Source organism: Solanum pennellii, chromosome 3, assembly GCF_001406875.1.
Source record: "Solanum pennellii chromosome 3, SPENNV200".
NCBI lineage: Eukaryota > Viridiplantae > Streptophyta > Magnoliopsida > Solanales > Solanaceae > Solanum > Solanum pennellii.
Genome location: NC_028639.1, coordinates 2,375,444 through 2,447,532, shown reverse-complemented (window position 1 = coordinate 2,447,532; position 72,089 = coordinate 2,375,444). Strand labels below are relative to the sequence as shown.

Here is a 72,089-nt window from a genome sequence, read left to right as displayed (position 1 = left end):
GGGAATATGAAAATATCTCATTAAATGCTTCAAGCCGACCTATTTTACTGTTTAACATGAAGATCCAAATACCATCATCATCAATCAATGTCTACGTCAAGCATCAAATAATTCCAAAACCATTTTCATGCTTCAAGCCCATGGCGGACGGAACTAATCCGTTTCTTTACCCAAAATAAATGAATCATGGGCCTCCACTCAGGGTTGGGCCCATAATTTGGCTCTCCCCGAACTCTCTTTATATGTTTGTTCACTTTTACTCACTCATGGGGTAATTGTATATAATAGCAAACTAATAACCTAAAATAAATTAATCATGGGCCTCCGCTCAGGGTTGGGTCCATAATTTGGCTCTCCCCGAACTCTCTTGATATGTTTGTTCACTTTTACTCACTCATGGGGTAATTGTATATAATAGGAAACTAATAATCTAAAATAAATGGAGTAGTTACTGTTTGATTTAATTGTGCCCATAGCAAATGTTTGTCAAAGTTTGTCAGTCGCCTCTCTCCCAAAACTCTCGCTTGCCACTCTCCTATTCTCGCTCGCCACTCTCCCTCTGCTCGCCTCTCTCGCTTTATACAACAGAAGTGTATAAATTGTGTTTCTGTTTTATATAAAGTGAGAGAAAATTGTATATACACATGCAAAAACATATATCTTCGTGCTATACACTTAATTATAAAATTTACAAATATTTTACTTCGATTCAATTGTATATAAATGCAAATTTTATACAAATATTGCAGCGAAAAAGGCCAGCGAATTATACAATTGCAGTGAAATACAATTTTCTCTCGCTTTATACAACAGAAGTGTATAAATTGTGTTTCTGTTTTTGTATAAAGCGAGAGAAAAACATATATCTTCTTCCTATACACTTATAGTTATACAATATACAAACGTTTCACTTCGATTCAATTGTATGCAATGCAAATTTTATACACATATTGCAGCGAAATAGGCCAGCGAATTATACAATTGCGAATTATACAATTGCAGTGAAATAGGCCAACGAATTATACAATTGTAGCGAAATAGGCCAGCGAATCATACAATTGTATATGTATAGTGAGGCCAGCGAATTATACAGTTGTATATGTATAGCAAATTATACAGTTATATCTTTGCTATAGAGCGCAATTATGCAAACTTTGCTATAGCATACAAATATAAATTTTTTGTTTGCTATATGTGAAAATTGTCCTTTACTTATCAACTTTATTAGTATATTTTCACTTTTACTATATAAAGAAAAAAAAATCAATCAATATGGATAAAGTGACAAAATACAGGACAAGTAAAAGTGAATAGGGAGAATTTTCCCGAGAGCAAATTAGGTACTAATAACATGTGAAATGGGGGAAAAAGGAAACATAGACAAAAGATAGTCTGTGTTTTCTTTCTTCTTAAACATGTCTTCTTCCTTAGTAATACCCCCTTTTGGGGGTTGTAGCTGCCTGTATTGAAGAGGTTCAATTGAATTTTTGTTTTTAATCACTCGTACAAACATTATAAAGTTAGTACATTTTTTTTTGTGTGTATGTATAATCAGTTATATTCCCCTAACATAACGAAAGTTATCGTATAGTGCCAAAAATAACTCAAATTTATTTTCGATTGCAATTTTGTATCCCATAGCATGTTTTAAATTTCGTTAGAGCCTAAAGAAGCGCAACCAAATAATGTCATCTTTAAATAATATAGTTTTTTCCTATGTCTAGTCAATTTTGTGATTGATACTTTAATCTACTGTCAGCAGCACCAAGTAAGTTGAGTCACCATTGTGCTGATTTATTTGTCACACGACACTACATGTACTATTAGCAACATGTTTATATGTCAACAGTGACATCTTCAACCTATTGGCTACAAATGAAAGTAGATCAATTTCCAAGTTTTGGAATTTATCATGTTGCTATTATACGACATTTTCAATAAACTACGTTTCGATTCTCATTTAATTGGAATCGTCTAATATATAGATTCTTAATATTAGAGCTTATTATAAGCTTTTGCAATATTTTGCTTCGACATAATTGTTATGCAGAATTCGAGATAATACGAGAAAATATAAACGCGAAAAACAAAGACAACAGATTTAAGTGGTTCACCAATAAATTGGCTACGTCCACGGGGAAGAGGGGGAGCAGTTTTATTATGGAGAGGCAAGAACAGAATTACAGAATAGGGTTTGCCATAGCGTCTATATATAGTGCTAAGCTACGCCCTAATAGGCTTGGGCCCAACATACAGAATTGACAGATAATTAAGGGCCCAATACAACAACATTGTATACCGTCGGGCCGGGGGCGTCTCCGCCCCCCCGGACCCCAGGCCAGGGGGCGCGTCGCCCCCCTGGACCCCCCGACTCGCTGACCGGTCAGCGAGACCCCCGTCCTTTCTGTTTGTAACGGGTCCGATTCAAGGCATTCAACAATAATAAAAGAGACAACACTTATGAGGAACCAAAATATTGTCGAGTGATTCATATCAATGACATAAAACAAAATTTTGAAATGAATTCATGTGACCAAACATTCACTATGGACATATTGGAAGGGTAGGTTATCAATGAGTTGTGCTGCTATTTTGCTTCTCAGAAGGCATGTTAACCCTGTTTCCCTTTTAAAAAGTTGGTAAAGAAGATACATGCATGTCATGGAACCCCTCCTTTGATCATCAATCTAAATTTGATCGCGTACATTTTTTTATAATTGACAACAACAACATCTACAAAATACCCGGTATAGTCCCCCACCAAATGGGGTCCGAGGAGAGTAGAGTGTATGCAGAAGTAACATAAGTATAAGAAATAGCAGATAGTAACAAATGGTAACTACAACAACATAATATGATAGTCACAGAACAAGACAACAAAATAATAACAAAAACCAAAGGACCAGAAACTACAAAAGCAATACTACAACTACCAGTAGAATATACCTCAGTAGAAAATTAAATAGTAATGTCAATAGTCGAGTGAGTTCAGTAGTTTCTCATATACAAAATTATTGGCTCTACAGATATAGTATCATGGAGCAGAAGACAATTGCAAGCATCTGAAAGCTTTGCCGCGATGACTGATGAGGATGGCCTTTTTCACTTCTTTTTCAGCTAGTAATCACTTCGATTTGTAAGATATTTAAATGATATAGATGATAAACATCTTCTCTTTGGCTTCAAATACTTGAGACTTGTTACTTTATTCTCGTAGGTGAAAATGCTTAAAAGTCTCAGTCCTTCTGTATAAAACACAACAAAAAAGACAGCAATCCTCAGAGGTGAAAAGAGATAACTAAGGACCCTTTTATTATAGATACTCATCTCAAACACTTTATACAAAAAGGAAAACTTTAAAGTTGGAACGACACTCGTTCTCCTCATGCATCCTTCTTTTTACAAGACCTTTCATGTGCCTTCTTCTATATCAAGTTCACAGGATCACCAAACTCTTGGTGTTTCTCACTTGATTAAAAGCTTAAGGCTTTACAAGCGAATGCAAGCTATTTTAATGCAGGATCCTCAAACAGAACGACTCAATCTTGACTAACTTCTTTTGGAGCAGAGGTGCTTATTAACTCTACGCTGCCAGATAGAGCTGCTTCGATATCTTTGGCTTCAGCAGAATCAGCGTACTTAAGGAATTGATCAATATCTGTGCTTCCAGCTCGTCTATGATGATACCATCGTCTATGTGTTTTAGGTTTTCTTTCACTAATTGCAATAGAAATGTCATTTGGAAAGAGGTCCCTTAGAACAAAGGCATGGATGATGGTTGTCACAAGCAGTCCTGTCACTGTGAATGTAGAAAGGGTGCAAAGTATAACAACCAGGCACTTTGTCACAACCGTGTTAACCATGATCGAGTATTTGATCGTGGCAATAGCAGCTCCGGTCATTGGAAAAGTGTAAGCCCACCAAGCCAATGAGAACCTGAAGCCTCGGAAGAAATTAATCCGAACAGCCTGTAAATGAATAAGAAAAAGCACAAAGGAAATGGATCAGCTTGCTGTCATGACATAACACAAGAATAGGCCCCAAAATTTTTGTAAAGGGAGTAATATTTACCAGTGAGAAGTAAAGGAACAAGGCAATGAAGTAGGCGATCCGTGCACCAAAATCGAAGGACCCTTGGATATTTGCCCATGCCATAGAAGCAACACTAGGGGCAGCAACAAATAGAAAGAACACAGGATGTAGCTCTTTTGGGAGTGTCTCGTTTGTTGGAAGTCTTTGGTAGAGCGTTACAAACAGAACAGTGTAATGAGCCAATCCAACAGCAAAGAAGAAAATCGGTCCTTCTTTAAGTCCCATGGATGCACCAAGCAAGGAACCAACAAAATTTCCCACAACTGAGAGATGATTCGATGGATTGGCTACCTTTGAGAGCCTTCGTTGACCACCAGACATCCATTGTCCGTAAATCTTGAGCTCCAAACATAAGAATGGTGTCATAAGGACATACCATAAAGCATGAGGAAGGTTTTGATAGACTGAAGGTGGAAGTCCAAGTGCTAAGAATAGAAGTGCTATCCATGGAGCAAAGAAGAAGTTAACACGTATCGGGTGGTAGTACTCCCTACGAACTGCTTCAAAGTAGAAAATGATTTTCAGCGCATAAGTGAAAGTAACAATCGCCATCAGGACAACAGAGATCCACCAGAGCACAAGGTTTACATCCATGCTTATGTGGAGGAATTTGGTGGAGGCAGAAGTAGCCAAGGCTTTCCACATTATAGCTTGGCTGCTAACGCCAAGAATGATACCAAACGATGAAATAGGATAACGGAGTAGAAATGGCCATGTCCTGTCCTCTGGAAGGATACTTTCCTCTGAAGCCTGTGTAGGAAACATCCAATTCACTATCTTCATTCACACTAATAATTACTAAAAAGACAATCTATTACCCAAAATCAATCGATAAAAGCAGGAAAAACATACCCTTAGCTTATCAAGTTCTGGTCCCTCCAAGGCATCAAAAAATCGATCCACAGGAATATTAACCGGAGTATTAGGTTCCGGTTCAGCACAGGGTTGAGCTACAGACTCTTGTTCTGTTTCCTGGTTCCTGTTTCCGCGCAAATTTGATAATTGTCTCTCAAGCCCACCAGACCATGTCTTGAAGCTGTCAAATCTTTTATCCTTCAACTTGCTAATCCTTGGATGCCTAGCAAGTTCACAGCTAGCATGAGCTCCAGCTGAAGATGCATTAGTAGTATTAGCTCTCGGCATAGGCTGAGAATAAAACTTAGTTTTACTATCTTTTGATGTAGCAGCAGCAGAATCAGGAGCTTCTATTGACTCAGCAAAACCAACTTTTTTCGGAGTGGGTGGCATGCTAATGGAAACTGCATGAATTTTTTCGCTCTCTCGCTCAGCAGCAGCAGCTTCAGATATCTATAGAAAGATCATAGATGGTATATATTTAGGCCAATGAAGTGTTACACAGTATGTTACATATCAAGGTTGAAATAAGGTCAATTATACCTCCTACCTTGTTACATGATCAACAACAAACAGAGGTAATTCTACTTTCTTTCGATAAATTCAAATATATGATCATCTATGTCAACGACAACATATTATTATACATCAAGCTAGCGAATAGTACTACATATCCTCTATCAGCAAAGATGCAGAGTCAATAAAATTGATATAACTGAATAATAACCACTAATTAAACAAGCTGATTGTAATTACTAGTAGTATTAATTAAGATTTTAAAGAGAAGAATTTTTTTTCACCATAATTGCAGAGTTTGAAGAGTTAGAATCTGGTGCAAGCGCAGACTGATTATTAATATGGTCATTCACTATGGCATCAAAATCATGATCCATTTCAGAACTGATGAATCTGATAAGTGATGGAAGTCCTTCTGGGGTAGCTTCGTTTGCAGGATGAATTTGTTGATCACTTGTTCCCATCTTTATTTAATACGCCTGTAACAACAATATTATTAATTATTCGCACGAAATTAGGAAGCTTCTTCAGTATTTCAACGAAAATCTATTTTTTTCAGTGAACTGGTTCGAAATGACTATGATAAAATCATATTTGATAACACAAATGTCTAATTAATTCACAATGAAAGGAAGTGTTTATTTCTAATAGTGTGATTTGAAACTTTTGAGTTTTTCTATATTTAGACTTGCGTACTCGCACAATCAGCTCACTTAAAAGGTAATTAATTAATTTACAAGTTCATTTCACTATTATGTATCTAAGTTCTAACTTAAATATTTTCTTTTTATACTCAACCATAAGAAAGAAAGAAACTTCAGCACGCATATTTTAGACAAATTTTTCAACAGCACAAATCAAAAGGAGTATCAGTTATATAATTTTTCGATAAAGTAAATCATGTACTCTCTTCGTTTCATATTATTGTCTAGTTATATTTTTAATTTATTTTTAAAAAAAAACACTTTTTTCCCTTTTTACCACTCTTCTAAATTAATTTTCTAATATAACATATTTAACATCAAAATCGAAAAGACAAATTGAAAAGTAACGTTTTCAAAACAAATATGCCATTAAAAGAAGAAATAAATTAAAAAGCTAAGATTGATTCAAGTTCTCTTTAACCAATAGTTTCTGGAGAGCAGGTGAACTCTCTAGAATTTGAACATTTGACATAATATTTTTTTTTTCAAAAAAAAAATAAAATAGACCAAAAAAATCACTACTTTACCTTTCTAAACAGTTGTGTTGCTTAAATGCAGACAATGCAATAGAGTCCAATAAGAGTATGAGATTTTAATGTCAATTGCAAAGCAATTTTGATGAGTCCAGCTACAATATTTATATAAATTGTGGCACTCAAAAAATCTGATTTTTTTTTCTTTTGAGAGAAGATGAAACAGGAAATATATATATATAGGAATATAAAATTTTGGAAGGACCAAAATTTGTTGAGAAAAAAACTACGACTCTGCTAGCCAAAGGAAGGAGTATAAATAGAAATAAATTAGTCATGCAATGTTCTTGGAAGCAGACATCAGTCACATCATGTATTATTACAATTTACAGCTGCCATTTTATTTTAAAAAAATAATAACAATCCGTTCAACAAAACATTAAAACCCCATATGCGACAAGAAAGTCGCAAAATTATTTTTTAACTTTTTTGCTTAGGTGTTTCTCTGTTTCAATTTATGCGAAGGTATCTTATTAAAGTTTAAGAGAAAACATAGACATTTTTTAGGTTTGTGTTATGAAACATATTATAGAATTTTAAATCGTTGTATAACATTTTATTAAAATTAATATAGGAGGTTTGATTAAATTATTGTTCAATACATAAAGATATTATTCGATTTAACACAGACTAAGAAAGAAAACTGTGTCGTATAAATTAAAAAGAATGTAATTTTCTTATAGCAGTCTCTGGTATAAGGTAATCTGATAAATACAGTAAAATTATGAGTATTAAAATAATTGTTTATTTTCAATTTGAGTTAGAGGATTATAACTGAAATGGTACTCTCGCAGGTGAAAGTCTAAATAGCCAGCTAATTTAATTATTATTATTCCCCGAAAAATATATTTATTTTATCGGTGTATGTATATTAAATTATTTAAATATAATGGTTAGGTGAATATAACAAGTACAAGTTGAATATTTGTCCTCCATTGACTGGAGAATGGGTTTGACTTCAAAATATTTGCCAACTAGTAATGAATAAGCAGAGCAACGTATATAATTAGTAAGGCATAGAGTTGGACAAAAATGTTTAGGAATTTTCAACATTAGTAGCAACAATTCTAACAAATTGGTACTACTATTAAATTAATGAACAATCATGCCACCTTTTGAAACATTTTACTACAAGATAGAAACAAAGAAACAACAACTATGATTTTAGAGGTGAACACAAAATGGATTTTAAGAATAAAAATTATGTATAACTAAACATATTAGATTTTAAATAAATTATTTATATATTTTTTTTGTGAGTTGTCAAAATAAATCAAAAGTCTTAGACTAAAATTATTGAATCTAACGAAAATCGTAATTCATAAACATTAAAGTCAATATACACAGATAAATCACGAACTATTAGTTCCAATTACGACTTGTCTACGTGAATCATGTCAACCTAACCCTAAAATACTAGATAAAAATTAGCTAGTCTAAAATTTGGCTAAAAAGATAACGATTAATGCGATAAACAAAATTGAAGAAAGAGACAGCTCAAAAAATTAATACTGTATTACGACAGAATTATTTATAATTTATTATAAAATAAGTAGTACTATTTTATTTTGGACAAGTAAACTAATGAAGCATGCAGGTCTGGTAATTACATCATTTTTTTTGTACTTGTTAGAACATGAGACATCGATGGTTCTTGACAAAAAATAAAAAAATTATATTCCATAGTTCTCCAATTAAACTAGTTTACTATTAACGTCACATAATCATCAAATATTTAACATAATAAATATAATATAGATCAACTTGACTTCAATAGGTGACAACAAAAACAACCTGTGACAAATTAATATTACAAGATATTTTCCCTTCCATGAAAAATATTATAGGTCTATATCAATGCTCAATTAATGTAACAAATTTGTCAACCTGCGTTGATTGAAGACTATAGAGTAAGAAAAAAAAATCAAATTTAAATTGTGGAAAAAATTTCATTACCTCAGAAAAAATTAGACTAGCCCACAGGTAGATTTTATTTTTAACATAAAAGGAATATCTTACCGTGAATTGAGGAGAAGCTTAGAAACTTATACACGGAAATTAAAGAATTAATGGACAACTCATGAGTTGATGGGTCAAACATGTTATGCACAAAGAGATTATATACACACATAGAGAGTCCCCACTGTACAGCAAAGAAGAGTACTATTCATTTATTATATAAAAAATATATATATTTGAAGTTGATCACCCACCAAGTAATGGTCCCGAGAAAAGAGGGTCGTGGTGAAGTGATAAACGTTCATTTATTTTTAATCATAAGTTTCACGTTCAATCTCCAAGATATGGAGTCTTTTTTATTAGAGGTAATTTTACCCCTAATAATGTAAAAATTTTCATTGTAAATTTGTGATTTTCCCGATGCAAAAGCAAATTTAATTGAACTTTTATTTAGATATCATATCATACACCGTATAGGAAAAAAATATAGTCCCTCGACTATGGCGATTAATTTCACCTTGTTATGATTTTTTTTGGAAAGAGATAATCAAAGCCGGAAAGTAGAAAATAAAAATTAAAATCTTTGCATATAAAATTTACTATCATAAAAAAAAAAAGACATATAAACATAGTAGATTCCTCCAACAATTCTTAAAAGAAAAAAAAATTGATGTACAAAATGTTACTCTGTTGCTAACAATATAGTTGATTCTAATAACGTGTCATTTTTTTTAAAAAAAAAAAATCAACGTAGAGTTAATTGTTGTTTTTTCATCTATACCTTTATTCTAATAATTTTGGAAAGAAATTAATGTGGTGAAAGAAATAATAGTACTATTAAATTGAGGACTTTGAATTAAAAACAAGTAACTTTTTACTGTTATTTTGTTTACTTTGATTATCTTTACTATTTAAAGTAATTTTCTTTCTTCAACATATTCATCATAGCTCTTAACTTTGTCTAAATATTGTTTTTAAAAAATTATTAAGTCTACCTTAAAACAATTTATCTATCCTAGAAATATAGAAATAAGGTTCACACCTTCCTCATATTCCCGTTATATTTAGGAATATATAAATAAGGTTTACACCTTCCTCATATCCCATTATGAAAATATGCTAGATATGTGTTGTTATTGAATAAATAAAGATATCTACTCAAATAATCATTTATTCCTTTTAGTTAATATTTTCTGGGTATGACAAAATGAAACATATATAATTTAAATGTTTTAAGTGCCTCATTGGTGTTCAATTCTTAATTCATACTTAACACAACTCAATTTGAAATATCCTTTTTTCAACTTTGCTTCAAATAGTATTGTTTTGTTATATCTTTGCTTGAATCAGCGAGCATTTATTAAAAGTACTCTCTATATTCATAAGTAAGTTTGTATATATACAACACTTTTTTCATATTCGACTTGTGAAATTATACTGAACATATTATTATTATTATTTATTTATATATATAAGTACAAGTAAACCAGAACGGAGGGAGTATTTGAACCTTATAGACTCTTAAATATATCAAGTATATATGATATTGTAATTAATTCTTCTTCTTAAAATAGATTTTATTTTATTTTACAAAAAAAAAAACATAAATAAAACCATGATCTCATAGTGAGAAATCAGCCTCTTCTCATCACACTTTAATCCATTTTAATTAAGGTGTTTTAAAATTCTCCTCTCTTTTTTTCAACACGAATTAAGCATGTTGTTGGCATCAATTTGCTTGAAACACAACGTACGTACGTTAAGAAAATATGGATTGTTAAGAATGAAGCATTCACATTATTTCACATGAAAGAAAAGTACGCCGTACAAACTAAGCATAAAAACACAGGAATATATTACGTTCTCATGTCTCAGTTGATGTGATGCATTTCGGTTTTCAGAGTCAAACAATTTAAGTTTAATAAAAAATATGAGCATGTAATCTTCAATTTTTTTAAAAAAATAAAATTTATATGTTTGTAAACTACGTAAAAAGTACTATACATCAAAATTCTTGATAATTCAAAATATTCAAAAAAATTATATAAAAAAGAATTACTACGTATCAAATTAATGAAAAACTTGTTAAAATCTCGAAATCTAAAATATGTCATAATATAATCCAAGTGGATCCAATAGGAGGTGTTTAATTTGTCGAAACCTAGGAGTGCAATTTGTTTACGTACGACATAATAAAGCGTGTTCAAAACGGGTGCATGCCTATAGAGAGAGAGCAAGTGGAATAAAGGGTCAACGTACATTGAGTAGGTTCAGTGGAAATCATAGTGGAAACTACAAATAAAGCGGTGATATTCGATATTTATATCGATGATATATATATATATATATAATATAATGTAAAATGATAAATTAAATTTCGTTATAATTATAATATTTATTTAAAATTTCATGATTGTTAATACTAATAACAAGGCATTATTATATATGTATACCACATTTGATGTTTGGTTTTGATTGAATTGTTATTACAAAATACGCAAAAAAATAACTTTATAATTTTGTGTATATCAAGGAGGAGGAAATGTACTTATTTTTTACCAATTTAAACCCAAAAAAAAAATAGTATGATGAATGTTAAAAAAGTAAATATTTTGGTAGTCTTTCTTTGTAATATGAACATAAATGATTGACATTGTTTAAATATAATTTTTCCTTTTAGATATCTGTATTTGAAATTTATCATGTGTGTGACATCAATGATTATGATTGTCATAAGTATTTTCATTTTTTATTGTATACATAATATTTTTCTCAATATAATATAAAAATTTATTCTAGACAAAATCATATTTTCATAAATGTATTTGAACAAGTTTATTATAAAAGGGTAATTTTACGAAGAGTGTACTGCTGTAATTAATTTCACTGCTATTATAAGCAGAATAGTATTATAAATTGAGAAAAATTAAATATAACACAAAAAATTAATTCTACAAAAAATTATATTATCATAATAATATTATATTACTATAACGTTACGAATGGATGATATAACAATATCTGACGGTAGGATTGAATAAATATACAGGCTAGCACAGTATAAAAATGATCTTTTTATTAAAAAAAAAAACAAGAGTACATCTAACACCTTAAAACTGTCTTATATGAATTCATCATTTGTTTTGACATACTCATAATAATGTTATATGATTACATCGTATATATTATTATTATTTTATGTATACTAAACTTTGATAAAATTTACAATTTATATCATTATTAAACAATGTCGCTCAAATCTAGATTGGATTCTATTTTGTTTTGAGCAGCATGTAACGTAATTAAACAACTCGATAACCTAATAGTATTACGTGGGAAACACTAATTATAGAGGATCAAAGGCGGATTTATGTATTTACAAGAACTCAATTAGATTTTGTGTAGTTTTTTTTATTTTTATATGTATAAAAGAAAATCATCAAATATATATAAATATATGACTCTAGATCCAATTATTATCATATATTAACTCAAATTTATCATACGATATCATAAATTTTAAATTTTAGATTCGTCTCTGAAACTCGAGCAGAGGATAGTGCTTCTAGTGACGTGAGAAAAAAGTAGTCATTGTCTAAGAATTGAAATAAAGGGAACTCCACTATACTTTATATAGCATGACGAATTACAAGTTGCTCATTGCAATGAGTTGGTTGTAGACATATATACAGAAAAAGTGGAGATTCAATTCAAATAAATCCACCATTTTTTACTCAAACAATTAGGTCTTTCTTAAATAAATCAAAGTTAACTTATGTTGATACTTGTAATAAGTGGAGTTCTGACTCTGAATATGCCCACCACATAGGAATTGGTCCAATCTTTTTTCAGAATTTGGTGCGTAATTTTTGTGTTTCTTGTTTGGAACTTGGCGTCTAACGTATTTCGAAATACGTGTGGTCAAAATTAAATATAATTTATTTTAGATAAAATATATTTATATAAGTTTGTATGTATATGAAATACATAAAATATTTGTATTTAATGTAATTCATATGTATTAGGGATACATACGAATTTCACTCGTCTCTCTTCTTATTTTTGTATATCTAATAGTAAAAATATGTATATCTAGATATATTTTCTTCAATATATAATAAGAAATTTTAAATTCGCAAAAAGATTCATAATATTTTAAAAATACAGTATGTATGATAGTACATTTATTTATTTATGGCCAAATACATAAGCAAATCCCTAAATTTGTTGGATTTTTTCCCTCAGGTATCTCAATTACGTCATTTACCTATTAAATTATTGAACCCCCATAATTTGTTCCGTTTAAACAAGTACCGTTGTCTGATGTGGAACCAAATTTGTGAGGGGTATTGATAGAGGATACATATGTTGTTCCACAACTCATTAGTCCAATTGATAGTGAAAATGTTCGAGAATAATTGTTTTTTACTTAAGTCGTTTGAACACATTAGAAAACGAATGAAACTAACACAGTTTGCCTTCATTCATTTAATCAAAATTATTACAATTCAAACACAATTGAAGACATTTACAATAGAAAAACTGATCAAAATCAACCAACAGTGTTTTAAAGGAACAAATTATGTGTGGTTCAATGATCAATAGAAAAATGACATAGTTGAGGTACCTGAGAAAAAAAAACCCAACAAGTTTAGAAATTTGTTTATGTATTTTGCCTTTATTTATTTATTTATTGGTGTGGGTGACCGGAAAATACCTAAAATTAAAGCTGGTCACAACACATGCAGTTGACAAAATTTTGCTCTCGTCCACCAAAGACAAATAAAATCCACTTTACCCTTTTGTCTTTTATCTTCATTTTCTAAGATTATCTTTTTAGTGCTTAAAGATCTGATGTTAATTATTTTATTGGTGAAATAAAAAAAAAACATCCTTTTTAGTAAGTTTATCTTAAACTAAATTTTCCCCGAAAAAGGTTATAATCGAACAAGTGGGATCGAGAAAATGACTTTATAACATTTACGTATCACAAGTCATTTTTATAGTAATTGATTTTTGAAAAAGTATTTCTACAAAATAGCAATATATTAATTTGGCTAAACGTCTAAAGATTATTACGAGAAGCTCATTTTTCAGCCTTTAGAAAAAAATTTCTATGACTATGGGCCCGTTTGGATGGGCTTAATAAAAGCAGCTTTAAAAAAGTACTTTTGAAAGTGCTGAAACTTATTTTTAAAATAAGCAGTTATGTGTTTGGATAAAAGTGCTGAAGTTGCTATGCCAAACGTGAAAAAGGAAAAATGGAAGAAAGAGATGTTAGGGTTATGTGGGTAATTTGGAGATTGTACAAAACTATTAAGGGCAAAAAGATAAAAATATGGTCAACTTAAAACAGCTTATAAGCTAAAAAAAAAAAAAAAGCACCCCTACCCCAGCTTTTAACTTTTGGCTTAAAATAAGTTTTTTTTAACTTAAAATAAGTTATTTTGAGTATTGCCAAACAGCTAAATAAGTCAAAAATCAGCTTTTAAGTCAGTTTGACCAGCTTTTAAGCTGAGCCAAACAGGCTCTATGTTTGAAAATACGTACTTTTAAAATTATCTCGATTGTCACCTTTATTAATTCTCCTGAAAAAAATTAAGAACTCTTTAAGAACTTAAATAAACAAACTATAAAATATCATATACCTATATACTCACTAGCTAGAGAACAAACGTTTGGAAAAAAGAAGAAGAAGAAGGTAACAAGTAGTACACGTTACAATTGTTTAGCAGAAATAATATAATTGTTGTTATATTATATTAAGTAAGAATAATAAATATGAAAATTTATAACAAATATTTTTATAGAATGTCGTTAAAGATTTTAGCGACTCAAGTGCTGTTGACACCCAATTTTGGCCTAACATTTTAAAAATTCGTGATTTTGAAGCTTTATTTATTTCATAGCAAATTTTGGTCCGATGATTTTAAAATTCATACATTTTGAGTCAAATACAAAAAAAAAAAAAAAATCTGCCTTTCCCACATTGTCTCTCAAACAATTTTCAATTTTGCAATAGTCTCACATCGGTATTTCATCCTTTTTGAGGATTTTTGGGTTCCTATATAAGACCACTTCATTCACTATTTTTAAGAAGATTTGGAGGGGAAAACAAAAGAATACTCATAAAATTTTGAGAATTCTTGGTTCCCATAGTTTAAAAATTTTAAAGTGTTCTTGTGGTTTTTTCGAGTTGAGGAGGTGGAGTCGTCTCTTTCAAACTCGGAGTTCCGGTTCGCTGTCCAGAACCAGGTAAATTTTTTTTCTTAGCTTTGTTTTATTTAATTTCCCGCTCTTTTATGTTTTCTGTTTATTATATGTAGCTTGTTCTGTTTTTTAGTTTAATATAGTTCTAAAGTCAATTAATATTTGTGTTTATTGTAGTTTTAATATTAGCATTATTTTACGATTCGATGTTTCTTTATTTATTATTACTATTATTTTAAAATTGTTAGTCAACTATTTGCTATGTTAACTTTTCAGGGTTTTGTTATTATTCTATTTTAATGTTATTTTTTATTTTTATATATTATGTTATTGTTGTTTCCATTTCTAATTATGTTATTTTAGTTTGGTTGTTGTTTTCCATATTCTCTTGGGATAAGTTTGTTATGTTTTGTTGATGTTCAGTTTATATATTTTATATGTTGAAAAGGGCCGATGATAAAAACTCTCCGTCGGTTTTGGAGGCCTCCCCATTTTAAAAAGACGGAATTCTTATTCAAGTTTATATATTTTATATGTTGAAAGGGCCAATGAAAAATCTATCCGTCGGGTTTAGAGGCCTTTCCATTTTTAAAAGACGGAAATTTTTAGTTTAAGTTTATATAAATTGTTTTGTTAAAATTATTGAAAATGGCCGATGAAGAAATTACCGTCGATTTCCAAGGCCTCCCATGTTAATAAGACGGATGTTTATTTTTAGTTATTATTTGAGTTATTTATTTTTATTTATATTACTTTGGCACTAACTCTTTTACTAAGTGTCTTTACAGGTACCCGGAGGTGCTTCTCCTTGAAATTATTCGAAAAAGTTCGAATTATATTTCATTCATTATTTTGTGGATATTGACGTTAGGCAAACCTTAGGCCGATTATTATTTTATTTTGTTGTGTATATTACATGTTTATTATATCTGTACATTATTTTATATTCTTCCTCAATTTGAAAAAAAATGAATTCAGTCGGGAACCACAATTGTGGATTCCGAAGGGTGCCTAACCCCTTCCCTTCGGAATAATTTAAACCCCTTACCTAGAATCGAATTGGTTTCGTAGATTGATAATTGGTTTCCTATTTTTCCTAAAAATTAGGTGGCGACTCTTTTAAAACTCATTTATTTTTAAAACTTTGTTAAAATTGAATCAATTAATTATTTTTTGAGTTGCCGCGACGTTTCGCCCTATTTCGAAAGAGTAGGGATGTAAACAAGTGCAATAACATTAACATAATTGATGATTAATATTTCTACAGCAATAAATATTACTCCCTCCGTCTATTTTTATTTGTCATATTGCGCTTTTAAAAGTCAATTTGACTAATTTTTAAAGTTAAATTAGATAACATTATTCGATATTTTACACAAAAAAATTTAGATATTCAAAAACTATATGAAAAGTACTACAAATTGTAATTTTTTGCATATCAATATGATGAAAAAATACATCTTAAAATGTTAGTTAAAGTTCTTGTATTTTGACTCTAAATAAACGGATAAAGTACCCTTAAAAGAAAATTTTATTGATACTAAATATTTCTCGCGTAATAACAATAATTTATTTTAGGTAAAACATTTTTCAAGTAACTCCTATTTTATGAAATTACTTTTGTGTCATATTCAACTCAAACGGGCAAGCCAAATTTTTTTAAGCAAGTTACTTTATTGATACATTTATTGAATACTAAGAGAGACTAATTAAGAAGGTGTCTCTTTATGTATACATTCGTATACAATTTTAGAATTGAAAGTAAATGGTGTTTACTGTTCGAGCAATTTTTATTGTTAATTATGCACAATTTATTTAGTGTAGATATTGGAGTCAATAATAAAAATAAATTTTTCGCCAAAAGAGTTAATCATCTACTATAAGATAAAAATCATATACACTTTTCAATTTTTGATTTAAAATTAAAACTCCTTCTCAATTTTACATATAAACCTCTCCCTAGTTTATTTAAATTATTTTTAAAAATATCTATTTAACCTTTATATTATAACTTTAAGTCTACTATATATTCAATCTAAAAATATAAATAAATCAACTTTCAATATATATACTTATAATCTTTCGACGAAAAAGATGTGAATAAAGTACCTTTCTATCTCTATCCGAACAACTACTTGTAAATATAGTTCTATTAAGTATGTCCGAGACTTTAAGCTTTCTAGAGCCTATAGATTTACTCTAAGTTCTTTACGTGAGACGTGTTAGCATTTATCATTTCTCTCACTAATAACATTTAATTTTATTAAAGTCATGCAATTTGACATTAAACGTATTTGATTTTTTCCAATAACTAAATGTTTTTGTCCATAACTCAAAAGACATTTTAGGTCAATTCACAGATGTCAAATCGATTCACTAATATCATAAGTAATATTTATTAGCTTTATTCTTTCCATATTTTTTGTGTCTATCTATTTTCCAATTAAAAATGTTTTCTTCATATATATATTCTAAATAAAAGTATAGTAATTTGTCTACCACAATTATTTATACCAATATAAAGGTACTACCGTTAATAGATCCGTATTTTAAGATATGTTATACCCTTTCATAAATTGGACCACACATAATTTGTATAGTAGTGAATAATATTTTTTTGCTTTACATCACATACAATTTTAAGCCAATTATATATAAAGTTGCTATAGGAAAAAAAGGAAGAGTAATTGTCTCATTAATAAATGGGGACCTAAGTGAAAAAAGACAGAGATATGTAGACTTGAATATAATTGTGATATTTTTGGAACTGGGAATAGAAATAAGAATAAAAATAAGACTAAGCACCACCTCCTCGACACATATAGTTCGATCAAATTTATTATAATAATCATGTATGTTGCACTTAAATATACAAAATATATACATTTTTTGGCTACTTAGTATTCTGTAACTAGATCATTCAAAGACATTGGAAGGTAATTCTCTCAACTATATATCATATATAATAAAAAATCATCCCTATAGTCTTCATGAAGTATGATTTATTTTTCTTTTTTATGTATGTAAAAAAAAACTAAGAAAATTAATAGTGTAATATTATTTGGTTCTACCAAAAACTTATGTTAGGTAGCTTCTTTTTGTCCTAATATAATTGTGTCATCTACTTTTACCTAACAATATCTCAAAACACAGATACCCATAGGTTGTTTTAATTATGGAGCACTAATTATCATTAAAGCACTTTTTTTTTCTTTTATAGCTAAGAGTTTGTTAAGTTTGGCATAATTAAACTCTTGTCCTCTATTACTTTACTTATCCATTCACATTAGTAATCTATAATAAAATTATAGGAGAATGTTATATTCATTTCATTTTACTATTTATTAGCTTTATGACTTTCATTGAGCTTTATAGCAAAAGCCATCCAAAATATTGCTTTCCTCAGCTTACACTATGTCTAATCCTCATGTGTATATCTCATTCAATATAAAAAAAAAGTCTCTCAATTAACCTTTTCATCCACCTCTACTAAAGCAAAGTGATGTGTCCATTCATAGACCCAAAATCTATTTCATATCATAGTTTTGTTAGAATTAGATCCATCTCAATTTTTAGTTCGCTCGATTTTAAGTATCATACTATATTATTCATGGTCATTGGTCTAGATGTCAGTCCTAGCGAGGTGGGTGATGGGGTAATTTGAAGTCCCACACATTGATTATATGAAAAATCCTGGACAATTTGCATAAATTGTTTTTTTTTTCAACGAAACTAAACACTTTTTTCGAATAATAAATTGGCTTTACCTCATTTATGGGTGCAACTTTTTAACTATCTTAAGTTTTGTCTTGCGTTTAATAATGAGTATTATTTAGTTCTAGAATTATTTTACGTGTTATTTATATTTAAAAGGCGGAACAAGTTATATGTGTATATACCTAATATACATTTTATCTCGTGACATTTTGTAGATTGATTTCAACTCTGAATTTTGACTCAAACTAGTCTTCCTAAAAATAATTATATAGACAGATGTTTTCAATGAATTTCAGGCAGGCTGGCACATCCAAGAAATTCATGCGTGATATACATGATATATACGTGTGATATATTATCGCGGTGATGTTTTCCGAGCGATTTTACTCTGAGTATCAACTCCAAATAACAGCCAATCTTATACAGAATTTATAATTTACTGAGGGGTGGTTAAAGAAGAAAACTTGGGTTTGTTGAAAAAAAAAAATATGAAGAAAGAAAAAGATTGAAGTTATAGGAATTACATGTTGCTAAATGTATTTGGGTACCAATGTCAATTGTTTGGGCTTCAAAACTGAACTTTGTCTGGTCCATGACCTGAGCTATTGAGGTTTACCTTCTTTACAAGTTTTTCAATTATCATGACCTTATTTGTTTCATGCAAAGCAAAACAAAATCAATTCAAATCCGGAATCAATTCATAGAGAGAAATTAGATAATTTAAAGTTGGTATTAGACTCACTGTTTTAAAGGCAGGGGCGCGATACGTTTTTAAGCAATATTGAGTGAGACGTAAATTTTGAGACACGAAGGGTTAGTCTTTTGGATCTAGGGGCGTAGTTTTATGTATATTCAATTTCATAATTTTATTACTAAGAAAATAAGCAAAAGTAAATATCTTAATCATTTTATAAATAAATTTTAATAAAAAATCTATAATATATAGAAAAAAAATATTATGATTTTTATTTGAGAAATGTATTAATAACCAATAATAGAGAAAAAAAAGTAATACAATTATTGAGAAAAATCATCACATCAATAATAAAAAACACGATTAAAAACAAACAAAGGTTCAAAATTTTAAAAGACGTACGCTTTTACGGTTGAAGCTTACGCCCCAAATTCTAGGATTGACACCCTATAGATCTATGTTTCAATTTGCATCCCGAAACGTTTATGATATGCCCCATACCGAGCCTCACCCGAAACTCGCCCCAAAAAGCGTTTTCAATAGCACTAGACTACTACCTAAATAGTTTCACAAATGAATACAAGTTAAATAACGGTGTCCAGATAGGAAACGCGGTGAAATTCTTACAATAAAATAGGGAAAATTTGTATATAATAGCAAGCTATTGATTCAAATTAAATGTTATAACCATAGTTTGATTTAATTGTACCCCATAACAAACTGTTATTATTTTCCTCTCTTCTGGTGAATCACGCTCACCACTCTCGTTCTCTCCCTCGCCTCTCTCGCTTTTATACAAAACAAATGTATAAATTGTGTTTGTGTTTGTGTTGTATAAAGCGAGAGAAAATTCTATATATAGATATATTTTCGTTCCCCTCTCCCAGATCTTGCTCGCCACTCTTCAAGATCTCGCTCGCGAAAAACCCAAATGTATAAAATGAGTTTGTGTTTGTACAAAGCGAGAGAAAATTGTATATATACATATATTTTTGTTTTCCTCTCTCCCCTCTCCCAGATCTGGCTCGCCACTCTCCAGATCTCGCTTTCTCACTCGCCTCTCTCACTTTGTACAAACACAAACGTATACATTGTGTCTGTTTTGTATAAAGCAAGAGAGATTGTATGTATATACAAATACAAATGCACATATTTTCTTTCTATACACTTATGATTATACAAATGCGATCTTTCTCTGTCTAGTTTTTTTTGTCTTTCTCTCTTTCTCGCTTTATAAAAACAGAAATTATACAATTGTATGTATATCAAAGCAGATTATATAACTGATTTCTTTTGTATATGTATAGCGAAATTATATAACTGTTTTCTTTTGTATATGTATAAATACATATTAATGTTTGCTATGAAGTACAATTATACAAAGGGAAATTTTTCAAAATGTCAATATTTTAGCATTTAAGAGGACTCATTAGCAACAATTTCAATATTTAGTAAAAATGTCATTTTAGTTTGTTATGTATCTTATTTATGTTTTTATTATTTATTTTTATTTAAAGAATATAATTATTTAATAACAAAAAGGAGAAAATTAAGGGGGGGATTATTTCAAAAAAGGCAAGCATCCTTAATTTTCTCATCAGTTACATTTTCAAATAAAATTTAAATTTTGTTTTTTTTTTCTCCAGAAATTTTTACCTTTTTAAAATTATATTCACTCCACAATATATTTTATTTATATTTATTATAGTTTTTTATTAGTTTGTATTCATTCCAAGGTATGCTGAATTTATCTATATAGTCATTTAAGAAATATATTTGTATTTTCATATATTTTTNAGAAATTGGTTGATTAAGATGAATACCTCTAGTAAGCCTCTTGGATTCAGCCATTGGAGAGTAAATCATAACGGAAATTGAGAAATACAAACAACATTTTTTTAAGATTTAAACAAAAATAAAATTAGAAAAGAAATCTGAAAATAGGATAAAGATTAGAGATACCTTAATCAAAGGGATTCTTGTTGATTCAATTTTGGATTAAAAAAACAACCAAAATATATGGCAAAAAAATATTTGCAACTTGAATGTTGGAGGAAAATCAGAAAAGATAACCATGAAAGAGAAAAAAAATTAAATGGGAGAGAGAATTAACAATTTGAAAAGATAAATATGAGAGAGAATGTTTTTTTTTTTTAAAAAAAAAGATATATAGAATTAACTGAAAAAGAGAAATAAAATAGGAAGAAAATTGGGACACATAAATCTTTTAAAATAATGAGATTTTTGACATTATTGCTAATATTTATAAAGTATGGATATTTTTACTAAATATGTTATTTATTTTGACTAGTTTACTAATTTTTCCTTATACAAACTATAACTATAAGTCTATAACATACAAATATAATTTTTATATTTGCTATATGTGAAAGTTACTCAATAAAATAAGATCTCCATAGAGGCCCAAATTCGTAAGAAGATCCAAGTTAAGAGATTGAGCTTTTGTGTAGGCCCAATACAAACCCGCAAAGTCAAATTGAAAAGGAAAATAGTTTGTGTATTGGATGGGCTAAATAGAGAGTTGACAGTGATATATAACACCTGGGCGGACTGGTCGACCCATCCCAAAGTCCGACCTTTTTAATTGCACTAACTTAAATATACTCTACTGGAGCTGGAATTACCATGATTGTTGGCATCAAACTTGCCCTACAATGGATCCTCATTAAGGGCGAAATTGGCCTCCCGTGCACCTCGAGTGTGTTAGCACTGAAATAAGCAGGTGTAATGCGGAAGTTAGCAAAACAAATCTCAAAAGACCATGAGCAAGAAGACGAACTAGAAATATACTAAAGACACAAAGATTTAACGTGGTTCAATCAATCGTCCTACGTCCACAAAGGAGATGAGCAATACTTTATAAATATAAAAATACAAAAATACAAAATATAGTGAGAAATAATCTCAACAAATTCACTTGGAATATATGGGAGGTTCAGACAAGTCATAACGTATCAAACTTGTGTCCCACAAATTTCCCAACAAACCAAAACTCTCAAAGTCCTAGAATTACATTGTGAATGTTGATTAAGTTTGAACGAAAGAACCTCTATTTATAGAGTCCTGAACCTTTTCTTACAAGAAAAGGACTAGCCAAATGTGAAGATATTATGTTTTTCTTTTTCTATCCAACAGAGTGCGTGACTGGTCGAACACCGCGATAAGTGATGATTGAAACTCATCTCTTGTTCTCGTGACCAAAACCCATCTCTAATCATTAGCTTTACGCGATAGAACTCGCACACGAGCTTCAGCTATGGAAAACTTCGGAGGGAATCAGCTACAACTAGTAACTAGCTAGTTTGGTGATAGGACTAAAGAAACAGTAACAATCATTCTTAATGTCTAAAACATGTTCTTAAATTAACGTGCTATATAAACAATTTGTATCCATTGAAAGAAAATAAATCAACTACTGGTTTCGTTTGTTGTTTGGGAAAAAAAAGTCCCAATTATAATTGGTGTGGTTTGATTTTAACTAAAAAATTCAAATTGAACATAACTAGCTCGACTTTACATATATATATATATATATATTTTAACGTAAGCTATAAAATATTTCTAAAACTTTTTTGTAGCTTTTGTCTTTTAACATATTATGTCAAGCACTCAAGCTTGGACCTAAAATTTTGAATGGTCCAAAATAATTTATTGCTCAGGGATACATGTTATTTATTCAAAAAAGTCCAAATCAAATCAATTGATGCTAACAAAAGAAATAATTTAACACTAGAAATGACAATAATATTAGGTACCCTTTTTAGCAAATGTGTTGTCTATTGTCACTGAAAAGGGTAGATGCAGCTAACTAATAGTTGCGTACTCGTTTAAATATATAGTACGTTCAACGTGAAAGGTAAATTTATTTATAAAAAACTGTAATATAAACTCATAATTTTAAAAAATACAACAGGTTAATGGTAAAAGAATTTAATTTTTTTTTAAAAAAAATTGAATCCATAAAATTTAAATTTTGGACCCGATCACTAAGTTGGGTGGGAGTGATATTTTCAAGCAAATTTCTCATTCTAGTCTTTGCTTTATATATAGAAATATAAATATAATGATTAGACATTTTTGTTTGATAGTAACTCCAAAGGAATGGGTGGTATAATTAATAGCATATAATATGAGAGTCGTAATCAATAATTGGATACAAGTTGGGCAAACAAAGCAATGGGTGTGGTACCCTATCAACGTAGCAATGCAACATGCTGTGGTTAATTAATAATCTAAATTAACTATTTCAATTCTGGCATTTTATATCATGACAACCTTGAAATATTGGCCTTTGGCCCAAGAAATAGCTCATTAACAAATTGAATCTTAACAATTTCTTTAATATCTCTCCCATCAATAGAAGATTTGTGGCTTTCATATGACTTGAAAACTTTTTGAGGGGCCTGATTTGATATTTCATTGTCCTATACCAAAAAAAAAAAACTGTTTTGGTCCTAAAAGTGACTAGAATTGTTTATTACATCTACTTTTTTCTTTCTATGCTTGTTCGGTGTCAAGTATTCACATTAAATAGTCTGAAAAATTCTAAGTCGCACGTTCAAAGTAAAACTCTTGATGTTGCATGGATTGGAGTTTGAGTCTAAGATATTGTGATTATGGGTAAAGGAGTATGCATCAGTTGTCACAAGCTTTGTTAGTGAATGTTAGTATAATATACCACAAATATAATAAATTAAAGTAAAATTATAATAACAAAAATGTGTAAATAAATTTTGTAGGCTGATGCATAGATATTTCACTCTCTTTAAAGAGATTTAAGCTCAGAGCGGTATAGTTTACATCGTTTCAACAATATGTCTCTTGACTTGTCCCCTCCAAGATACAACGACCTAACAACTTCGTACAATTCAAGTAACTCATGACTAGTTGAAGAGTAGAAAGGTCCACAAAATGAACATTTTCCTTCAATACATAAATATTCTCTTTTGTATAGACTTTAGAATATTTTTCTATGTCCGAACTCTCTCTTTCGCTACACTAACTCAATATTAATATTCTACAATAGTACTCATTTTTTTCACTTTATATTTTCTTGTATATTTCTTGTTTTTTGCAACACAAAAAAAATCACACTATTTACCGATGAGGTATTTTTCTTTACCATGAATAGAAAGATAATGAATAGTAAATTGTTTAATAAATGAATCGCCCAAAGCTTATATAAGTTATAAAGTATAAGACTATATATTTGCTTTGCATCACATGGGTCGGCTCTTATGTTTGGAAAATCAACTTATTACAAAACTATATTATTGATTCATATAATAATTTTCTCAATAAAATGATGTTTTCAATGTTAAATTGATAACATTTTGCTTAAAAATAATATTTTTAAAAAATATTTGAAAAAATTATTTATAAAAAAAATATTAAGTAATAATTTACGTCTAAAAAATTAAATAAATAAATAAATACAGATAAAATTTACTTAAATTTTAAGCTTTTCATTAAAATTTTACAGGCTTCGAATTATATTGAGCCGCCTGATCAAAAGTTACTTCGGTTGCTACTGTTGATTTGAATAATAAGCAGTAGAAGTTGTTGAAGTAATCACTTCATTTATAGTATTTGAATTTCGGATAGATATTTTAGGTTTTTCAAATTTTCATTAATATTTTGAGCCTTTTTTACGACACAATCTTAAATATATATATATATATATATATATATATATATATATATATAATTTTTTTTAATAAAACTGGTGTTTGGATTTGCTTTACTCGGCTTGATTAATTTCACAATATATCTAATATCTCACGTCAAAATAGATGCCAAGTAATATTATTCAGGCTAAGCTTGTGTACAACTCGACGAATTTAATGACATGGAACCACTAGCACAACTACCAAGCAGTGGTATTTAAGAAAGTTTTCACGTAGCTCAACCTATTTTCGTCAGATATATACCTTTCATTAGTACTATCGAGTAATTCTTCTGGACAAATAAAAGAATTCATTAAATATTTTTCTCTAATTAAACTTAAGAGTTATAATCCGTAGATCACATTGTTATTTTGATATATATAGTGGCAAAAAATTGTTCAAAAATACAAAAACATGTTATTTATATATTTTGTTGAATTATTCTTTCAAATTTTTAAATTTAGCCACTAAACAATACTTTCTCACCAGCTATAATATGGAACACTTTTAAGGCCTAATCAAAATATATATGCGTTAAAAATTTCACCAAGGTTTCATTAGTTATGGGAATTTTAATAGTTCCATAAGCAATAAAGCAACATATATATTAAGCAACTAATCATTCTAAAAATAATACTAATGATAATAATAATAATAGACGCAACATCCGAACACTATCACTAATGACACAATTTTTTTGAGATAGTTTAATTGATTGAATATCTAAATATTACATTATTGACGAGGGTTATTTTCATATTTAATCTCCTTCTCATTTCTCTTTCCGTTCATTTTCAAGGATGAGATAGATGCTGTCTTTTTGGTCTTGGGGCGAGCCCGACAACCCCATGCCGAAGAAAGTAGCCCTTTCCAAAATTCGGCTAGGGCATTTCTTTCCCTGTAAATTCATTTCCATGGTTCGATCCTTCCCAGTAAAACGCGGCGTGTTCGAATTCTGATCGCTTTTACTGTTGAAGAATAAAAAAGAAATTTTTAATTTTTTTTTTCACAATTGAAAGTCCATTTTTCTTTTCCATGACCATGTTGGCATCCTATAACCAACATGAAACTTACACTATTACTAGTAATTAAAAAACTTTGAAAGCTACGTTGATTAACAAAAAGCAAGTTCCTCTCTCACTAAGATAGCCACTTCTAGGAAAAAATAAAATTCAAGACTCTCATTTGACTTTAACATGATTTGCTTTTAGTGTGTGTGACATGTCAACAATTAAATGGATGTGTAAGTGGGGAATAAAATAGGTTTAAATGTAATATTCTGTTAGTTTTTTAGTGGTCTATATCACTATCAACGTAATTTAGGAAAAGTTCTTCTTTCCCACTTACCGATGGCCAAAAGAACTATTACAAAAATAACTTTTAGCAATAATAAAATTGATATTAATAAAAAGTATTAAACTTTTTATTGCATTATGAAGTATCATTAGAATTAATGTCGCCAAAGACTTTAGGAATATATATTAAAAGTGTTAATTGCTGCTAACGCATTATTAAGTGTTATAAGAATCAATATTGTCAAAGACTTTAGGAACATACACAAAGAGTGTTAATTGCTACTAAAAATATATATTTAATAATTGCCACAAATAACCATTTTTGATATAGTGAAGCTTTATAAAAATTTTGTTCATCATTATTCATATTTATATAAATATGAGAAACGTTTAAGATTATAAGTTTCAAATCTTGTACCTACATAAATGTATTGTCAGTTTAAGATCACAATTTCATAAATTTTAAGTTTTTGTTTTAAATCAAATTATATCCTATAAATTAGAATAGAGTGGATAGTAATAATTGAGAATCGTCCAAGAATATATATATATAAGCCACCAATACCTTATTATAAATACTTTATCTAAAAGTACTCATCATTTTAGATGTTTAAAACAAAAGGTTTTGTTCTTGAAGATTACAAACACTTTAAAAAAAAATTGAGATAGAAAAATGAAAAATGAAAAGGGAATTATACTGTGAGGAAATTATAACACACAAATAAAATAAATATTCAATGAATACATTATATTTAAGATATAAATAATATTATTATAATCAAATGTCCCTCCTAATTAATACTTATACTAGTGTACTTAGCCGCGCTTTGCGCGGTTATGAAAAAGATTAAAATAAAATTACATATTTAATATCAATAATTACTTTAATAAAAAGAATTTTTTGTTAATCACATAGTTTTATAGAAGAGAAATTATGAAAAATATTTAGATTAAATATGAAATTTAGTAAGAAATCAATATATGTGAACTTCAAAAAGTTAAATATTAGAAATAAATTTTATAGAGAAAAAGGGAAGGTAATAAGAATTGGGTAATATTAGAACTACTTAAATGTAAACTTGTGATCATTTTTTTTTATTTGAGATTTTCTTAGTATAATTTATATATATTTATGTAAACTTGAAATCTAATCGTTCTTTTATGCTTATTTGTAATTTGATAAATTATATTCTTAGTATAATTTTTTGGCCATGTATAACTCAGATTGCTATTAATAGTTAGTATTCATAACTATATAGTTAGCCAACACTATTATAAATCATTATCCACAATTACTATTACTTGTCCTCGTCATGACCCAATCATCACATGTTTTAATTATTTTTATTGTACAATATTAGATTAATTTAATATTTGTATTAATAACTTGTTAATAATTAAATTTTAAATAAAAAAAGTTTAAAAATCTTAATTAGTTAAATTTCATACTTATTATTATTATTATTATTATTATTATTATTATTATCATTATACTTAGGTTTAGATATCCAATTATTTTTGGGATAACTTATATTGGGAAAAAATATAAAATTTAAAAATAACATAAAAGAGAACAAAAGAGAGAATTAACTACGAAAAAAAATTCAAGAAAATGACACATACACTATTCCTTTTTTTTTTAATTTTGTTTGGCTTAAACACAAAAAATTAAAAAATATATTTCACATTTTAAATAAATATTACATTTAACATAATAAATTCCTAAGAATAAAAAGTCACAGTAATTAAGAGGATTAATAATATGACTTTGAACTTTTGTAACATAATAAGAGTAATATTTGTACATTATTACACTAATAAAGAACATTAATTATAGAAAATGAAAAACAAACAAATTACAGTTATTGAGACAAATATTTTATTATAAGTAAATATTACAGTTATTGAGACAAATATTTTATTAATAAAACCATGTGTATTTTAAAAACAATAAATTAACTTTACATTCTTATGTTCTATCATTTTTGTTAATAAAAATTGTTTCACCGGATTATAAAAGTATATATACATATTTCTTTAAGTAGCATATCGATTAGGGTTGGACATTCGGCATTTCGATTCGGTTTCGTGTTTTTTCGATTTTTGGTTCTTGTAAATTGTGTACCGAATACCAAATCAAAATATTTCGGTTCGGTTTTTATTAATTCGATTTGGTTTTTTTATTTGTTTTTTTTAATGGGCCTGCTTAGTGAGCTTTTTAAAATTTTAAACTTTACAATTTTTTTGTTTGATTTTTAAACTTTACAATTTTAGTTTTTTTTTTTTTTTGGCGGCAGCTGCTGCTGCTGCCTGAAAGAGGAAGAGGAAGAGTTGTTGTCTGCAAGGGGAAGAGGAGGCTGCAGATGAATATTAAAAATTAAATTAGGAATAGGGACATTACATAGGGTTTCACATTCTTTTTTCTTTTTTTAAAAGATTATTTAACATTAATAATTATTAATTAATATAACATAAATATAATATAAATTATAGTATAATATTTCGGTTTATACCGAAATACCAAAAATCAAAGTAATACGTATCGAAAATCGAATCGAAAACCGAAATAACGAAATCGAAATTCAGAAAAAATTCGGTTCGGTTCGGTGTTTCGGTTTTCCGGTGTTTATGCCCACCCTCAATATCGATTTCTACTTCTATGTTTTAAATATTATAAGCCACAAACACAATAAACTAATATTATCAATAAAAAAGTGAGAGATGAATTTACCTAAACAAATAATTATTTTTGAAGGTGTTATCATTATATATAGTTAAATTTTTTAAGAATCATATAGAGGTCTAAGGAGAATAACTTAGATGTTTTTTTAAAAAAAACTCAGGATTTCTATCTTCATGAACATAAACAAATAATATCAAATGTATGATTCAACAAAGAAAGAGTTGTAATTAGATTAGACATATCAAATTATTTTTCCTTGTAAACTCAAATTATGCAAGAATGTCTAACCATTTTCATTATAGATATATCTTCTATAATCGGCAAATCTGATTAAAAGTTAAAAAATTATCTACCAAAAGAAGAAAAGGATAAAGAATAAGGAGAAAATTATTTAAACACATATAATCATTTTTGACAAAACATAAATAATTCAAAAGGAAATAATATAATAGAAACATTATTTCTTAAGGACCTAAAAAAATAAAGAATAATCACTATATAACTCAAAATCCATTAATCTCCATCTCTAAATGTTTTCATTTCATTCTATATACAAGAGTCAAGAAAAATAATAACAAATAAATTATTAGTCCTAAAATGAATCTCAAAGTTAACAAAATAAAATATTATATCTCATAAAGAATAAGGAAAATTACATTTAATCATAAATTCTCCTACATAATCATTTTGGACAAATAATCGATATATATAACTCAAAATCCACTAATCTTCATGCTTGATGTTATCGTTTCATCCTATATACAAGAGTCAAGAAAAATAATAACAAATACATTATAGTCATAAAATAAATCTCAAAGATAACAAAACAAAATAATTTATCTAGAAGAAATAAAAATATGATGACATATTAGCCTTACTTGCTAATTAAAAGTAATATATGAAATAATATTTGAAAAAATAATGCACCTCAAAGCTTACAAATATTGTAACATTTCTTCCACTAATTCTCTACCCAAAGATGATTACAAAATAATATACAATTTTAGTGTGATTTTATAGTGTTAATATAACCTTTCACATTAAATAATTAGAAGTTATGAATATGAAAGGTTGAAGAGGTTATGAATATGAAAGGTTTGAGGGATATGAATATAATTAATACTAATTTAAGAATAGAATTTATATAATTAAAGAGGTATAAGTTTATAAGAAAAAATAATTGAAAAAAATAAGAAAAAATGTCAAGTAAAAGAAGAAAAATAAGAAAAATGAATGGAGGTCATAGAGAGGTGCCACATCACCTCCTCTATGATCCTCATTTATATATATATATATAGATTTATTTTATTTTTTAAAATAAAACCAAAAAAATATGAAAAATATTTTAAGACGGATCACTATGTATCCTGTTTAAGGCAGTAGTTTAGAAGTTGACACACATTTGACCCTTCCTAATAGTAATTGTCGGTCATCATTAACAAATATTATAACTATAACAACTCTTCTTTTCCATTGGCATGCATTAATAGTTAAATTTGTTTTTGTGTAATAGCATATAAATAATATAAAATAGGTAAATTACATTAAGTATAGTATTATGAACTCGACTGAAAAATAATTAGTTGAAGAAATCGATTTCCAATTTTATTTATGAAATATCACCAGTTACAACAAATCAACGTAGAGATACTTAATGGTTTTCTTTAAATAATTAGTGATGGACTTAGTGGAGATATTTATATACATATATTATTTATATACATATATGGTCCATTCTCCTATAAGACATTCCATCAATATTATATACAACATGAGTCTAGCTAATGTTGGCATATATGATTAACAAAATTATTAGCGCCTTCAAACCCATGTGTTAATCCTATTACTCTATTATTATTGTTAGTTTATTCTGTTGATACACTAATTACAATGTCTGGCTAATTTATAAATGAAATGATTTTTTTCCTCCTAATGTTGAAGTTTTCATGACTCAATAGAATATGTACAACTTGACACTATATTATTGCTTCATTAAGTACTAATTAAAAGTGCTAATCCCTGTGTGATGTAATTGGTGACATGGTTTACAAAATGTCCTTTTCTGGGTTTTTACAATTATTTATCCATTAAAATATGAATTAGTATATGTATGTTGGGTTGATAAAGACAATAAGTGTTACTTTACCCTTGATAAAATAACTCTTTTAATTTAAAAAAATTGAGTAACCATCATGAAATTAAAGAACTTTTTTAAAACGCATTAAATGGAAGTTAAAACATCAATTTCAATTAGAAACACATGGTATTAAATATAAACAACATAATTTCTTTCTATTTCTCATTTCAATATTTCCCTTCTCGCGCTAACAAAAACAATTTTGAGCTTAGTAAAAGTACATATTAACAAAAAATATTAAAATTTTCATCGTCAATAATTAATTATCGATAGATCTAATATCGATTTAAAATATTATGAAAAATATATGACTTTAAGACATATAAGTAGACAGTAGTTAGTACCCTACCGCCGCCCCATCCACCATCCCTGGCAATATCAAACTGTTTTTGGATTTTTGCTTACAAAAAAAGAAAAAACTGTTATTCGATCTGCTTTTTCGAAGACTTTCGAAAACGAGCAAGTTCCACGAACAATTAGTAAGTGAAGGATCGATCCATTTGCTTCGTGTATAGTATATATACACAAAAGTTTGTAGAAAGGAATGACTATATCTTCGGACGGATCTAAAATTAAATGTTAGATGACTGTATCTTAGGACGGATCTAAAATTAAATGTTAGATAACTGTGTCCTCGAACGGATCTAAAATTAAATGTTAGGTATATCTTAGAGAATTGTCACACCTTCATGTTCACTATAGTAAGGGACTAGTGAGGATTCAAATGTCACTGTATATGTCCCCCAAAATAAAAATAAATTTTATTTGAAAGAAAATAATAATAATTAATTAATTATAAGATTGAATGTGGAGGTGGGGGTCAAGACATGTCAAAATAAGTTTAATGGGATTGGGTGTCATCCACAAATCATAAAGTTATGATTTAAATTAAAAGAAATATAAAGGTATCATGTGGAGCTGATGTGTAAAATAAATTGAATAACTTGGCTGCTGCGTAGATGCCAACATGTATCAGATCACTCTTTTTTCTCTTTTATTTCTTAATTCTCATTGCCCAGACCCTACCCTAACCCTAATTCTAACCCTCCTTTCTTCTTTTTACTTTTTTTTTTCTTATTCGAATTCGTATTAGATTTCTGATTAAATTTAAATCGTACAGATAGGTTTCATTCATGGGAGGGAGCTCATAACATGGTTTTCTTCATATATAAGATTCGAACGCAAAAACTTTAATTAAGGATGAAATAGTTTTTTATCATTGTATAACAATCTCTGTTGATATTAATAATTCATTATTCTCGTCCGTTCAATTATATATTGTCAAATCACTTCCCTACAGAATTAAAAGCCTATTTAGTTTCATCCATGATAAATGGAGTACTAGATTATTATAAGTGTAGCGTGCTGAATTGACTTTACAAATTACTAATTTTGATAAAATTATACAAGTTACGTTACTGAAATGATAATAGATGATAGTTAGCATGCTTGATAAAATAAAATTGAGACAAATTAATTAGTGATCAATTAGGTTTAATTTATGTGATGTAATTTCCTTTAAATTTATTTTTAAAAAAATGACTATGATTTGAATTTTATAACACTATATAGTAAAATCATTATTCTATAAATTAAAAGGGAGCATACAAAGGTAGGTTAGGTTGATTTATAAGTAGTCCCACAGCTCAAAGATGCTTATATATATATATATATTGAAGAATTTAAAGGTAGAGATTCCTAGTTACCTTCTTTATATTATATACTTTATAACGTGCATACATATATATATATGATTTGCCTTTATAATTAAAGTGGCCCAATATTATTTTCTTTAATTTCATGGAAAGTTGCAATCACACGAGGCAATCCAGTCATACATACACAGATCCCACGGACCCATCAAAATCACTCAACTTGTAATAAAAAAAAAGGCATTTTTTAAGTTGCAAAAAGTGAAAAGAGACCAATATATACTACTTTTTTTAACGGAGAACTTTCATAAATAATCACCGAAGTAATTTTAATTAGGTTCTATAGTTATAATTTGCTGATTAAAATTTGTAGATATATATTAGAGAAAGGAGAGAGGAGAGAACGATTTGTATTTATATATCTTTCATATATTTGTATATGTATATGTATAAGCGAGGAGAGAGGCAAGAAAGAGGCAAGAGAGGAGAGGCACACGTAATTATAACTAAAATTAAGCTGCGAGCGATAATTAACTCAAACTATAACTATATCAACTAACTTATCCGCGTAATTTCCCCGTTTCTAACTTGGAGAAAACATTTTTCAATTCTCGTGTTTGTCTGGTCAAAATATTTATTATAGATTTTTTGTTTGCTTAAAATCACGAAAATAACTTCTCTATCAAAATAGGAAGAACAAGTTTCATAATTAAATCACGGTAAAGTGTAGACATCGAAATTTTGTAGGACTTTATAAAATACGTTATATTTTAGGTAGGTTCTTGGAGGATACTCTACCTTAGCCCTAGCTTATGCGTTCCCTTGAAAAGACATTACGAAAATTCCATAACTTCATAGGATATTCATAAAGAGATTAAGATGTGGTATCCGACGTTTAAAAAAGAAAAAAAATTATAACTGCAATATTTGTTAATTGCAATTTATTTTCAATTACTTTAAATCGATAACAAACACATACATATCAAGTTCATTGGCCCCCGGCCTTGGTGTTCCGTAGTATTTTACTAGATTACACCTAAAATACTTTTGGGACAGTATCTGTTTTCTTACTTATTAAGTATCATAAATAGTAAAAAAATTATGTATTTTCTATTGAAACTATTTATTTTCTTAAAAAGACATTCTCTATCGTCCAAACACACACACCAACTAATTAATGGATTCTTTTTCATACTTATTGTACTTTTTTTTTCCTCATAGATATTGTCGGACAATCGTGGCAGTGGAGTTGTTAAAATATGTAACATTATACTATATACTAATTAACTTTATTTAAGTTCAGGTTTGCTCCAATTGGAAGTATTCCAATAGCCTTGGTGCGTATAATCAACAAAAAAAATGACCTAAAACTTCGTTTTTTAATTAGAGATTCCAATAGTGAAACAAAAGGTCATATAATAATACACTTTGTAGCCACCTTCTTTTTTACCTAATACTTTAGCCTAACTTGTTCTCTCCATATGTTGTGTTATAATTGCAACGTTAAAAAGGATATATACATAATATATAATAAAAGTCTCGATCGATCACCACCAACCTCGATATAATTAAATAGACGTTAATTTAATTTAATTTATGTAAGGGATTATAAGTTTCAGAGTTAATAATTTATACAAGGATAATAAAAATATATATGTACGTAATGTCACAACTACTTGCAGAAATTAAAAAAAAATGAACGAATAATTAGCTATTATATATTTAGAAGTTCTAAAGATAAACATTTTTCTATTTAGACGAAAATCTGAAATCGGATGTAGATTCTGCAAATATCAGAATTAAGATAAGTAATATTAAAAGGGCAAGTTGGCCATAAAATTAGCCAGTCAAAGGATATTTAACTTTAAGTAGCAAAAGGATATATTATTTTTATGATGGTTATTACTTACTATTTAAAAATTATTATTTTTACACCAAAAAATAAAAATATATTTTTTTAGAATTTCAGCGAGAATCTTCTCTCATGGATGGAGAAAACATGTTTTACAATATTCTCTCGGTTGATTTTTACTTTTAGAGTCAAATTATAAGAATTTTGACTAATATTTTAAGATGTATTTTTTTATCATTGATATGTAAAACGTTGCAATTTATAGTATTTTTTATATAGTTTTTTAATATTAAATTTTTTATTTAAAATATCTAATTAATGTAATATAATTTAATTTTGAAAACTAATTAAATTGACTATCAAAAAACGTTAACATGACAAATAAAAATAGATTAAAGGAGTACTAATTTTTCATTAATTCCCAATTAAAAAAACTATGTTTCTAGCTGTGGAAGTCAAAGAGGCTTATAACCATTGAAGTAGATCGAAAAATAATTTTCAATCATAAAATAAAATAAAATCTATTTTTGCATCAAGTTGATATCTCTGTTTAGGCGATACACAATTAGATTAACGGCATGAATTAGACAACTGTGGTGAACTAAAAGTTATAATATATATATATATATATATATTATTGGTTAATTAGAACATCAGATCTGAAGAGGACCAGCTCACAGTGGAACTGTCCCGGTTAATATTCTTTTTCACTGTCCGATATATTAGAGTCTGATTAAATTTAAATTTGCGTCACAAAAATTTATGAGATAAAATATTTCTTAACAAAGCAATTTTGTAATCAAGAAGGCTCAGATCCAAAACTTTTTAATTAAAAATGAAGGAGTACTATCACTCTACCACAATCCTCGTCGGTGTTCGGTTGATTGTTAAGCCACCATTTACTTGGACCATACTGCCATATGTAGAAAAAAAAATAAAATGGACGCCCACATTCCTTTTTTTATAGGCTAATTAATGGACATGTTTTATGTTGTCTAGTGGTAACGTACCTATCGACCATTTTTTTTTAAATTAAATTGTCATTTTCTTAGGGTTGGCTTCTTCTATTTCAACTTGAAACACTTTGCTAACCTTACTATATATATATATACTCCACATATATGGAACAACAATAACATTGACTTTTAGTTTAATTCTCTCTTTCTTCCTTTTTTTTTTTTTGTACCTTGATGCAAAATTGCTTTAATGTTGAAAAATTAAACAAATAACGAAAAGTTTGATTCTAATGTTATTTTACAAAAATAAATATCACAGTCGATCTATTTTACTTTAAAAGCTAGCTCGAGGTATGAATGTTTTTCAAAATCACATTAGGAATATCTCCAAATTGGCATCTCTTCTAATCTCACATGTAAGTGATGATCCCTATTGTTTTTCTTAATATAAAATATACTTTGTATTTAGTTTAGTTAAAAAATGTTCAAATATGAATTATCTCTCTCATTTTACTTGCTTACTAAGCAAATTGCAAACCTATGTATATAATAATAATCGTTAAAGGTGGAGTACAAATTTTCAATAATTGGGACTTGCAAGTTGTACTATGTACTAAAAGGGAAAATATACGTCTGGACCACTAAGTACTTATTAATGCGTCTATAATTAATCATTAGTCTTAATCAGAAAGGAGTATTAAAAGTTGGTACAATCACTAAAATAAGCTTATACATATAAGGCCACAAATTTACAACTCAACAATTTCTAATTCCATATTCAGCTAATTAATTAGATTGATATCGAAAGCATTTCATCATAATATGTAAAATATAAATACCCTCTCCAAAAATACCATAGTACATAACCATTTTAAATTATATTGTTAAAACGTCTTTATATTCCCACTAAAAATGTTTAAAAGCTATTTGCATAATTTTTTTAATTGAATCAGTAAAAAAAGAAAAAAATAGTATATTTCGTAATAAAATTTTTCAGAGGCGTATTTCTGGAAAGGTCACCAGGTTCACCTGAACACATGCTCCCTTCTCGAGAGCATATATCGTAGTGTTCTATTTTTTTAAAAATATTGAAATATAGATGTGTGAATCCACGCTCGGAATATCACATATGATAATATTGGGTGCACCCCTTACGTGAGGTTAGAAATTTGAATTTTATATTATCTTGTTTTATTTTTATTTTATATATATAAGGATTTATTTTGGACCTATAATATTAAAATTTAATGATTTCAGTAGTAAAAACCTAAATGTCAAATCGATCAAATTTATATTTTAGATCGATCATTTGATAATAGTGCATCATCATTTCAAAATCTTGAATACGTCTCTACTAAAATTAGGTCTACTATTTAAATGAAAATCTATTTCTTATCATATATATTTTTTTAGTAAGCTATTTCATGGAAAATAAATATAAAAATAGTATTTTATAACACAAAATTTTTACTAATATACAGTGTGAAAAGTGTTAGGTTTTAGTAGTGTTACACATTTGTAGCAGTGCATGCAAATTAATTAAGTATTGGTCATATGTGGAAAGGTCCAAAAGAAAAGGAATAAAGTTATAAGAAGAAGCAATGCATGTGCCCAAATAAGCTTTTACAACCGTCCACGTAAAGTAATGACGGCTTTATAATTAATTAATTAATTAAACGAATGTAGTCATGAATTAAGCAATAAGTAAGATGAATTACTTATCTATATGTTGAAATTTCTAACTCTCAAAATGATAAATTTAGAATTGTCTCAATTCTTATTCATCGACTTCATGTCTAATTATCATTTTTGGTATTTAGAAGTAACCCACTGTGTCTTTTGTACGGAAGATACACTAAAACAAAAACAATTTTCAGCGGCATTAAATATTGACATTAATAAAAAGTGCTAAAGTCTTTATCGGTATAAATTAAGTGTCATTAAAATCAATGTCGTAAAGGCTTTAGAGACATATACAAAAAGTAACAATTACCGATAAAAATAAATATTTAGCAATAATTAAGAATTAAATACCGTTAATAGTTATTTTTTATTGTAATGTTATAAGTTTTTGTCGATAGATTAATGAAATATTACTCCAAAAGTGATTTGTAACAAGTATGGGTGGTGAGAATGGGAACTAAGGGTGTAGGGATTACTATGACGTGTGTTGAAGGGTGGACATAAAATAATTAATTTGGAATAATATTCATGAAACTTTTTCTAGTTTTCGTTAGAAAAATTATTTTTCTCATTTTCAATAAAACTTATTTTTCTAAAAAAAATAACAATAAGAATGAATGTTGGTCTCAGAGATGAGATTTGAAAATAGTGGCGTATATAAGTAAACCTTTTATCATTTTGATCAAACAAAGTGTGTAATTATAAATCATTTTTAAAAAAAATATTTTCCTCATGCAAAATTTAAAATTTATCATTTTTGTTAATATACTAGTAATAGTTTAATCCATTTAACTCTCTCAAATATTTTAAAGTAGGTTGACTTAAAGCATAAAAAAGGTAGACTTCTAGTGAATTAGCACCAAACTTCACTACATGATTCTTCATAGTTGATTAAATAAAGTAATTTTTTTTTATTTTTTCGAAGTTTGGTGTCCCTATAAACTTTTCATTTTAGACACCAAGTTCGGAGTCTAAAGGGTATAAAATATTAACAAAAATTCTAAAACGGTATATAAAATTTTATATTAATCAAAAAGGCAAAATCGCTAGAACAACAACGATTTACTCCACCGAAAAAAACAAAATCGCTGTTACTGTAGCAGCGATTTTACTTTTTCCGGTGGAGTAAATCGCTGTTATTCCAGCGATTTTACCGTTTTGGTTAATATAAAATTTTATATACCATTTTGGAATTTTTGTTAATATTTTATACCCTTTAGACTTCAAACTCAGAAAAATTGGTGATATTACCGATATCTCATGCTATTAATTAAATAAAAGAAAGATTGAGAAGTAATTAAAACTGTGATTTTTTTTAAAAAAAAATAAAATGAAAACGTTGGTGCATTGAGTCCAAAGGTCAACAAAGCTTCCTAATGGGGTTCCGAATTCACCTCTCTCTCTCTTAAATTCTATAAATTGAGAGAAAGACTGCAAAGATAAAAAACACAACACAAAAATAAACAGAGAGAGAAAAATCAGAGCGCAGTGGTATCAATCGAGTTGTTACATTACCTGTCATTATTTGTGTTCACACTTTTCTCTCTCCCCTTACATTTCATCTTCTTCTTCTCCATACACACATTTACATCAAACCATCATATTTTTTTTCAAATTTATAGATAGAAGATAAAGAGATTTAATTGAATATGGAACAGAAGCACGTATTGTTATCGGCATTGAGCGTTGGGGTTGGAGTTGGCCTTGGATTAGCTTCAGGACAAGCCGTTAATAAATGGACAAATGCCCCCGAAGGTATAACACCTGAACAAATTGAAAAGGAACTTCGACGCTTAATCCTTGACGGCAAGTTCACCAAAATCACATTTGATGACTTTCCTTATTATCTCAGGTAGAACTTTTTTTTTTTTTGAATAAATGGTTGCATCCATGGAAGTGATGGATCTCGTGATTTTTTAATTGTATCCAGGTTGGTTGAATGTGATATTGTTACCTGCAATGCAATTTTTATACGAATTTGGAATATTTTAAGTTGGAAGCTTTCTGCAATTTATTCTCTTTTCTGTTTTGTCTCTGTTAGTCCCCTGATTTTTCAGTTTTTATTCAACTGCTTCCTATCCACTTTTGAGGGATAGGTAAAGGCTAATCGTTTTTACTTTTCTGTTAAGTACAAGTTCAGGTGCCAGAAATTCATACAAAGCGGATTCAAATGTCACACTTAGAATTCAACCTTGTATCGAAAAATACATGTTTTACCCTATATAACCCCTTGAACAGATTTGAGTATTAATAATCAACCACCGGGTAGTGGGCGGAGCAAGAATTTTAATTAAGAGAAATTGAGGGGTTCATATATATATATATATTTACTTTTTTAACCATGTGTAAATAGTGTAATTTTTCACCGGCCCCTACTGGCTCTGCCCAGGTCACCAGCTAATACTTGAAACCTGTGAATTTATTGGAGCTTGCATGTCTGTGTTTCTTCTGAATACATCAAAGTTATTGAATGTGCAATCACTATAAACTTAAGAATTCAACAGCTTTTTGTTTGACAAAAGTCAAGTATGCATATTCCTTTAACACTTACACCTAAAATTCTATAAACCCGTGTGCTTTCCTTTTCTGCTTAGTTTCTCCTAGTCTCAATCCTTCACCTAAATGTTCTGTTGTTGGAGAGTTATGCTAAATTTCATTCTGGTTGCTCCAGTTGATATCTTGGTCAAAGTTGAAATAGTTTCCAACATTTCTGTTACTCTACTTTTCTGATAGTTTCGATGAATATATGTTGAAAATGGATCAAAGTTATTGATCTACTTCAAATGTGACTTTGACAGTGAACGAACACGGGTATTATTAACAAGTGCAGCATATGTTCATCTGAATCACTTAGATGTGTCTAAATATACAAGAAATCTTTCTCCTGCAAGTAGGGCCATTTTGCTTTCAGGGCCTGCTGGTATGGATTTCTCATTTAAATCATTTTCAACTTTATATGTTATTATCTGTATTGATTGTGCTCTGATACATGAATGCAGAACTTTACCAGCAAACTCTCGCAAAGGCTTTGGCGCATCACTTTGATGCTAAACTGCTGCTATTGGATTTAACTGACTTCTCTCTGAAGGTACTGTGTGAGGCCTTCTTTTCCGGTATTTTAACTCATCGTCAGCTGATACTTCTATTCACTCTATTTTATCCGTCAACCATTTGCAGATGCAGAGCAAGTACGGAATCTTGAAGAAAGAATCCGTAAGTATTATTATTTACTTGCTTTGAAGAATTGTATTCTTTGTTGGGGCAAAATATTGTTGTCTTCATGTCCATTTTTCATGTTTCTTGTAACTGTTGAATCCAAATTCACTTTAAATATAAGTCAAAGGGAGTCATTTTGCCCCTAATGGAATATTACCTGATTCAGCATCTTATTTTTTGTAGGCTTTCAAGAGGTCAACCTCAGAGTCTACATTGGGACGTTTGTCCAGTTTGCTTGGTTCGTTCTCAATTCTTTCAGCAAGAGAGACTAGTGGAGGTATATGACGGAAGGCTATAGTTCTTCGCTAATGGGTACACTTGACTGTATTTGTGACAATATTATACATCTTTGCGATTCAACCTTGTTTATTTAAATTGATGAATATATCTAACTTAAAGATAAGGATATGAACCACAAACTTTTTTTTATCTCCAGATCTGCTGATTTTGTTTATGCTTATATATAAAGAAGATTCTAGATATTTATGAAATTATGAAATAGAAGCTTTCGTACACACTAGCTTTTACAGTACCTTAATCCTGTGGGAAGTGCAATTTCCGCATCAACCCACAAGTTGTTTCTGTCCTGTAAAGTAATAGCAATTGAAGCGGATTTTAACTTCATAAGTCCTAAGGTGAATTAATTTATTGTCGAGTTTTTCCAGAGGCTGTAAAGGTCAAACAACTCATTACAGAACAATGAAATGTTAAGTTCAAGTAATTAAAGAAGTTCAATGTCTATCTTTAATATGGAGCTCGGGAGACAGTGAGTCAATTGTTCTGATTTCAATCTAGACTTAACCAGTATTGTAGAACGTAAAATCTAAGGCTTGATACTTTCATGTTGTTTTACATTTCCTGATGCTCTTCATATACAAGTTTCACTCTCTTTTTTTGCAGTTGCCTATTCTAGGCAAACAGTTGGGGTTGACAGTAAATCAAGGTATATTAGTTCTATTCATCATTCAGATGTAAATGCAGGTTTTTGGAGTTGATATATCATGTTAACTTTTACCTTTGAGATATGCAGGAATAGGGAAGGTGCCAGCAACTCTCTAAAGCATCGCAGAACCGCCTCTGTGTCTTCTGATATAAGTAGTATCAGCTCTGAGTCGTCTGCTTCAAATCCAGGTTGGACGCTTGTAGAGAATTGATTAAGTTGTCATGGCTTTGCTATTTTCTTTCTGCATGTTTATACATTGAGTTCAGGGTCTACTAGCATTTGCAGTTTTCATTTATAATCTTAGAAAGCTGTTAGAAATTCATGATTTGACTATCCACTAATTATATTAAAGTATCATTTTTCCCCTGTGATGTTCTTGCTACTATAATGTGCTTTGCATCTTAATGTTTCTTTTGTTGAAGAATCTCATCAAATTCCAATCTAACCGTCAATTAGCTTTCCAGATACTATACCTGCAATGAGTTTCTAGATTCCTCTCTTGCATTTGCGTCTGTCAAATTCATATTGCTGAATTTTGATTAATCTGTTAGTAATCTTATAATTGAAGATCATTTTCTGATCATTTCTTGTTTCTTCATCTAGCTCCAATTAAGCGGGTCAACAGCTGGTCATTAGATGAGAAGGCTTTCTTACAATCACTTTTCAAGGTAATAAATATCTCTTAATTTCAAACTCGTATCCACGTTGTTATGGAATATGTTCTTCTCAGTGTCTTTCACTTTATGGTTGTTTCATCTGAAATCAGATACTAAACAAGGAGGTTACTTGCAGGTTTTGGTGTCAATCTCCGAAACCAGCCGCGTTATTCTCTACATCAGGGATGTTGACAGACATCTTCAATCCCCCAGAGCTTATAAACTCTTTGATCGAATGCTGAAAAAACTATCAGGATCAGTGTTGGTTCTTGGCTCCAGGATGTTTGAGCATGAAGATGAATGTGAGGAAGTAGATGAAAAACTCCGTCTTTTATTTCCTTACAATATTGACATTAGGCCCCCTGAAGATGAGACACATCTTACGGACTGGAAAACACAACTGGAAGAGGATATGAAGATGATCCAGTTTCAAGACAACAAGAATCACATTGCGGAGGTGCTTGCAGCAAACGACCTCGAATGTGATGATCTAGGATCAATCTGTCATGCTGACACAATGGTGCTGAGTAATTACATAGAGGAAATTGTTATCTCTGCTGTATCACATCATTTGATGAACAGCAAGGATCCAGAATATCGAAACGGGAAGCTCCTCATATCATCTAACAGGTAGATGCCAAACTTTCAATTGTTATTAGCTTCTTTTTCCATTTGTACACTTTGTGTTTAATGTGTGTACCTTTCTGCTCCTGGTACAGTTTGTCCCATGGATTAGGTGTCTTTCAGGACGGAAAGAGTGGTTGCAGAGGCTCCCTCAAAATGGAGGCGAATGCTGAATTGTCCAAGGTTTCTTTTGCATTTTAGTGTTTCTGTTGAAAATTGAGGAATTAACCGAGATGAGATTGATTTTAATCTCTTTTCAATCACAAATAGGATGCTGCGATGGATGATATTGGATTAAAGCCCGAATCAAAGTCGGAGAACCCCACGTCTGAGAGTAAGGGTGAGGCTCCTTCAACAAAAAAGGATGGAGAGATTTCGTCTGCATCAAAGGCCCCGGTATGTGCAGCACTTGATAAATTATCACCACAATCTCCTTTAGAGAACCTTTCAGTTGGTAAAAGTTGAGAGAACTGAATTGATAGCTGTATTCTTTCTTTTTCCCCCTCAAATGTCAGGCTGACTAAATTAAGAATGTCTTTGTGTTTGTCTGAAAAAATTAATGCTGATCTATTGGTTTCAACAACATCCTTTCATGCTATGCATATACATTTTTTATTCTCTGATTTACATTTTCGTGTATCTTTTACTATTTGGTCCAACATGATTTTTGTTTCTTAATTCAGTCCGCATTTGGTGTTTCTGCCTTTTCCTTCAATGTGTAATTTGATATCTACAGGAAGTTATTCCTGACAATGAATTCGAGAAGCGGATAAGACCAGAGGTTATACCTTCACATGAGATTGGAGTGACATTTGCAGATATTGGTGCCCTAGATGAAACTAAGGAATCACTTCAGGAGCTGGTCATGCTTCCTCTTAGAAGACCTGACCTCTTCAACGGTGGACTGCTTAAGCCTTGCAGAGGTATACTACTCTTTGGTCCACCTGGCACTGGGAAGACTATGCTGGCCAAAGCAATAGCCAATGAAGCTGGAGCAAGCTTTATAAATGTCTCAATGTCAACCATTACTTCAAAATGGTTTGGGGAAGATGAAAAGAATGTCCGAGCTCTTTTCACACTTGCAGCGAAGGTTTCTCCAACGATTGTTTTTGTGGATGAGGTTGATAGCATGCTAGGGCAGCGGACAAGAGTTGGAGAACACGAGGCTATGCGAAAAATTAAGAATGAGTTTATGACTCATTGGGACGGATTATTGACTAAACCAGGTGAGCGTATTCTTGTTCTTGCTGCAACCAACAGACCTTTCGACCTCGATGAAGCAATAATCAGACGGTTTGAGCGCAGGTACTTCTACAGCTTGACACCAATCATTTACTTGCTTAATTGCTTTTTCCAGTCCTTTGAGTTGATTTTCACGAGTATGTTATACAATTTGAAACTTCACTGCTGATCTTCCTACATCTCAAAAAATAAATTCTGGAAAAAGAAAAGAAGCAGAAAGAAAGCCAGATCTTTTTCCTGATTGGCTTGAACTACATGATGATGGCCTTAAGTTTCTCCACTCTTGGATGAATTTTTTATAGTCTTATTGCCATCTTCATTGATATTATGGATTCCGTTGATATTATCTACCTTGAGCATAAATTTGAAAATCTACGTAATTGTTATCCTGCATTTGTTATTTGTTTCTGTTAATTCCTAAATAATTTTCTGCTTGACTAGTGGAGCGAATCTCTTGGTGACAAGAAGTCTTCTGTCTTAGAGATATGTTGCTTATCTCAATGACTTTGTTAGGGAAGTCTTGCCTCATCTTCTGACTGTTTATTAAAATGCAATTTGTTTTTACAGATATATTACTCTGTGCAATGGTTCCTATTGATAGATTGACATTAAGGGAACTTTCATTTATAAATATCATGACCTTTTTCAGCTTGTGATGACGTTGCAGAATGACATATGTTTTAAAATTGTGTTTTCTTTTGGACAGAATTATGGTTGGTTTACCTGCAGCTGAGAATAGAGAGAAGATTTTGAGAACTCTTCTAGCAAAGGAAAAGGTAGAAGATCTTGATTTTAAAGAGCTCGGAGTCATGACCGAAGGATATAGTGGAAGTGATCTTAAGGTTTGTGATTGTTCTTTTTAAAAAAGTGATGTAAGAATACAGCTTATTATCTGGTAATAACTGAAAGCATTAATCTTCCAAAACAGAACTTGTGCACAACAGCAGCTTACCGGCCTGTCAGAGAGCTTATACAACAAGAGAGAAAGAAAGATTTGGTAATACACGCATCTAGCTCCCAATTGTTTTTCTTCAACTTAACCTTTTTTGACTATCTGTTTTATTATGTATGCTTTGTGTTCTCTTATTTATTCTTTCTTCCTCATAGGAAAAGAAACGGAGAGCTGAAGAAGAGCAGAGTGCAGAAGGTAATTCAGATAAGAAAGAAGAAGCCGCGGAAGAAAGAGTAATTACTTTGAGGCCTCTAAACATGGAGGACATGAGACAGGCAAAGAATCAGGTAACCAGTCCTTATGTCGTGGACTAGTGGGTCCGTTGAGAATTTGTTTCTCTTTTGATTGGACCATCTGAAGCAATTAGTTCTTTCTTTAGTTTTTTTCTGGTCCTGTCATTTGATTTCATAGCCTACTCTTTGCCCATCTTGGATAAAAAAATTGCACTTCTCGGTATACAGACTTTCTTGGATAGACTATCTTTACTAAACTAAGTAGGGTTCCTTATACTCTCTCATGGACGTTACAGTATCTCTTTGCTTTTGAAAATGAAGTTTCATGTTCGCTGCTCTACTTTATTATTAGTGACGATATTGTGGCTAATTGCAAGATCATGTTTTTCTAACATAAAGTACAATATAAACATAGTTTTCTTTTGTGGAATCACAGAAGCAGGAAATATATACTTACAAATAATGCATGTGAAGGACTTATTTCCTTCAGTTTTATTGTTGCATTCATTTTGGATTTACACACAGATCTTCACGAATCACTTCTTTGGTTAGGTTGCTGCAAGCTTTGCTTCTGAGGGATCCGTAATGAGTGAGCTGAAGCAATGGAATGACCTATATGGAGAAGGCGGTTCTAGGAAAAAGCAGCAGTTATCTTATTTCCTTTAGGTCGTCAAATGTATGCATCAAGAAATGATTGTCAGCATTATTTTTTGTGAAAGGGGTGATAACCATGACCACTGCATAACCTTCAGAATCAAATCCCCATTCTCCTGAAACTAAGGTAGAGATACTTGAACCTGTGCTAACTGGTCTCCACTTCCGAGGGTCGTGACATGAATATGGATGAAATGTGTCTGTTCAAAGGCTTGCTTGCTTGCTTTTGTATACGCATGGTCGCAGAAAAGGAAGGAGAATACAGCGTCTGTTCTGCTTAAAGCAACATTTGCCCCACAACAGTCTTGTAGGATATCAAAGATGATCTCTGGTGTGGCAATTGAAAAGGCACAGGGCTTGAAAATCTCAGAGCAAGTTATGATTTCGTTCATCAATAGTGATTCCATGTAATAGTGTACTCTAAATTAGTGTTGTATACCGTTATTGTAATTTATCAATCTCCAGTTTCTTGGAACTATAATATATTTGTCATTTGGAACTCAAGGATTTGATTCTTTTTTGAAATTTATTTTGGAAGTCAATGTACTATGAATGTGATATCTGCCGCTTATTTCATGTAAAAATATTTCGGACACATTTCTAGATAATTTAACTTTAAAATGTCCATTCACCATAGGCTATAGCTACACAAATATCTATCACTTATTTAGTTATTTTAGACAATAAGTTTCAAAAGATTTTCTTTGTTAAAGTTTCGTGTCAAGTCATAGTGACTCATATAAAATGGGATGGAGAGAGTATACAAACGAGTTTACACTTATCTATTGTCGAGTTTACAAATGTCAATTGTCAAGTGATTTTTATGAACCTTGTCTAGTGAATTATATATATAAAAAAATCATAGGTATGATAATTTTTAATAATACAAATCATCTCACTAAACTTAATATGAGAAACATAATTCATCCAATTTAGCTATCATAATAGTTTAGAGTTCTACCTGTTCATGAAACTTAATAGAAGAAAATAAAGTATGGCAATTACCAAGGAAAATATCTTTCAATACAAATATATTTTTGAAAAATAAGTTACTTCCATACTTGTATTCACGATTTAGATGAAGCATGAATATGAGAAATTTATTCGACATTTTCTCATATTTGATAAATATACATAAAATGTTATTTTCTCTTTTTCATATTAGTTAATCATTTTCAAATTTGTACAATACTCAAAAAATCATATATAAGAAAATGATTTTATTAATCTACCCCTTAGATTAATTAATATTTTATTAATTTAATAAGATTATTAACAAATTAAAAGTGGACAGATATAGTATGAGACAAATATATATATACTCCATCCGTCCACTTTTATTTGTCATGCTGCATTTTTCAAAAGTTAATTTGATTAATTTTTTAAATTAATTAAATTACATTAATTTGATATTTTAGAAAAAGATTCATCTCTATAAAAAAAATTATATCTTAAAATATTAATCAAATTTTTTACAATTTAACATTTAGAAAAAAACATTTGACAAATTAAAAGTATAGGAAGGTAATAGACCCAAGGAATATCACAAAACTCACGAGTATTGTGATATATATATATACACATACAAATGCAACTAGTAATTTGTTCAGCGAAACAATAAACTCCAGAAAATCAATTATCCTTGTTAAATACGCACATCTTTGGATCTTCAATCGCCATTGAAAGCAAGCGGCGCTGAGTCTCTAGCTCCCAAAAACACACAAAGGATATACAAAATTTGCGATCTGATGTGTTGTTGGGTCGGCTCGAAATAGTAGAGATGGGAGGTTCAATGGTGGAGAGGTATCAAAAACTAGGGTTAAAGGAGTCGTTGAATCAACCCTATCGTTACCCAATTGCTTGTGATGAGCTAAGCCTTATTCTAAGAAATGCATATTCCAAAATTCCAAAAAATTTGCAATCTCTCATCTTCCGAGAGTCGCTCACCGCCTTTCGTCTCCTCCCTGAGTAAGTAGCGCTTTCTTCGTCAATTATCATTCGAAACTACGTTTACCTGAAAATTAAATGATTTTTGCCCTTTTATTTACTTTGATTTGATTAATAGGACTGTAACTCCTCTCTGTACAGAGCCAGTGTATCTCTAATGAACAAGATTTCATGTAGGCAACTTAATTTGGGGTTTGTGGCATAATTGACTAACGAATTAACTGGTATAAAAGTTTAATTCTCATCAACAGCTCATGATTTGTTATGTACTGAAGAATTGAAAGATGAAAAGAGATTGAGTACCGAAAAAACTTTTATTAATCAAGAAATGGGAAAGCATGTAGCTAAACTTGTAACTTTGGTAATTAATGACATAGTTGATCAGCATTTGCTGTGGGACTTGTCACTTGTGTTAATGTGTTGGTCGACCATATAAAGACACTAGCTACCAAGTTTTCACCCTTACCTGTTTTCTTGATGGTAAGCATCTGCCCCTAATAAGGGCTTGAGGCGGAGCCCTGCCATATTGAACAAGAGATGCAATCACTCTGTACTTTGTTTGAGGTCCCTAAATCAGAAGATCCTATAGACAACAATTTGCTGATATTAAGAAAAGAAAATTTCAGATGTTCCTTCTTTATGAAATTTGTTGTTGTTGGCATGTATTTAATGATATTTTTGCTACTCCAAGTAAAAGGAAACCTTAATATTTAATGTTTTGTCACTTCAGAATGCAGACACAAGCGGCTATATCAGCAGCACATGGCTTGCTTCAAAGTATGGAAGCTGCATTACCAAAACAAAAGAAAGCCTTAGCTGCATCTGAATTCAAACAGGCTATGGTTACTCATAGGAGGCGTAGGAAGGTCCAACCAGTGTTAGAAGGTAATTTTAATTGAACTTGTGTTCTATATAAAAATATCACTGAACTTATTTAGTGCTTTTGGTGTGGAATCCCTCTTTATGAGACCCTGTGGATTAGGACACCTGTAGCTCCTTTGTCTTGCTTTCCTGCCATAGTGACATTTTCTTGCAAGGCCATTTTAGATTTCAACTCATAGTTGTGTCTGAAGGACTGGAGTTGACAGCACTGTAAAATCATAATTTTGATATAGGAGACTTATTTCCAGAACTTGGACAGAGTTACCATACCTATGTTGGTGGGAGATATTAGGTACCCTGAGAAATTAATCAAGGTACATGCAAGCCGATTTACCCACCATGGTATTGTTTCATAAAAAAAGTTATTTCCAAAACTCTGAAAAGCAAACAACGTCTCTGCCCACCCCCCAAACCCCCAGGAAAATTAAAGAAAGAGATATTCGAGTGTCAAGTTCTGAGAGGCCTTAGATGAGAATATCCCTCCGCCTCTCTTTTTCCCTGTAAAGGGGAACACATTAGTGGAGAGATGGATAGTGTAGTATACTGCTTAGTGAGGCAAAAAACATTCCTCCAGTGAACAGTTAAAACTCCTTCCTCCAACCTCATGGCACAACTAAAATTAATGTAGATGTTATTAAGGAATGGTAATGTTAATAACAGATGATTTTCGCTTAAATGGTTGTAAAATTATCCAATATGGCATCCCTTCTCTCTTACGAAGTAAGAGACTTTCATTAAAAGGCATCATGAAGATGCATAGCAAAAAAAGGATACAAGTAAGAAGTGAGCCTGCTCGTGTACAAAATCTATGTCAAAACTGAGGAGCAAACGCAGTACAAAAACTGATCACAACTGGAAGCATGGGCCTGATTGAGCCAATTAAAAAGGTTAAGCAAACACATAGCCTTGAGGGCATGGTTGGAGTTGATATCCATTTGCCGATTTTTATATGCATTTGCCAACTCTCCACAAACAACAGCTTTCATATGCTTCTTTAATACTATTAGGCATGATCTAGGCTAGTCTAAAATTTAAGAAAAACATATTTCACATGTCTGCGACACTTTACAGTAAAGAATAGACATAATACATGAACATGACCCTTAACTTGGCTTCAACGAACAACTATGCCTCCAAATTTGAAAATGCATAAGTAGGTATTTAAACTTGTATAAAAATGAACAAGTTGACACAAGTCCTACATGGCATAATACACGTAGGACGCCATGTAGGACACAAAATTGTCATGTAAGGCGAATGTGTCCATTTGCTCAATTTTATACAAGTTTAAGTGTCTACTTGTGCACACCTAAAGTTAAAGGTCATAGTTGTCAACTGACGTCAAGTTAAGGGTCATGTTTATGCATTATGCCTAAAGAATAAGACGTCTCACAGTTTTTGTGTCCATCTGACACATAAAGCACCTTTCATACCGTAAATGTTCCCTCCCACTGAGCATCAACTTGAATCTCTCGAACCAGTTGCTTAGACCCACATTATAAATCATTCAAACATAAATTATTAGGAAAATGACACGACTAGCACGACCTTACTTTTTTGGGTTAAGGTGGTAATTTCAGAGGGACGGGAAGGGTGTTAAGGTAAATTCATTTTTTTTGTCAAACCCAAAGTACCCTCTAAAGTAAAACCACTTTGAAATCTATTAGACCACTACCTTTTGAAATTGAAACATCTCTTTCGGGTAGTATGATTTGAAAAGAAAAGAATATAGGTTTAGATTTTTCAAGAGTGGTTTCACAACAAAAAAGTAAGGTCGTGCTATTTGGCAAAAGAAGTAGCTCCTTGATCCACTACTGTGTACAAATATTTCTTCACCTTAAGCAATTGTTGAGCACTATTCTGTAGAATGATTGCAAGTGCTACTATGTCAATCACTGTTCAGAAATAGTTGAAGCAGTTGGGTTATCTTTCACTGTGAATTTACTTTTTCCATACTTATACGAGTTCGATACATTATTTAAATATAAGATGTATGTTTTTATATTATATAATTTTGTATAACAATGTAAAAATATGTACAAGTACCTCTTATACACATTTGTACAAGATATGTTTGTTCACAGTGTATATATCTTTCACTAATATATATGCTTGTTCACAGTATATATATCTTTCACTAATATATATGCTTGTTCAATATAGCTGTTCCTCCTACTGAGAATGTCTTTTACAAGATATGCTTCATATAAGTTATCTAGGTAGACATCCAATATGGCATCCTTTTTCCAAACATTTCTTAATACTTCTGCATCTGCTCACTGCATTCTAATTTTGTAGTGCTGCTTTTGCATTCCAGGTAGGAGCCAACTTCCTCAGGATGTTCTTGTACACGTATTTGGTTTCTTAGACTTGAAGTCTCTTGTTACTGCTTCTTCAGTCTGCAGGTATGAGGCTTTCCTTATCCAACTTAAGTAGTTGCATTAATTAAATTCTGTGTAGGCATCTTTTGAACATTGGACCTAGTCATCTGTGTGATTTAATCAATTACCATATCAGATGGTATCTCAGAAGGTGTGTAATTCCACAGGTCATGGAGTGTGGCAGCTAGTGACAATCATCTCTGGCAGTCAATACATATTAGCTTTTTTGGGAAGTCAAATGAGATCCCAAACATTATCAGGTTTACTAACGGTGTGGAGAGAATTTCTTTTACTCTGGGAAATACCGGTGCAGATAATGTTGACTGGAAAGATGCTTTCAAGCGAGCTTATAGAGGTATTTCCATCGACTGTGATCCCACGTTGGTTAGATGGAACTATGTTTCCAGCTACGGATTTCATTATTTTTTCCGTGTTGCATGATTCATAGACCACTTGGACTATTTTAGATTTATTGTTTGTGCTCCTTCATTCAGAGGAGGTCTTTACTATGTCTGCTTGTTTTCTTTTGCCTTTCCAAATTTTCTTCTGTGTCGGTTCTCTTTTTATATACCTATCTTTTTTGCCTCAGGAATTTCAAAAAAAGTAACATCCCAGAGGGGCTTTTGCAAGCAGTGCAATTCAATTGTTTGGTTGAATAATTCCAAGTGTTCCAATGGGGAGATTTCTGATGAACATCAGATCATGCCTGTGTCACTTGAACAGGTTTTGTGAATGCTTCAGATTTTCATATTTCATTACTATGTTTCACCATCTTACGTATCTCATAGCTAGTCCTACAAGGTTTCCTCAATGATATCTTTATGTTGTCAGATTGTTGATTATGTAATAGAGGAGTCCATACCTTCCTCGGATAGTGATAGTGATTCAGATGACTCAGTTGATGGCTCTCTCTTCAAGCTCTGGGCCTATCCCAAACGAGTTAGCGAGCCACATGCATGATATAGAAGATCCTTGTTAATATATCAAAACATACTGTGAATAGTTCCTATTGTGGGGAATGTATCAATCAGCTTTATATGATATGGTCAGAAGTGCATCTTTACTATTTCGAGAGATTATGGAAATGAAAAAACTTCATGGATGAAATAGATTGTGTAATTACAGATTGTGTCACTATTGATCAGAACTAGTGCAAGTAGGACTTATAATGGTAAAAAGTGATCTGCATCGATTGGGATTAAATATTTATGACAATTTAGATATATATTTTTTTATCATTAGCTCTTTTTTCTTAAGCTAACTCGAGCTAAAAACTGCAACGAAAACCAGTAGATACTTCAATGACCACAGAAGCATCAATGTTAAAAGGATACAATAACTGCAAGTCGTCGGTCACATACTGAGATTTAATTTCAAAGATGTGAAATGATATTTGCATCGTTCCACTCACAGAGATATTGCTGTCAAACAAGAATCAAAGTTGTGTTTCCATTATCTGACTTGTAATTTAAAGTAACACACACTTGCATATTGATGTTTTACAGTCACATGAGACTGCCATAATCTTTCAGCAGTCTTTCAAAATTTAACAAAAAAGTAAACCATATCTGGAAACTCAAGACTATCACAAAAACGCCAAGCCTGTTTAGTAATAATCAAGCAAAACAAGTAAACAAAGGGTTTTCTACCATAATTGAATCACAACAACCAGAGGAACGCCTCCGTGAACCTAAAGGGTGCCAGCTATTCATGTCTATAACAACTTTTTGTCTTTCAGTGGACCTCTTGGAATTTTGCTTAGAACCTTGACGTTAAAAACAGCATACTGCTTTTTGATCTCTGCCTCAGCCTTCTCAGCAAAAGCATCAACCTGGTCCTCAAATTTCTCATAAAGTACAGGGACGGTATGGAGCAATACAAAGCCTGTTTTTGGAGAGAGAAGAAATCACACACTATTAGAATTAAACCAAATAATACACATAGATCTATACATCCAAGATCACTTACATATGTAAAACAGAGTGAGGAAGTTCCAGCAGTTGCCCAATATTGAAAGAATCCACAAACCAGCAATAACCTGCATTTAATTTTGTATTAAAACTTGGAAGAGATGACACTCAAATGAAGAACAAAACAGGAAGTTGTGCTCAAGCTGATCCTCTCAATATAATGGAGAGAATTATATAGCAAGATGGACATGATAACATACACCGAGGAATTTCTTCAACTCCTTCCCAGAGGCAATATCCCGAAAAACTTCAAGAGCTCTGTTTATTTCAATCCTGAGTGCAGCAGCAACACCCAGGACAATATCCTCAGGCAGAATGACATCTGGAATTTGGGGTGGAGACCTGTTGCATATATTTCAAGGTCAATCCTATAGTATATCTGGATAGACAAATTACTAAGGAAGATAAAGAGTATACTTACTTGTTGATGAAGGTGGATGCATTGGACCAAAGGAAAAGGACTGCCAACGCAAGGATCAGTATATGGCAAACAAGTGTAAGCAAATGGTACTGAAGCAACTCAAAAAGCACCCAAAGTGAAGTGGCAAACCCAAGCACACCGGCAGTAATTTTCTTGTCCCTCCACAGAAAAATGTCCGCAGCTGCCCATAAGAATTGAGAAATTAGATACATAAACACAATCATCCAGATATAAAAGAAAATTGTGTAACTGTGTAGTACACATCAGACACATCTACTAAAGCTTCAAATTCTATGAACTTCAAACGTACACAAAAAACAGGAGTTTGGATCAAAGTAAAAGTATATGAATCCTACATATAAAAAGTTCAAATCTTGACTCATGCACTTATCAAGCCTAGTAGACACGTGAACACTAGCACTATGACTCAAAGCACAAACAGAAGGGGTGTGCAAAGCTGGAATAGCTCTGACCAATTCAGTCATTCAAGGAACCTGAACCATTCGAAGGAAAAATGGACAATTCCATGTGCTTACATAAATATCTAATGATGCTCACACCCTGAACTTTTTAACAAAAAAAATAATTTTGCTCTCCAAGAGTCACAAATCCAAGCTGCCAAAGTCAGATTTGTATATCAAATATAAATTTGTTCCATGAAAATTCAAAATTGGCTTACAAAACCTGCAGATGGAATTGTTTTCTTCAGTCCACGGACTACCAATAATACAACTAACATTGAAGCGTGCAAGTACATCACTGGTTTACTGGTATCAAATAATAACTTTGCAGCGCAACCTTCTCATCAATTTAATCTCGCTATGTACCAGTACTACTACTACAATAAAAATAACCCGTGTAATCCCACAAGTATAGAAACTAAAGCAATACAACCTATCTCAGATCCATGCAAAGCAAAAGGAACAACAATAGAAAAACGCTCGACTGGATCCAAATGTAGCTACATATTTGTATAATAAACGAACGAATGAATGGAAGTCTAACTGTTTTCGATAGATCTCTGATTTCAGATTTTAGAAAAGGAAAGAAATTAAAGCGCATCTCAACACCAATGCCAAATAAATCTAAATTAATTCTGGAAGTATAGACATACTGTGTTAAAACATAAAATACATAAATCTAGAAATAGATATTGAGAGTGAGAGAGATGTACGTTTTCCACCGCCGAGAACCTTATGGACGGGCCTTTCCCTGCCAAAGAGACGATAGATCTTTGCCTTGACGGCATCGACCGACGATATTTTCTCCTTCTCATCTTCAGAATCGGATGAGGAAGAATTGTGGTCGTGCAACTTTTCGTTGATCTTTTCCATGACGGATTCAACGACTGGTTCGTGCTCGCCGGCGTGATCGGCCATCGTTTATTCCGATCTCACTAACGTGCGCCCGCCGGCAATTGGGGATTTTTTTTTGGTTGATGGGTGCTTTTTGAGTGACTATTCTTACGCTTGCAAAAAGTGTGTGAAAGAGGGAAAAATATTGAAAGGCTTAAAGAGCCAGATTTCCAAACCTCAGGCTTCGTTTCGAACCAATCGGTTCGGTAAAATAACGGAAATCGATGAAAAGCTACGTGAAATAAATAAAAAAGAAAAAGAAATACTGTGTGTCAGTAGTTGATTTATTCGAGGAAAAACGGGAGACGTTGGATTCCTTTGACGGCGTCAAGTTGTCGTTTATTCTACGTGACTGCACAACGCGCGGTTTCAGGGACTTTTCCGGTAAAGTTGGAAAATGTCGACACGTGGATGATTCTTAGCGGTTTATTAGAAAAAATGGTGGGCCAGGAAATGATGTTTGGGCTTGAAGACCAATAAGTTTGGGCCGGGCTAACAAGAGGAGATCGGAGTAGTTCAAGCCCAAACATCGATTTTATTTTGAGAAATGTTTCAAAATGTCAATATTTTAACATTTAAGAGGACTCATTAGCAACAATTTCAATATTTAGTAAAAATGTCATTTTATTTTGTTATGTATCTTATTTATGTTTTTATTATTTATTTTTATTTAAAGAATATAATTATTTAATAACAAAAAGGAGAAAATTAAGGGGAGAATATTTCAAAAAAAGACAAGCATCCTTAATTTTCTCATCAGTTACATTTTCAAATAAAATTTAAATTTAAATTTTTTTCTCTCCAGAATTTTACCTTTTTAAAATTATATTCATTCCACAATATATTCTATTTATATTTATTATAGTTTTTTATTAGTTTGTATTCATTCCAATAGGTATGCCGAATTTATCTATATAGTCATTTAAGAAATATATTTGTGTTTTCATATATTTTTTCCCTATATAGTTATTTTTTCTTCAAAAATCCTGTATGTATTCATTTCAATATGTATTTTATTTGTATTTCTATTTATTCTAGTTTTTATTTAGAATTTTGTATAATAATATATAAAATACAAAAAATTAGTATGATGAAAAAGTGAATGAAATATAAAATTGAAAAGAAATAATTGAATATTTGGTGTACTCATTCTTAAATAAAATACATAATTAGTTGACATACCTTTAGAATAAAAAAAAATTAGAAAAAAATGTCAAATTCAGTTGACATCTTTATTAGTTTGTATTCATTCAAATATGTATGTCAAATAAAATGTAGCTATTTAAGAAATACATTTGTATTCGTATATATTTTTCACTGTGTATTTATTTTTCTTTTCAAAATCTTGTTTCCTTTTCTAAGTCGTATTCATTCCAATATGTCTATTATTTGTATTTATATTCGAATACAAATAAACTAATAGAAAGTTGTTCTTCTTATAAATAATATACATAACTAGTTGACATACATTTGGATGAATACAAATTAGGGACAAATACAAGATTCATAAACCATGCAACATGAAATTTTTAATAAATACAAATATTGATAGTATACATAGTGATTTGAATACAAACTAAGAAAGCATACCAAATTCTAAAAAAGAACTATAAATAAAGATTAGAGATACCTTAATCAAAGGGATTCTTGTTGATTCAATTTTGGATTAAAAAAACAACCAAAATATATGGCAAAAAAATATTTGCAACTTGAATGTTGAAGGAAAATCAGAAAAGATAACCATGAGAGAGAAAAAAAATTAAATGGGAGAGAGAATTAACAATTTGAAAAGATAAATATGAGAGAGAATGATATTTTTTTTTAAAAAAAAGGATATATAGAATTAATTGAAAAAGAGAGATAAAATAGGAAGAAAATTGGGACACATAAATTTTTTAAAATGACATTTTTTACATTACTGCTAACATTTATAAAGTATGGATATTTTTACTAAATATGTTATTTATTTTGACTAATTTACTAATTTTTCCTTTTTTTATAGCTCGAATATAAAATTTCTTATAAAAAAGTTCTAATAAAAAGAATACTTATTATTCAGTAGTTACATTTTTTACTTCCATCATGTTAATTGTGGAAACTTCCTTGGTCCTTAAGTTTGGTCAAGAAATGAAATTATAGATCTATATATTGTGATTCAAACTATTCAAATCAAAATTTAAATTTTCAATAAACCTACTTTTATATTGTTTTATTTTTTCATTTTTTTCAAATGTCCACGATGACCAATAGATAGTTATAATTAAGTTCATACCAATTTTAACTTTGATTCATTTATCTCACTTTTACATTGTATCATTTAATTCGAGTGAATATTTACCAAGTTTTTCCTTTTGTCTCAACTCAAATTACAAAACAAGACTAATGATTGTAATATTAATTTGTTGGAGACTACTAAAATGGACTATTTAAATGAAATTGATTTTTATGAAACTTGGTAATTAATTATGTGCTAAGTAACAGTATTTTTTGTAGAAAAATATGCAAATTTATCAACCCTACACATTTCCAACAAAAAAAAAAAGTGTAAATCCAAAAATTAGAATAGATCAAATAATATCTTATCATTATAAAATAAACAACTCTACATATCTTATTTTAAAATAAGTCATATCTATTTGTCCATGGAAATAGGCATTTTAAAAGAAAGGAATAGTGCAAATAGGAAACCACGTTCGAGGAACACATCATGCAAAAGTATATACACTATTAGCAATATTTTATATATAAAAAAATAATAAGATGAACAATATTATTTATTTGGCAAGAGAATAAGCTTTAATATATTTTATCTTAATTCCTGTCTGCATTTTTGCTTCATTCACATGACAGCAAGCCAATTTTGAATTTTTCATTGATTTTCTAATAAGACTTAAGATTTGCTTCAATATTCACACGATATACATAGAATTTTAAATAGCGATACGGGAAAATGATCAATTATACCTGTAGATATTGAAATTTTGTGGGATTCTACAAGATGCGTTCAATTCAAGTTAGGACTCTACAAATTGTGTTCAGCTCAGATAAGGATTCTTGGAGGCTACTCAACCTTAAATCCTAGTTTATGCCTATATAAAGGGTACTAAATTTCCTTAAAAGGCATCTCGAAAAATCCACAAAGAGATCAAGATCTTGAATACTCCACAAATTGATAGATTATTCATATAGAGAGGTCGAATCTAAATCATCCTAATTCGAAAAATACGCCACTAACGGTCCTCGAATCATGGATAAATTATCTTAGAGAGTAAAATCAAGGGAGGAACAGATTTGTACTCACAATTTTGATGAATAAAATCATGTTTCTTCATATTTTATTTGTATGGTTTATTTATGATCCATATGTTTAAAATTTGTTGCAAACAATACCATTTGTTTGTCTTAGTTCTATTAGGTCAAACCACAGCATATAATATGAGCAAAGTGGTAAATTAGGACAAGATTCTAAAAGGCAAATCGTGATGACATCTTGTCCTCTTAACTTGAGTTTGTCCTATTTTTCAGTGATGAAATCAAGATTTTTATTACGAAACATTTATATATAAAAGAATAAATCTTAAAAAAAAAAGAGTTAATTTTCCGACAAAGAAATGTCAATTCACACCCCTTGAATACATGTTGTTCTGCCGCCACAAAGTGACAATTGTTACCTAGTTGATCTTCGTCATGCTCTGTTTAATATTATTAAGTTAATTGATTAACCGATATCTAAAGTTTGCGCTGATTTCATTAACGAGTAGGTCATACCCTTTATATGTAGAGAATTTATTTATACAATCGGGTCATTTATCACGTAAACATAAATAACTTTCTATGGGCCTGTTTGGCCATAGATTTCCCAAATAATATTTGGGAAAAATTTTGGCAAATAATGTTTGTTCACAAAATTTGTTATTATTTGGCAAATATTTTTGTCAAATATCCCAAATTTCCAAATACTAGTTTTTTCTAGTATTTGGGCCAAATCTCATTATTTAGAATCTTTTGAAAATTAAAGTTTACCCCAAACTTTTATCTTTTACAAAAATACCCTCTATAGTAGTTTTGCTTTGTATTACATAATTTTTTACGCGAACACTAAAATAGTGATGAAATATTTAGTGAATGTTAAATAATGATATGATTGTATGATGAAAAATTAGATCAAGGTAACAAAGTCATGTGCTTCATCTCTTCCCGATGTATGGAATGATCCTTGTTGCACTCACTCCAAATTACTACATTGCTCTAGTGTCATGAACACTATTTCTTATTGTTGTAACGTACATCCAATTGACTTGTGATACAAACTTATAGTTAGTTTTGATAGTTTTTAAAACTTATGGTTATAAATCATGTTTTTCTAAAAAAGTGAAATATATTTTCCAAAATCCTATGGCCAAACACATGGTGAAATTTCACTGAAATTTTCAATCAAATAATATTCGCCAAGAATATTTGAAAATTTATGGCCAAACACTAGCTATGACATGATTTACTCATTAAACTATACAATAATGATTGACATAATATTGAAGAAAGTGGATATTGAAGAGTTACCTTTTGAAACATGGAGTAGAGCTTCTTCTTCTGCAGCAGCAGCTCAATAGGAATTAGATTTGTCAAAAAAGGGTTGGCCCAACCCTACTCGGCCCAAGGTATGCGGCCCAATAAATTTGATGGATAAGGCATACCAACCCTTTATTTGGAAAGGCGTGAAAATGTTCAATTCAACTCAAACCTAGAAGGATCAACGGTTGGAGCATGCTAGCTCTTCTTTTTTTTCTTTTCAAACTTAAAATACTATAATATAAAATTAAAAAAAGAAGTTTTTCAAATCAAATATGACAAATAATGGTGTTGTTTCAATATAACTAGTAAAAAGTCTAGTGTGATTAACATATATCTAGGAAATTAGATATGCGAGATACATGTATCTAGTGTGATGCATGCCAGGTTCACGAGTGAGATGAGAGGGAGGCGAAGGTTCGAGATTTGTCTATGTATCCTAGATATATGTGAATTCACTTGGATAGAGTGTATATAGAACAAATTAACCTAATTTTGAGTACATGTATCCTGAGATACATATATTTGGAAGTACCAAAATCTGATAAAATTCGTAATTTTACAACATTATGTGCATTTATGTAATTAACTCATATACTAGTGAATTTTTTGTAAGTTAAGTTATTCTTTAATAAATAGTTTTGACCCATGGGTTGACCCAGCGCAACCCTAATAAAGCCATAAGGGTCAATGACTCGTATGAATTGGACTTATAAGCCCTAGTTTCTAATGAGCTTGAAAAATCTATCCCAACCCTACCCCAATAAGGAGTTGGGATGTGCTGGCCTAATGGGCTAAGTCCAGTTTGATGGCTCTAATAGAAATCTAACATATTGATAATGAGTTCATTTGAGCCCGATGATTCATTTTTCTTAACTTCAAATGACTTAGGTTTAGGCGAAAAGTACACATAAATACTGTAAATAATATATTAAAATCAAATCCTCAACAGATATTTATTAAAAAGATTTTATTATGCGATACAATCAAAAGGACTCAGTGAAATTTAACGCAGAATATAAAACATCATATCTTTCTTGTTCATACATATATCATATTTCTAGAAGGCTAGAAAATGATTATGTAATAGGCTCCATCAAGTTGATTAGGATTTGGTCTCGAGTCTTGCCATCTTGAACCCCAAATCCATCTCCAAATTGATACATAACATGTCCCATTAGCGCTATATTTATTACATGCTTAGCAATTTCGCGATGTGACATTGAAAGTGTATTAAAATGATAATTGATCTTCTTCCACGAATCCAAAATTATGCTTTCGATATGCTCTCGAGCTACATCCTCCGAGACATTTTCTTGTTGCATGTAACATATAATTGATGAAGCAACATCACCTCTCTCTAGCTCCGCCTACGTATATATATATTATGACAAAAAAAAAACTATAAGGGACGATGAAAATAGAATGAGGTAAAGTTAAGTTTGAACTAGCTAGGACTTACCGTTGAGGTACCTTGGTCATTGCAAAGTCGAAATATAACTGAAGTATGGTAAATAATTTCTTGGAAATTTTTGCTTGAATCAAGCGATTCATTTGTTATTTTATTATTTGTGAGACCATAAATCACATAATCAGAAAGTAATGGAACAGTGGATGAAATCCACCCATTGTTAAGATACTCTTCAAGTGTTGGTATATGGCCTTCATTATACCACTTTGCTTCCACCAACATGGCTTTACAAAAGTTGAGCCACTGAATTATTGAAACATAGATTAGCAAACTGTGATGCATTAAAAAATCATGTAAAAGATGTAATATATAGTTAATTAATAAGCACGTGGTAGAAACACTACAACAAAAATGACCATTAACGGCATTTAATTCTTAATTATCGCTAAATATGTATTTTTTGCGGCAACTGTCACTCTTTGTATACGTCCCTAAAGCCTTTAGCGACATTGATTCTAATGGCACTTAACAAATGCCGGTAAAGATTTTAGTAATCTTTATTAGTGTTAATATTTAATGCCGCTAAAAATTATTTTTGTTATAGTGACATAAGATAAAAGAAAAAAAACACGAGTACATTTGAAAATTCTGACTTTCAAAGATACTGGTTCCGCTGAAACTCAATAGCTTTAGCTTAAAATGTATATAGAATATTTTTACTGTCAAATCAATCTTAAAGTTTGAATATGAATGAGTCAGGGTGATTATACTCCCTTCATTCATTTTGAATAGTGGTTATTGAGAGTCAATTTTGACTAAATGTTTAAAATTAAAATTCAGATATTCGAAATTATATAATTCTTTTTTTAAAATATATAGCACCAAAGAAAGAGAAAAGTACTTTGGATTTTGGGCACTTGTAAACATTAGTTATAAGAAGATATATATTATATAGGGAAAATGCATAATTACCTCCTCAACTTATGTTTGAAATTTCAGAGACACACTTATATTATACTAAGGTTCTATTATCCCCATAAACTTATTTTATAAGTAATTTTCTATCCCTTTTCGGCCTACGTGGCACTATCTTGAAAAAAAAGTCAAATAACATTGGACCCACAAAATAGTGCCACATAGACCGAAAAAGGGAAGAAAATTATTAATAAAATAAGTTCAGGGGTAATAGAACCTTAGTATAATATAAGTGTGTTTTTGAAATTTCGGGCATAAATTGAGGGGTACTTGTGCATTATCCCTATTATATATGTAAAAGTAAGACTACTTATAGTATACTTACGCCTTGTTTGAGACAAGGAAATGCTGAAGGGCGACATCCTTTTTGTTGGTCATCAATCTCAGCAGATATCTCTTCTACTGTATCATACAATGCTCTAAAACAAATTTGTATACACTCTGGCAGACATTTTACTTCATTTGGATCCCACCTAATGAAAAATATGAAAAATCTCATATTAATTTTATGCATTTAACAACTTTAATTGATCAAAAACACCATGTATTATTAACAAAACCTACTTGTTTATGGCATGAGTAAATTGTTGTGCATCAGCTAATGAACCATAAATATCAAAAACATCATCTATTATTAATACCAATTGAAACACTTTAGTAACCCATTTTCTAATGCTTCCATGTTGAGGCTTAGACCCAATTCCTCCAGCAAAATAAAAGCATTCTACCATCCTGTCCCTTGTAAAAAACAAATCTTCAACTATGTCAAGATCCCTCCACCATCTGATAATTAAAAGACAAAAATTCGATGAAATAGGAATATACACACACAAAAAAAAAAAAATTAAAAAAAATACGCGTACATACCTTATAACATCTTTGAGATCTTTTAGGTGTGTGGCTTGAATTATATTGAAGTTAAGTTTAGCCAAATTGAGTAATACTTGATTTGTGTTGTTGTTGTTGTTGCCTTGTTGAGTAAACATTGTTATGTGTCTTCTAACATCATACCATCTCACTCTCCATGCTAATGGGAAATAATTGCTCAAATTTTCCTTATTAAAACTAGTATTCATAAGGTTATTAGTTGTGAATAATCTTATGTCATTTAGTAAATTTTCACCATCCATGCCCAAATATGACCCTTCCAATAGCTCCAATAATGTTTTTGTATCTGACATTTTCTTGCTATCAAACAACTCCTTTAACATATCTGTATTACAACAATCGAAAAGATGTCAAACATACTGTCTCTCTGTCTTAATTTATATGACGTACGTTTATATTACCTTGTGAAGCATAGTAGCCATGTTGCCTTAGGAGTCTGAAGCATAATGCAGTAGCATATAAGTCCTTATTGTCCTTTGTGTTACTACTTTTCATGTGCATAATTGTTTTTTCCAAAGCTGCTTTTGTTTCAACGTCGAAGTAATCAGTGAGGCCAAATTTGTCAATTTCATCAACAAGTTCAAGCAGGGCCACTGGAGTATCACTCTTTGAAAACGTGCAACTTATTACTTCCTCTTTTAGCTTCTCAGCTTCAATTTGGTACTTCCTTTTCTGCACCACAAATTATTAAAGTAAAATTGACACAAAATAAGTGGATCTCTTATTTAATACTCGTTTAGTCGATATTCTTTGACTTGATATGGTGTTTAAGAAAAAAAGGGAAGATTCAAGAAACTTACTATCTAAAACAATTTTTGAATAGTTATGTGGTTGAGATTGATTTCATTGAGGGTAAAAGGAGATATTTTAAGTTAAATTATTTCAACTCATAGTAAGGTGACATTTTTCTTGAGACAGACTAAAAAAGAAAGGATGTCACATAAAATCGGACAGCGAGAATATAATTTCCCTATGTTCGATTATAAATGAAAAATATTAATTTTAAGAATATTTATATATAATCTAGATAAATACTATGGAATGTGAGGGTGGAGCACGGGTAGGGTGTGGGGTACTATCGTACTGTTTGGGTGGGGGGTATATGGATGATGTGTGTTAAGGGTGTTTATCGTCGGAGCAACTCTCTCTTGTTCACTTATCAAAACTTATTTTTTTTACTTCCACTAGAAAAGTATTTAATTTCCTCAATTTAAGGAACTGTTTATTTCTAAATATAAAAAAACATTGACCAATCAAACATGAAATATCGATACGGGACATTTCGATTTTGATAAACGATGAGATTTGAAAATACTTACAGAATATTGAGTTGTAAGAGAAAGTAGATCATCGAATTTCCAAATGTTTGGTTTATATGAAGAAATTCTGGTTTGAGGCTGAATTTGATTTTTAATACTAAGAGTATGAATTTTTTGTGTTTGCATGGTTGGAATAACGGATAATATGCATCTGCAAGCCATGGTTTGAGTACATTGGAAGGTACATCAAGTGTGTGTATATATATATACTAGTCTTGGAAACGTGCGTTGCACGTTTGATCCCTACTATTATATAAAATTTATATAAGCCTAACTTTATAAATATAAAAATGATTGCGTTTACTAATTAAGTTGTTAATATTCCACCTCGATCGTCAAAAGATTGATTTCAGTCTCCTTGAAGATTCCAACATGCCTTCTCTCATTGCAAGCTCGATTAGAAATAGTAAGAATTTGTACACAATATATTTTGTTTCTGTAAGCAACAAAAGAATATATGAGAAATAAAGTGCTTAGTGTTATAAAATGAAGCTAAAACTAATACTACTGAAAGATAAAATCAACAGAAATATAGTGACAGTTAGAGATGGAATTTTTTTGTTTCTTCCAAGTGGGCAAAAGTCTCTTCATAATGTATAAAATGACACCATTTTTAGGATATGATTAAGTAAAATCAAAGAGTGTTTTAAATATGACACTAATTTCTTGAGAATGTGGAAAAGATTATATAAGTGTGGAAGATTAATGAAGAGATAGTCAAGGTGTATAGTATTAATACACATAATGAATAAAAATTAGACCTAGAAATTATTGACTTGCACTTTTAAACAATATATTTACAATAACTCTATAGTATTTTATTTTGTAATATCTTGTATCTGATGGAGAAATGAAAACTTTTTAAGAGCTTTTACTAATATTATAATTAATTATTTTTACAACACTTCGTTTTTGTATTTATTGTATCAAAATAAGTGAATTATAAATATCAGATTTCTGTAAATGAAGAAAATGTAATGGGATGATAAAGTGTTAAAGTATACATTTAGTGAAAGCTTTATTAAGAAGACAAACATGCAAATATTAATCTGAAAATTCAATTCTATATTGAGTTTTGAAGTGCATATCAATGACAAATAGTTTAAGTGAATTACCATTATCATATAGTGATTACATGTTACTATTTATTCTTAAATATTTTTTCGTTTAAATTTTTTATTGGAGTCATTGCTTAGTATTTAATAAAACTACATTAATAATTAAACACTCTGAAAGTTTGAATTGTTCTTATAATTAAAGTGAATGATGCATCAACTTGAAAAACGTACTAATCTACAAATAAAACTGTTGAGATATTGCTAGAAATTAAAATTAAAAAATGATCTATAATTTTAATTCATCTGAAAATTTGTAGTGATAATTTCAATTTTATATATAACTATATATTTTATAACATTCGATTTGATATAGAGACAAAATAGTAATCCAATGGAGAATTAAAGTAAGCATTATGAGGAGCATTAAAATAGAAATTCAACTAATTATCAAATTAAAAATTTAAGGAGTAGAAAATTAAATCACATGCAGAGAAAACAATTACAACCAACTTATTGTTTAATTAATATTAACAGGAAGAAAAAGGAATCACAACTGATACATTATTATTTAATTAGTATAATATTTAACTATAGTATATGGGCAAACGATAAAATAATAATCCAACTTTGAGGTTTTGATCTTCCAATTTTTTATTATAGGAATTGTTTTAGATTGAAGGGCAAAATGACTGTTCATTCAACTTCTCAACTTTGGCTATTTAATATTTTATTAATTAGATATTTTTATTTAGTATAGGAGTAATATGTTAATCCAACTTTGCACTTTAAACCTTCCCCCTTGTTATATATATATATATATATATATATATATATATATATATTAGAGTGCTGTAAAAAAATAAAAATATATTTGTTATTACAAAAATTATCGAATCACACCTTGTTTTGATGTGTTCGAATGATATTTAGTCATTCTTTATATATCCATCTTTTTACATATTAATTAATGAAAATATATGAATTCAATGCATTCTCTATTTTATATACAATATTTTACTATGCACTTCTTGTCCTTTTTTCTTTTGCACTCTTACTTTAAGGTCTTTACATCGATATATTAATCAACACAATCTAGCTAGAATAATTTATATGGTAAAAGTTGTGAAAATATAGAGAAACTGATAACTAACTTACCATCTCCCTCATCATTCTTGCAAGCTGTGAAGACCTTCAAAATCCAACAACATAGATAGAAATTAACTGTAAATCTGTGGAAGGAAGAAAATCAAATACATTGTTAGAGTGTGTCGATAAGAAAAAGAAGAAAAAACACATAAAGTCAAACAAAAATCAACAATGAATAGTGATATTGACAATTAAAAAGTACAACAAACATATTGTCAGAGTAACGATTAATTGCAACAAATAAATTCTTATAAACGAATATCTATACAAAAGAGATATAACTACAAACACGTCAAATAACTAAATAGATTGCCTAAAAAAGGGAAGGGGTGAAAGAGTTGGAGGAACTTATAAAGAGAAAAAACTCTTGAAAATATGATTATTTTTTCTCTTAACTTTTGAACTTTTATAATATGATACAAGTTTAGAGAAGCTCTTAGAAGACAAATACAATTGAAGTTAATATGGAAATATATAATATTTGTAACTGATAAGAAATCAAATATATTATTAATTAAGATTTAATGAAATTTATTAAATAAGATTGTGTATGATCAGTTTTTTAAATAATTAATAAAGAAAAATCTGAAAAAAGAAGATGCGAAAATGATTAAAGGTATAGGAATTTATAAATGACATATTAAGTTGTTTACAAAATTGAAGCAATATTATTAATTTGAAGAAATTTAATTAATATATTTTTATTAATGTTATATGATTAATTTCATCCTTAAAGGGTATAAAATTTTAATTTTTGATAGGTATTTTGGTAAATTTAACTTTGCACAAAAAAAAGCTTTCCCATTTTTAATATAATATGATATATATTATAAGATAAATTTAATTAATTTACCAAGTATATAATTCATCGTTAGTTTGTGCTAATTATAACAGAAAGAAAATTGAAATCCCGACGATTCCAAGCTTCCATTGTAAGTATTTTTGAAGCAACTACTTAACATTTAATATAATGTTATGAATATAATTCATCTGAAAAATTGTATATCTTTACCCGGTAGGAGTAAAGGAGGTACACTTAAATGATCATTTTAACTGTTACAAAACTTTTAATTTCCTTTTGTCATTTAATTACAAATGTTCATTGTATCTAGATAAATTCATGTCATAAATGGTAAGTTCTTCATTTTTAAAATATTAATTTTTTTATTATAATCAATGTGTAGTGTTTAATAGAAAATACAATAGTTTTTATTTATAAATAATGTACATTTAAATTTTTGTCCAAAAATATTATGATATTATAAGGACATTTTTGTAATTCAACTTTTGAAATAGAGGCTTCCCACTTATAATATAATATGATATATAAAATATAAGAACCATTTAAGAAGAAAGTCAATAAATAATGAGCCAGTGTCATTTAATTATTTGCGTTTTGTGGGGTACGTTAAAAAAAAAAAGACTAAAAAAATTAGGGTCTTTTAAAAGCAATATAGAAGAAAACTTCATATATTTGAAAGCATTTGTCCAAACTTCAATTGATGTTATAAAATGTTTGAAAAAAAAGAAATGTAATTAAAAAAATAAAAGAAAAATAAGAAATGAAACCTTTTTTTTTCTATAAAGTATTAACTGTCTTCAAGTGTACACAATATATATATAAGTTTTAGTACTTTATTTACAGGGTACACAAAAAATTGACATAACATGACATTAATCATGAAGATTAAGAGCGGAGATTAATGGACATGAGAGTTAACTATACATCATGTAGAAGAGTTGTAGGAGTAACTTTTTACGAGTTATGGACATTCACCTTAATTTTATTATTTCGAAATATTCCCTCTTAGATGTCCATAAAAATAGATACGATATGTCCCGTTAATATTTTGTTTATAAAAATTCTGCGAAAAAAAAACTCTAGGAAAAGAAAAAAAAACATTTCTATACGCCGAAAATATGGAAAAAATTTAGCACCGTTGAAATGATCACGTAAATTTTTCAAATGACATAAACTATCACGTAATTTTTTCTATTTTGTTTGTCACAATGACGGGCACCAATGTGGAAGATACTGACGGCTAATGGTATTATATTAAATTATATTATTATAAATGACGAAAAACTAAAATAAATGGTGTTATTTGGAACTATAAAGAACAAATTGTAGTCAAAGTAATTAAGATAAAGGCATAGAGTGTGTTTACTTAAGAGCGGGGAAAATATTTTTTATGTTTAATTGGTTAAAATATTTTTTTTTAGGATCGTGTGACCGTATGATATAAAAGCATGACATGAAATTCTCACATGAAGTTAATGTTTGTTTGGACATGCAATTTTATTTGATATGTTTTCTCGTAAACATAAAAATCTCAAAAATTATAAAACTATTAAAATTATCCTAATTCTTTATACTATCTTATCAAAATAAGTAAATATTCATAAAATTGCATAATACACTTTAACAAAGTGATTCTAAAGAAACACAACATTTATTGATAAAATTTTAATTCAATAAAATAAAATTGAACATAAATTGTAGTGTTTAAGTTGTTAATAAAAAAAAAACTATTTTTTCAATTAATTTTAAAGTGTGGTTAATTTTGCCTACTGAATATAATGATGAAAAATTATTTTTTATTAAACATTAATTTAAACGAAGTAATAATAAATTTGATTAAAAAATATTAAATCTGACGAATATAAATTGTAAAGTAAGAATTGAAGTAAAAATAAATTTTATATCGGTGAGAATAATCGTTATATGAGATCTAAATGGTTTAAAAGGTTATGATATAAATTATAAATTTTATTTATATATAAAATAAATGATTAAGTAGTAATAAATAAATGTGATTTTTTTTTTTATAAAATATAAATTTTTGGATTAAATTTTATATCTAAAAAATCTCGAATCATAATTTTTTAATAAATTCAAAATTTCATTTCATGATACGAAATATTTTTTTTTCTTTTTGGGTTTCATACATCATTTATGCCTAATGCCAACAGCTATAGCCGCCGCATAAGCAAAAAATGCTGATGGACGATGTGTTATATCCAAAATATTTACATTTGATTTGACCAAAACGTTCAAAGCTGATGTACGTAGTTTTTATTTTATTTTTAATGAAATAATTTATATAAAAATTTTAAAGCTTTATTATATTATATTATAAATAACATTTTTAATAGACATATAACAAAGTCATTCTAAAAAAAGAGCAACATTTCAAGATTAAAATTGATAATTATTTTTAATCATCCCTTTTGAAGTATGCGCGATATTCCTTCCAAAAAAAAAAATGTATGCACAATACTTAAAGAGGAAAAATCAATACATTTTTATTAAATAGGAATAACGCGATAAATTAATTTATTATTTTTTTAATTAATGTGGGGATGCTAATGCGACAATGAAGATGGGATGAAAAAGTATTTTTTCTATTTTTATGAATTTATAAATTAATATATTATACGTAGATATGTTATTATTAAAGTAACTTATTATATGATTTAATAAAGTATTAAAGTTTGGGGTCTTAAAAGTAAAATATCTATTCTATAGTTTCGGGGTCTTAAAGTATTAAAGTGAATAAAAAAGAGAAATTTTCAAAAAAAAATAGCAAAGATAATAGATATTATCAGGTTTTATAGATATAGTTTCAGTTATTGAGCTCCATAACTATGTTTCATCTGCTAATATACATATAGGGTAAGTGTATACAAATGGAGGTTGTGATTTGTATATTTCACTTACGAATATACAAACGGGTAACTGTATACAAATTCTATACTTATACATCTATGATTTTCTTAATTTTATTTGTATATTTCGCTTGTCAATGTACAAACATGACAGTTTATATGAATTTATCATAAATCATACATAAATAGTTAGGATAAGCATGTAAAATATGTATTTATATGATAAGAAATTGAATTATACAAATTATAAATTTATACAATCATAATCGAATTATACATATTTTGAATTTATACAATTAGAAAATTATACATATTCTGAATTTATACAATTAGAAAATCGAATAGTAAAAAATTTGGCTAAACTATAGCCATAGATTAAAAATAATCAAAAATATAATTATATTATGTAATGCACTCTAAATCTTTATCATTTCACATAATTTTTCAATAAAGAATGTGTAAGATTGCATTGCATCCGAGTTCATTCACACAAATATCTAGTTATTAGATGGTTTTTATTATTCATCCTCAAACATATGATCTTTAATTTTTATTAATATTCTTTTTTTTGTATATTGGTTTGACCCATTGTATCTATTTATTTTTCAATGGACTAGACAGAATTATATCAAAAGGAAAAAGAACAACTTTCACATATAGCAAATACAAAATTTATCTTTGTATGTTATAGTAAAGTTTTCACAATTGCGCTCTATAACAAACATAAATATGTATAGTTCGCTATACAAATACAAAGAAATCAATTGTATAATTCGCTATACATATACAAAAGAAAGCAGTTGTATACAAATCAATTGTATAATTTGTGTATGTATAAAACGAGAAAGAGAGAAATACAAAAGAAAATTGGGTAGTGAAATATTTGTATTGTATAATTATAAGTGTATCGGAAGAATATATATGTATTTGCAAGTGTATATACAATTTTCTCTCACTTTATACAAACAGAAACGCAATTTATACATTTCGTTTCTGTTTGTATAAGCGATAGAGGCGAGGGTGGCGAGCGAGATCTGGGAGTGGCGAGCGAGAGGAACGAAAATATATGTATATATACAATTTTTTCTCACTTTATATAAACAGAAACACATTTTATACACTTGTGTTTGTATAAAAGTAAGAGGGAGTGAGAGAGGGAGAGTGGCGAGCGAGAGTTTGAGAGAGAGAGAGAGAGAAGTGACTGACAAACAGTTTGCTACAAGGTACAATTAAATTAAAGAGTAGTTATAGCATTTAATTTAATTTATTAGAATGTCATTATATACAATTTTTCAAAGGAAAAATTATGCAAAATATCAACCCATTAGGCTACTTACCATTATTTAGCCCAATTTCTTTAATTTACCAAAAATTATCATTCGGCCATAGTTTTTCAAAAATAATGCCCTGCCTCTTCTTCTTGTTTCTTTTTTCTTCATATTCATCTTCTTCTGTTGCTTCTATTTTCTCCTTCTCCTTCTTCTTCGTTAAAATTCGACATACCGCAAACGAGAATTATTTATATCGAATAAAGTATCAAAAACTTGGAATATCAAAAGGACTTCATATCTAAATTATGAGATTATCTAGAGGTGATTTGAGTTGATCGACATTGAATAGTGTACGTTTTTTACTTCATGTATAGTTAGTGTATACTTCACGTATAATTAAGTTATATTCAACTTTTTGACTGTATCATAATGTTTATTCAGGGTATAGCTCATGTATAAATAAACTATATTGTTTGTTCCTTGCATATTTTCTATGACTTTTGACAAACTATATTCTATAGTCCATGTATATATATTTACCATTTTTGAAACTACTAAATTTCAACACAATCCAACTAAACCCATTTAATTTTGGGAAACTTACATAAATGTGCTATGATAAAAAACATTTACTATTTATAGCAATAACATTTTTTTTATCACTTGACCACCTTAATTCATTTATAATACAAGTTTATTACATATTACAAAGAACAATTTAGTATTCACATATAATACAAGTTTTAATGATGGATAATACATTTATCACACATTTTAGTACACTTATATACAATGTAACTATTTTTTACCAAACAAACACAATATATTTCAAAAACAAGTATAATTCAAATATATTGCATAAATAATTTACTTTTAATACATATTACAGATTTATCACAGTATTACTATAAATGGTAATAAACAAAAAATATCGCTAAAATCAGTAATTATTTTTAAAAATGTATTAATTCATGTAATTTTTCCTTTAATTTTTATGGAGAAGAACACAATTAGCCATATGCATTGTACAATGTTTTACATATCCAATATGGATTGAACTGTTCAGTCACATATATTGAAAT

The 72,089-nt window shown here is 29.6% G+C and overlaps 5 protein-coding genes across 5 annotated transcripts; 2 read left to right on the top strand and 3 right to left on the bottom strand.

Moving 5' to 3' along the window:
- Positions 1 to 3,224: 3,224 nt before the first annotated feature.
- On the bottom strand, positions 3,225 to 6,925 carry LOC107012093 (S-type anion channel SLAH2-like). The gene is made up of 5 exons (XM_015211823.2): positions 6,695 to 6,925; positions 5,748 to 5,942; positions 4,945 to 5,400; positions 4,072 to 4,842; positions 3,225 to 3,968 (listed from the first exon to the last, which is right to left on the bottom strand). The coding sequence occupies exons 2-5, from the start codon at positions 5,925 to 5,927 to the stop codon at positions 3,540 to 3,542; spliced, it is 1,836 nt and encodes a 611-aa protein (XP_015067309.1). The 5' UTR covers positions 5,928 to 5,942; positions 6,695 to 6,925; the 3' UTR covers positions 3,225 to 3,539.
- A 31,735-nt stretch (positions 6,926 to 38,660) lies between these two features.
- LOC107014552 lies at positions 38,661 to 46,287 on the top strand. The gene is made up of 16 exons (XM_015214502.2): positions 38,661 to 39,077; positions 40,024 to 40,145; positions 40,225 to 40,313; positions 40,403 to 40,438; positions 40,625 to 40,718; positions 41,342 to 41,384; positions 41,472 to 41,572; positions 41,988 to 42,052; positions 42,177 to 42,670; positions 42,760 to 42,847; positions 42,935 to 43,060; positions 43,401 to 43,969; positions 44,613 to 44,748; positions 44,835 to 44,903; positions 45,014 to 45,145; positions 45,644 to 46,287. Exons 1-16 carry the CDS (start codon positions 38,875 to 38,877, stop codon positions 45,755 to 45,757), a joined length of 2,481 nt encoding a protein of 826 aa, XP_015069988.1. The 5' UTR covers positions 38,661 to 38,874; the 3' UTR covers positions 45,758 to 46,287.
- Positions 46,288 to 47,332: 1,045 nt separating this feature from the next.
- LOC107012580 (F-box protein At5g52880) lies at positions 47,333 to 52,164 on the top strand. Its single transcript, XM_015212456.2, has 6 exons — positions 47,333 to 47,713; positions 48,423 to 48,577; positions 50,892 to 50,979; positions 51,123 to 51,310; positions 51,545 to 51,678; positions 51,787 to 52,164. Exons 1-6 carry the CDS (start codon positions 47,526 to 47,528, stop codon positions 51,913 to 51,915), a joined length of 882 nt encoding a protein of 293 aa, XP_015067942.1. The 5' UTR covers positions 47,333 to 47,525; the 3' UTR covers positions 51,916 to 52,164.
- A 212-nt stretch (positions 52,165 to 52,376) lies between these two features.
- LOC107015026 (reticulon-like protein B2) lies at positions 52,377 to 54,890 on the bottom strand. Its single transcript, XM_015215180.2, has 5 exons — positions 54,521 to 54,890; positions 53,347 to 53,527; positions 53,126 to 53,267; positions 52,924 to 52,993; positions 52,377 to 52,839 (listed from the first exon to the last, which is right to left on the bottom strand). Exons 1-5 carry the CDS (start codon positions 54,723 to 54,725, stop codon positions 52,670 to 52,672), a joined length of 768 nt encoding a protein of 255 aa, XP_015070666.1. The 5' UTR covers positions 54,726 to 54,890; the 3' UTR covers positions 52,377 to 52,669.
- Positions 54,891 to 60,349: 5,459 nt separating this feature from the next.
- Positions 60,350 to 64,025, bottom strand: LOC107013096 (alpha-farnesene synthase-like). The gene is made up of 7 exons (XM_015213083.1): positions 63,864 to 64,025; positions 62,946 to 63,216; positions 62,524 to 62,869; positions 62,221 to 62,439; positions 61,982 to 62,129; positions 60,733 to 60,984; positions 60,350 to 60,640 (listed from the first exon to the last, which is right to left on the bottom strand). The coding sequence occupies exons 1-7, from the start codon at positions 64,023 to 64,025 to the stop codon at positions 60,350 to 60,352; spliced, it is 1,689 nt and encodes a 562-aa protein (XP_015068569.1).
- Between the last annotated feature and the right edge of the window lie 8,064 nt (positions 64,026 to 72,089).

Excerpts from the sequence above, each read along its gene's own strand:
- LOC107013096 (XM_015213083.1), bottom strand. The coding sequence starts at position 64,025 with ATGGCTTGCAGATGCATATTATCCGTTATTCCAACCATGCAAACACAA. Across the intron at positions 63,217-63,863 it reads CTCTTACAACTCAATATTCT|AAAAGGAAGTACCAAATTGA; the intron begins GTAAGTATTTTC and ends TTTGTGGTGCAG. Across the intron at positions 62,440-62,523 it reads GATCTCAAAGATGTTATAAG|ATGGTGGAGGGATCTTGACA; the intron begins GTATGTACGCGT and ends TTTAATTATCAG.
- LOC107015026 (XM_015215180.2), bottom strand. The coding sequence starts at position 54,725 with ATGGCCGATCACGCCGGCGAGCACGAACCAGTCGTTGAATCCGTCATG. Across the intron at positions 52,994-53,125 it reads AGTTGAAGAAATTCCTCGGT|GTTATTGCTGGTTTGTGGAT; the intron begins GTATGTTATCAT and ends AATTAAATGCAG. Across the intron at positions 52,840-52,923 it reads CCTCACTCTGTTTTACATAT|GCTTTGTATTGCTCCATACC; the intron begins GTAAGTGATCTT and ends CTCCAAAAACAG.
- LOC107014552 (XM_015214502.2), top strand. The coding sequence starts at position 38,875 with ATGGAACAGAAGCACGTATTGTTATCGGCATTGAGCGTTGGGGTTGGA. Across the intron at positions 40,439-40,624 it reads GAATCTTGAAGAAAGAATCC|GCTTTCAAGAGGTCAACCTC; the intron begins GTAAGTATTATT and ends TATTTTTTGTAG. Across the intron at positions 41,385-41,471 it reads GGGGTTGACAGTAAATCAAG|GAATAGGGAAGGTGCCAGCA; the intron begins GTATATTAGTTC and ends TGAGATATGCAG.
- LOC107012093 (XM_015211823.2), bottom strand. The coding sequence starts at position 5,927 with ATGGGAACAAGTGATCAACAAATTCATCCTGCAAACGAAGCTACCCCA. Across the intron at positions 5,401-5,747 it reads CTTCAAACTCTGCAATTATG|ATATCTGAAGCTGCTGCTGC; the intron begins GTGAAAAAAAAT and ends ATCTTTCTATAG. Across the intron at positions 3,969-4,071 it reads TGTTCCTTTACTTCTCACTG|GCTGTTCGGATTAATTTCTT; the intron begins GTAAATATTACT and ends ATTCATTTACAG.
- LOC107012580 (XM_015212456.2), top strand. The coding sequence starts at position 47,526 with ATGGGAGGTTCAATGGTGGAGAGGTATCAAAAACTAGGGTTAAAGGAG. Across the intron at positions 47,714-48,422 it reads GCCTTTCGTCTCCTCCCTGA|AATGCAGACACAAGCGGCTA; the intron begins GTAAGTAGCGCT and ends TTGTCACTTCAG. Across the intron at positions 51,679-51,786 it reads TGCCTGTGTCACTTGAACAG|ATTGTTGATTATGTAATAGA; the intron begins GTTTTGTGAATG and ends TTATGTTGTCAG.